This window comes from Centroberyx affinis, unplaced genomic scaffold, assembly GCF_046629955.1.
Source record: "Centroberyx affinis isolate AG114_WGS23_722 - 3 ecotype Tasmania unplaced genomic scaffold, CSIRO-AGI_Caff_v1 ptg001806l_1, whole genome shotgun sequence".
Classification (NCBI taxonomy): Eukaryota; Metazoa; Chordata; class Actinopteri; order Beryciformes; family Berycidae; genus Centroberyx; species Centroberyx affinis.
The window spans coordinates 8,223-62,685 of record NW_027280196.1 but is presented as its reverse complement, the minus strand read 5'-3'; the positions used below and the strand labels follow the sequence as shown (position 1 = coordinate 62,685).

The window sequence follows — 54,463 nt, the reverse complement described above, 5'->3', positions numbered from 1 at the left end:
AATTCAAATCCTCAACCTTTCTTTTAGGTGGGGATATATACCTTTTTGTCAGTTACATGTTGCCATCTTTTAGGATCCAGTCCCACTGACCGGGAGGTAAAATGCTGCACTTTTATTTACCCACTTAAGGTTTGCTGAGCACCTCATACTCTTTTTTTTTTTTAAACTGCCTTGCATCATATTCATACAATCATACACATTTACACCTGGAAGCTGCCCAGTACAACCACAGTCCCTGTTTTTCTGAGTATACCCATTGTCCCAAACAGGCTTTTAGAAGTCAACCCTCCTGATTCTATATATTCTGCACTATATGGAGGTTTAATGTACAGCGACGCACCCTGAAGCTCTGTCATTGGGCCAAATGTCCCAGACGGAGTAATTGGCTGCCATTTGTGGAGTCTTGCTATGGCTTGGCTGGGCTCAGACTCTTTATCTCAGAGCAGACACTCGACACAAAGAGATGAAGTTGGTCAGTTGAGTTTGGTGCCTTGCAGGTCAAAGTTGGGGCCGTTCATTGGATTGAATTGGAAATTGGAAATAGAATGTGAACGGAATTGGAATGACAGCAAACAGAATTGAATTCCATTAAATTCCATGAAATTCCACTTCTAGGAGAGTTTGTCTTGACTCGCTAAACATTATGAATACAGTTAAGACAGTTAAACAAATCAAATACATGCAATCATAATGTATGGATTACTATTATATGTTATGCATCAAATTACATGTTATACATCAAATACCACCTGAAAAGGGACCTTCAACATTTTATGATATTCAGTATTGATAATATATAACATATATAACACTAGGTGTAATCTCAGATATGTTGTAAGAAAAATCACAAAAAACATGAAATTTCACAGAATTTCATTGAATTAAATTAAACTTCCTGAAATTCCAATTCAATTCCAATTCTGTAGGATTTTTCCAATTCCAATTCCATCAGAATTGATGAGTTCATTCATGAATTGACCCCAGACCTCATTGCACTTAGGCTCTTTGGCAAGAATGGGCACTTTTGACATAGGGCAGTAAACCAGTAACATTCAGTCTCAAGGCCATCCTCCCACAGCTATTTATCAAGGATCTACCTGCTGACCTAGAATCAGTTTTGTCTTTCCAGTAATTATGAAGCTATAGCACAGATCTTTTCACCCCATATGAGCCAGATCTTACCCTGAGGGTAGGTTTCTATTTTCTCTTCCCAAATGTGGGTTAAATCGGTTCTTTCCCATCTGGGCTCCTAGACTTTGGGTTGTCCTGCCTGAGGACCTGAAGCTAAATCTGTATCATTTTTAAGTCACTTCTTAAAACTCATTTAATGCTTTTGTGAAATGACCATTTGACTTTTACATTTCTGACCTTGTTGTTGATTTTATGTATTTCTTTTGTCCTTTGTAAAGCATGTAACTGTGTTTTGAGAAGAAATATATAAATAAAGATTGATATTATCATCATGATTATGAACATTGTGGTGAAGGGGGTTAATTAAAGAGGAATTTGTGATCAGCACTCCCACTCTGTGAAGCTTAATACATACAGTGACAGCCAATTTGCATCATACAGGCAGGATTTTCCAAACCAGATATACTAAATGTCATGACATTCAGCCAACCAGATTTTTGAGATATAAATTGCTGCCATTCATATATAAAAATATCCTTTACACACATGATGGTTAGATTCCAGAACATGTGCAGCAAATCAAATATCATCATGACTTTTGATCATCGAACATTGCAAGATCTTCCAAACAGTTTCCCTTGGGTATAGAGCTCAGTCGGCTCTATCACGGTCATTTATAGAAACATATGCAACTCTTTCACAGCAAAATGACAACGCTAACGTCTCTGTCGGTGCTGCCGTATGTTTGTCGCATGTTTTAATTGCTTTTAGTTGTGTCCTTTTTGTTGCTGATGTCATTTGTCATGCTGTTTGCTGTCTCCAAGTCTGTGTCCATCTAGCTTATGTTTTTATTGTGTTTTCTGTCACCTTCTTGTCTTATCTCCCTTTCCTCTCATTCCCTATCAAGAGGCCTTTTGCCTCTTGCCAGGCCGACCATTGTAAAGAAGAATGTGTGGTTGTCCTTTACAATGGCGGCCTGGCAAGACAAATGTGTGGTTCTTCTTGGTTAAATAAAGGTTAAATTAATAAAATCAAAATAGAGCAGCAGTGAAGCAGGAGTGCAGTATGTGGGATCTCTTAAAGTGGGATTTCTAAATTGTTTACATCTGTACTGAACCTGAACTTACTTAACCTTGCTGCCTCAAACAGACCTCAGATGACCAGGAGAGTGTGAGGTCCTGTCTGCCTCCGGAGCGACTGATGGGAGGAATAGAGCCGGTTAATGTTGCCGCTGCTGCTGTGAGTGATGAAGTGCTGAATCCTGCAACAACTCACATGTGAGAAAAATCAATAGAAGAATGAAGAATTTCCCACTCGCTGTTCTGAGGAAAGTGGGGCTGCCTTCACTGAATAGCTATAGGCTTTATATCCCAGGTCTATTCATTGACAAACAGTTTAAGAGGAGAATTAATTAAGATTAAGGTGACTTCATTGGCTAATTTACACTTGGTAATGAAATTTGTCTTTCTACCTATCCCTCCAATGGTAGAAGCAGACATACATTTTCCCTTATATCTGCATTTCCTCATACAGACCAGTGCAGGTTTGTAAGTGAGGTTTGTAAGTGAAGCAGCAAGAGGCTCCCTGCCTTGCTCATGGGCACTTCTGCACTATGGTTGGGCAAAGTATACATCCTCCAGTATAGCTCAAATACGAAATACACCAGGGAGAGATATTGTTCACAAGCCATTTTTTATTTTGAATCAAAAGATTTGTGTTCCGATCAGCTCTAGTAAACTTGGGGAAAGCATATATATCTTCTCCTGGCCTGAAGATATCTTTATATATTACAATGGCTCTCATATGACAAACCAGTGAATTTGTGAGCCTACTGGCCACTGCATCAGAAGGACTATTTTTACTTTTTTTACCGTTATTTACCCAGTTTTACTGAGCATGCATGTTTTCTTCCAGCAGGCAGTTTTCTTCCACTTGGCTCGCCCAAGGTTTATAACATTTTTTTCCCCTAACACGTTTTTTCTTGGGAGTTTTTCCATGTATGCTTGTAGGGTCTACGGCTGGTGGAGCTGGGTATTTTCAGGCCAGCAGTTCTCAACGTGGGGTCCGGGGACCACCAGGGGTCCTTGAGGGGGTTCCAGGGGGTCCCCAGCAATTTGATGAATTGTTAAACTCCAGCATATTTCCTTTACAAGAAGTTAACTAGAGAATGTAGAAGAATGACTGTTTTGATCATAGTTTCTCTTTTATCTCTCTACCTACAATACAGACAGTCATGGAATTCTGGACAAAATCATATCTGACAATAAAAATATGCTCAGATTTGGGTTTGTGAGACAAAATCTCATCAAATGGGGGTCTGTGGCTCTAATGTGGATTAAATTAGGGGTCCTTGTTGTGAAAAAGGTTGAGAATCATTGTTTTAGGCTATGTAGAATAGGCAGGCTGTTATGTTATGTTGCTAAAATCTGCTTTTGTGTGTCTTGTGCTTTTCCTGATGTTGACTGTTGGTTGTAGGCTCATTCCCTACAGAGTCCTTTGAGATATGTATGTGATAAAGAGCTATAGAAATAAACAAACTTAAACTTAAGCAGCTGCTTCACATTCATCCAGTTACAGACCTTCACACCTGGGAGCTGCCTATAAGTCACTGAGCAGCTCTACTGGAGCAGCTGGAGGCCGAGTGCCTTGCTCAACAGCACCTGGGCGGTTGTCGGAGGAGGGGAGAGCATCACTCGTTCACTTTCCCTGCCCAGATTTCCCCCAGCTGCTCCGAGGATTCAAACCGGCAGCCTTCCAGTTAGAAGCCCGTGTCTCTAACCTTCGGGGCTGCTGCCGCCCACATACGGCATGAAATACTATTTATGGGTCGATTTGGGCTGACAGACAAATGCTTCTCTTTGTTCTTGTTGGGATTTCTTGGTGGGTATTTTGACAGAGGCACTTGAGATTTTCCACTCAGGTAAAGCCTGGGTAAACAGACCGGCTCTGAAGTGGCGACCAAGGAGAGAGAGCGGCCACATGGTCCACTTAACAAATCCTTGTATCCATCAAAGTTGAAGTGCAGCGAGTGTTTTTACATCAGTAGTGAAGAAGTGGCTGAAAAGACGGGTAATACAGCCGCCATTATTAAGACATTTCTCCTCCCAACATCAATAATACTTTCTTCCCCTGGACAAACTCCTCCACACTCACTCAGCTCCCTCCTCTCTCATCTCCTCCCACCTAAAACTCTCTGTTCTCACTGTCAAAAACTCCCTCCTCTAATACTGAATTCATCCTTTACTCTGTCTTGGCTTATCTCCTCCTCCAAAACTAATATACCTGCATCACTATACACATATTTAATATTCACAGCACACAGAGAGATATTGAATGACCAGAAAAAGGTTTTACTCTCTTGGCTTTTGGACTGTCTTAAACATCATGTGTAGCAAATATTTTGACTTCCACTCAGTCAGGTTATCACCGTCCTCAAAATTGAATTTGTTCATAAATTTAAATTGCCCATTGTGGCCGTATAAATATCATGAATCTGTCAATAACCTTTGATGGGAGAAGAAACTCATTTTTAGAGGAGGCAATAATGAGGTTTGAGAATGTATTTGTTTTGGAGGGGGTAAGAAACCGGGTTTGGATGGGGGAGTCGAGGGTTTTGTCAGTTCAAAGAAACCAAGTTTAGAAAAAAACAAACAAAGGGAGTTTGGGAGGAAATTGGCTCTAGTGGAAGAATCCAATGTTGTAAGAAGTGGAAAGATAGAGCAAAACATTTGACAGTATTGTTGCCAAGAGGGAGTTTTGGAAACCAAACGAGGTGATTTTGCCAGAGGAATGAAGCAGGTTTGATGGGTAAATGTCCTAAAAATCCTCACTGTAGCCAATGAGAAGCAGGACATGCAGCGACTCCTCCACCTGTCACGGCTGAGTTACATCCAGACCTGCATCAAACAGCATTTACAAATAATTCTAAATGTTTGTTTTAACCTGCTTGGTCTGGGTGGGGTGCTTACCAATGAATGCCAGAAAGCTGAGACTTTTTGAGTAAATGTAGTATTGCACAACTTATCTGATGCTATCTGAATTGTCCTGATGCAGTAAAGCCCACACAGCCAGTGCTCCAAGTCCATTTAAATCACTAAAAACACAACAACTAACAAAACTATTTTACCTGGGTCTGATTATGTCAGTGGTAACTGGCCTGATTGACAGGTCTACTCTATTTCCCCACTTAAGAGAGGCAAGTATCATTTGTATACATGTGACCTTAACTACACTGCAAGTCCATGTCTGTAGATACAAATCCTTGCACTGCATCCATGCAAATCAAAGTGCAGTGAGTGTGTATGGTTGGCCGACTTGGTTTGCACATGTTATCAGGGCTCAGTGACATTTCACCCACACAGCAGTGAGCTATGATGGATGTTTGATAATCTGGTAACACCCGGATACACTGAAGTCGTTTTTTATTTGTCTTTTCTTCTATTTCATCTTCTCTTCCCCGAATTCCCATTCCTGTAAACACAAGTCTTCATGTTTGCTTTCAGAAACAGTGGATATGGGACTGCAGCCGCCAGCTGAAGCCTGCAGCGCCATCTGTTGGGCATCACTGGTAACTGCAGTTAGAAATTTGACTCGTCACTCCTGTTTGGCGAGGCAGAGTCATCTTACAGGCAGACATCTCTCTTTACGTCAGACTCACTGAGACTTGAAGACCTTTTCCATGCTTTGGTGGCTAATATGGTGCCCGTTGCCTATTATTTTCCAATGCAACACAAGCCTATATGGGGCAGTGAGGCTGCCTGACACCTCTTGACGTCCCCTAATCGCATGAGGGGACAAAACCTATTCCAGAGTCATAAAGGCATCTTAGAGGCTCTAAACGAGGGGCTGAAATCTTTAGCAATATTTTTTGACAAACTAATCTGTCTAATTAAGTTATTATCCCCGCCAATCAAGAGGAGAACAGAGAGATTTCTATAGAGCGAGATGAACCCGGAGCTTAGGACCTCATCAAAGGCAGATTCCTCAGCTATTCCTCATCTATTCTGGGAGCAGAGCTGTCAATCATCTCCTCATCAGGCGCAAAGATTCGTATCAGAGGCCTGAGGCTGGCACCGACAGCTGTTACATAACCACAGCTAATCCACCTTGTAAGATGGAGCGCTGTGATTGAACACACACGTGCACACACACACACACACACACACACACTGGTAGACAATAAGGGACACCAGCTGCCACACAGGCCACTTTCTATGGGGCCAAGAGAAACAGACAGAGTCGGCCCAAGATGGATCCAGTTCAAGCACCAGAGTGCAAATGGCCTACTTAGAGTTTAAACTGGGTAATTAGATACCTAATCAGGGCTCACATTCTCAGCCCTGCTGGACGTAATGAAATGCCCGGCTCCTGTCCTTCTACGTGACACGCCAGAGTCACAGGGGCACCGCAGCTGTGACGGCCCAGACTCCAAAACATACATACATGTCACACCAAAACATGTCAAGAGATGTGTTTTAAAAAGAATCCAGCAAGAACTCTGAATCCAAAAGAGGCCAACTGATGCAAGAAAAGTACTGACAACTTCACTTTTGCATCAGTTGGCCTCTTTTGGATTTCTTCCTTTTTATTTTCATCATCACTTTATGTTCTTGCTGGATTATTTTTGCCTATATTTTGAATCCAAGCACCTGAGACAAGCATACTTTATCATTGGACTCATTTTAGAGTACAGATATCTCTCACTTGCTCTAAGATGATATGTTTAAAAATGTACAAAAAGTGGCCAAAAATGTACTTGTACTTGTAGATAATGTTCATTTAAAATATATTCTGAGTGGCCAAAATATATATTTGATACACCTGCAGTTGTCAATGCTGCATAGGAAAAGAATGTATTTACACTACACTGTTCAAAATATATCTAAAGGTTTTTCAAATACATGTTTTTGGCCAATTTTTGTATATTCTGGTCATAAAACATTGTAATTTGGTTAAAACAACAAACCGGCCAGTGATCAAAATAAAGAAGATGATTGGAGCTGATTGATTGGAAATGCTGATTGGAGCATTTCATGTGTTCTTAAAGGGTTCTTTGTAGAACCATTTGACCATGTTACTAAAGAGAACCTCTAAAAGGATTCTGCAAAGGTACAGGACCAAAGAACCGTTTTCTGGTACTATGTAGAACCAGGTGTGTGTTTAAAGCTGTGATATAATGACAAAGTCGCTGATGCTCAGTTTAGTTGAAGACAATTAACGCACTTGAGAAATCATTAGTAAATTCAAGTTTCTATAATATGTTCATCACCCTCTAAAATGTATATTATCTTCTGTCTTATTTCACAGCCTGTGAAAAGCAGCTGTGGTGGGGGGGGTAGTTCTGTGAATACTGGTGATACTGGTGTTACTGGGCTTTATGTGAATCCAAATATTTAGGCTGTGTGGAGGAGATCAGGTATCCGCCGGGGCCCGAAGCTCAATAATGAGTTTTTATCTGGAGGGAACAGGATCATGGACACAGACTGAGCCAGAGGGTTCGGGTCGGGACAGAGGGGTGAACAGACCAGAGTGAAATCAGAAAAACCCAATGGCTTTAAATGTTTCCTAATAAAATGTTCAATAAACCACTATTTCTCACTTTCTCTCTCACTGTGCTCTCTCAAAACCTTGACACATCCGAGGGAGGGAGACTCCTCTGCTCTCCTTTAAAGGAATGAACAAAGTTTTGGGGAAATTGGTCAACTTACCTGTTAAGTGATGAGAACATGGACACCAAAATCATCCATGTGTCCCTGGTAGCTCTCCAATGCTCCAACACTTTAACATACACTATGTTGAGTGATAGTTTTTATCCAAAGTAAGAATAGACGTTCTAGTAAAAAAAAAGTTATTTAAATTAAATTGGCCATAAATTTAAAAAAAAAACTATCATTAACTCAAATGTAGCCAGGTTTATTTTTGGAACTATTTCAGGTGAGCAACCAGGTATTCATCCACTGTGCAGTGATTAGCTGCACATGACCCACCACCATCACCTCCTATGGAAACAGGGAAAGTGGTTCCTGGTAAATAAAAACAGCATGTTGTTTTTATATCATATTTTATGTGAAATTTATCAATCTCCTTCTCAAAACTGCCAGACTTAGTCACATGTCATTTAAGATTACTTACTGTTTAGCTTTAGGGCTGCTACAAGTTCTCATTTTCTCACTTTTGAGATAATGCTAGTCGCCTACTATCACTCAACAGAGCGTATATGCTAAAGTGTTAGCATGCAGCACCCGAGGCAAAGATCTACCAGGCAAACATGGATGATTTTGGTGTTACACAGGATTCCCTCTTCTCCCAAGATAGGCTTATAGGCCTATCTTTGACTCCAATGCATGTTTTAGTAGTAGCAGCAATCAACCCTATAGCTACCTAAACTCAGATTCAACCTCATGCGTTTCTTCAGTTCAACACTTTTGCTGCCGTATTTGCATCATCAAAATCCTGCCTTCCTTCACCGTCCATCACTACATTGAAAATTCATGTTTGACTTCATTAAAAGTCACAGTAAATCCAAATGGGTTAGGTATTCCAATAAAATAATCTTTATTCCAACCATGAGGCTGATATCTTAAGTAATGTCAGTTTGGGCCTTTATTGAAATTCCAAGCAGATCTGTTAAATTCAGAGTGTGTGTGTGTGTGTGTGTGTGTGTGTGTGTGTGTGTGTGTGTGTGTGTGTGTGTGTGTGTGTGTGACGGTAGGCTACATGAGTGTTATCCCATCTAAACAGGACCGGAGATTAATTCAGCGCCAAACCACAGAGCCAACAGAGCAGCCGACTCCCAGCCTGCCCCGCACTCTCCTGCTGCATTCAAGCGCTCCTCGTAAAAAATGCTACTTCCGAGATGTTGTCCGCATGCAAGTGCTTATGGTCAGAAATTATAACATAACGGTAACAAAAGTAGCTTTAGTAGCACAGAACTTTGGAGACAGTTTGTATTTCATTCTTAAAGGAATAGTTCACCCCAAAACTCACCCTCCTGTCAGTGGAAACACCGGTGAAGTTTGTATGTCTACATAACACACAGCAGTTGGCTGGCACAGCTCCATGTCAGTATTCTCCAAAACAACTGAAGTGGCTGGGGATTGGTTCCAAAAAGGGAAAAAAATTACCATTAAAAAACTCCAAACAGCTTGTGCAGCATAGTCCAAGTGTGCTGATGCCAAACTATCACACCGTGAGTCCAAAAGACCTATATTTATATTTGTATTTAGCACAATTCTTCCCTAAAACCGTTTCTTACTGTAAGTCTTCACTAAAAAGTTTTGATTTGTCACTTCCAACAAGAATAATTCTACTAGGCGGGATGAGATGCTCTTCTCTGTTGCAGCGCTACTTTGTGATTTAGGCTGATAAGACAATCTGTGTTTTATGTAAAAATCTTACCTATAGTGTAGCTTTAATCAAAGGGTGAATGCAACAATACTAATTGTTTACAGAGAATACATAAGCAATAACATAAAGCAGCCGACATCACTTTTATCATCAATAGGCTACTGACACAACTTCCATGCTATTCTCCATTTTTCCCACACCACATAAACATCACATCTTGGCAACTCGGGTGTCATAGAAAATGTCCACATTTTCTCAGATATACTTTGTTGGGTCCTTCAAGTGCGCTGAAATCTAAATTCCCAGATTCCCGACAGCACCTGAAGGCAGCGTCTGTCGTCCGGACGCGCGCCGCCTCGGCGCGGCCAACACTTGTCCTGAACAGCTGGCAGAAAGCGGCGTGTTTTTCTTTCTGGGCTTAATAATACGGTGTTGGTTTACCAGCTCTGGGGATGTGGGCTCTCCCTTTGTAACGCTTAACCAGGAGCTTAGTGGTCTTTGTCCGATTTATATTTTAATTATCTGCTAAACTGCGGTGGAGGGCCGTGTGGGAAAGCGCTGCGGCCTGACCTCAGGACCTGTCAATCATTCAGTAAGGAGGAGGATTTTACATTCATGTGCAGCAGCATGAACAGCGTTGTCTATGGACACCTGATTATCTTATTGACACATAAATAAAGAAATATCTTATGTTTTAGTAGCCTATTTCAAATATACATTATTCAGTCAAGGCCCATATTTCCCTTCTGATAGCAGAAGGACTAAACTCAAAAGTTAGGTGATTCTGTGCACAAGATCCTCTTAATGAGGCATTTGTTCTACTAAAATATTGACTTTGTTTGGTTTCTAATGTAAATACCTACAAACCAGCATCAAATGGTGATCTAATATAGTCCTACAGCCTATTAGCTATCAGTGCCATCAGTATAAGTTTGTATTTGACGCCATCTGTTGGCGATGTAATCCATCCCAGTCGTCTGCACTCAAAACGCACTTCATTCAGGGGAAGAGTAGATCTTCATTTTATCACATGTCAGAATGTCGTCAAATTCTTTAAAAAGCATCAGCATCCCATTTCTGAAGTGCGGACCACACTACTTGATTTTCCAGCTTCCAGTTTGAATCCATGCAAAAGCTCTGAGCTCTATAGTAAATTTTGGTTTTGTTAACTATCATCACAATTTCTGAAAATGTAATTTGATCTTCTTCTTCTTCGTCTGAGGTCTGAAGGGCTTGTAAAATACTAAGCTGGCATTTCCTCTTTAAAAATCCCCTCCTTCCCCTTTGCTGGTCTTGGAGGAACTTGAGGTGATGACTATCTTTTTTTTCCCAGGACGGGTATTTATCATGTTTTTCCAGGATAAAGTGTTTTGGAATAAAACACTTCATTAAAAGCACTTCATTCATATAAAGTAAGATGTCCAACATTTGAAAAGAGTGACAGCTACTGTAAGACAATGATTGATTAAACAAAATTAGAATTAGAAATGATTGCACTTTTTAATGGATTGTAGATACAGCAGGCTAATTTAAGAGCTTGGTTGAGTAAATGAAAACACTTTTACAGACTAGATCCTCCATATTTTAGAGATATTGAAGTATTAACTTCAGGTAATGACTTTTATTTCTAAAACTAATAGCATTTTAGATATGAACTCTTCATTTGTCTTATTCAAACTACTTTTTTCATTCCCTCTCCCTCTTTTCCTTTCACTTAATACTTTTACTTAACACTTTTCTGTCCCCCAGGAAGACTATAGCAGTCATCTCAGTGGCAGCTAATACAGATCATAATAAAAAAAAAAACAAGTAAAAAAAAGAAAAGGAAAGCTCAGTCAGACACAAAATGCTTCATTTCTTCAATTTGCATTTCTCAACAGCTCCCAACTCAAAGGAAACCCTCTCCTGCTGTCTGTTTGTGATGAATACTAAGTAACGGCCAGATGATTTGTCCTTGTGTTTGTCCTCCTCTGATACTTCCTCTCTCGGCCACACACACACACACACACACACACACACACACTCATGAGGAGGCTAATCTGGTCTGAATGAAGACATCCAGTCACAGGGAGAAACACTCAGACATGTGTGCTATTGTCCCTGAGTCAATACAGGCTCATCACCTCTTATACCAGCAGTGAGAACGTTTCCAAAATGCTATAGGGGAGAGCGGGGCAAGTTGTCACATGGGTAAGTTGTCTCGGGGGCTTTATTTCGGAAACTAAATATTTTAGAGGCAAAAGTCCAATTGCACAAATGTTTACTTTCCTAATAAGAAGTTACCTATGTTGAAGACAAACACTCTAACATAAAAACGTGGGGTAAGTTGTCACTAGTTGTGACAAGTGGGATTTCATCAGTAATCACTTTTGCTTCCAGTAAATTATTCAAAATGTAACAATGCCATTTTTTTAATCTGGTTGAAAATATATATTGTATCTCAATAGTAAGGAAATCCGGAGAAATACACCAATGAGTAAAAAAGTGTGACAACATGCCCCAGTCTCCCCTATTAGCGTTCAAAGGCTGAGTCAAAGGCCTTACTTGGCCAATTAATCTGATTCTGATTTGTTTCTTTCATTTCTTTAACCTTTATTTCATCCATGTGGCCCTCAACAGTCTCTTTTTCCAAGGGAGACTCTGGCCAAGACGGCGGTGTAACGCTGCATTATAAATAGAACGAGAAAGAAAGAGAGATAAAGGAAGCGAGGAGAGACAGACGAGCCTCCCTGTAGTCTTTAAGGGATTGAACTAATACAGTGGAACAAAAGAGAGAGGGAGATCCAAGTGGGCCGAGTGGTTTGAGTTTAACGGACCCCGTCGACGGGGCCCTGCGCCTGTTTGATGTCCCCGGGGAACGGAGAAATCATGTAAGCCCCCTGTAATTTACTGTTTGGGGTTGCCGGGGTAGGGCTAATTCCCATGAGCCTCTGCTCCCAGTGTTTTTATAAAGTCAGGATTTGTAAAGCTGCTCTCGTTGACCCCCTGCAGATGGGACAGAAAAGCACCGTGCTCCCCCTCAAGACCCTGCATGTGTGTGTATAAGTGTGTGTGTGTGTGTGTGTGTGTGTGAAGATACTTAAATGCCTGGAGAAGAGGGCATTTTTTTGGAAACACTTCACATATATGGTATTAAAATGTTATTGCCTGCAAAGTTTTCTTTCTTAAAGTAATAATCAATGACATTTTAAAATAAATGAATGTCTGTTGTGCTATACTCTCTATCTCCGGTTGATAGCCTATAACACAGTAGTGATTCAACCTACTCAGTTCATAAAGCTTTTCCATTTTCTGTTCTAAACAGCCGGTGTCTGGTAGGTCTTTCCTGGGAAAAATCCTCTGCCGCACAGGAAGTGATGCGTTTTATGTTTCCAGCAGCAGCAACAGCGGTTTGTTTGTAATAAACAGAAGAAGAACTGGGTAGTTAGCATGAGCAGCGATAGTCACCATGGCTGAACGTCATAGTCCCGCCCACACTGTGTGATTGACAGTTGATCTTTGGGAAGTGCAGTGCAGAAACACCAAACACCAAAGATGGAGACAAAATCTACATCTCTTTTTCCAATCCATCCAATCTCTTTTTGGAGAAAAAAACGAATCTCACAGATTACCACTTAAAGCACTTTAATTACTTTTACTTTATTTTTAGCAATTTGGTGTCTGACAGAGGGAGAAGTTCATTCATTACGAGGCTTTCAAATTCAATATTAACTCACAGGTTGTAACCGATGGTCACTGCGACAATATTTGCACTGGTTTTGTGGTCTTCCACTCTCCCCCCAAACCTGCACCTGCACCCATGATCCCAACTATTCAACCGATATGAGCTTCTGAAGGCCATCATCGATACCAATATTTTTGAACATCTTCTTGCCAGAAAACTACAAGGATTTAATGTCTCCTCCGGAAGTTTATTCTTGGCAGGATGGAAAAGTCCCTGAAACCACATTTAGATCATTATGGGACTCTAAAACTCTCCACTGAAACCCAATACAAGTGAACTCATGTGTAGTTTGAGATAAGATAGAGAGAAGATATGATAAGGTATGAAGCATCCTATCATTTTGAACATCATAAAATCCCCTCCAGTCTGTCTGAGTCCGCCCTGCCTTCCTCCTGAAGCCGCGGTCCAGACGTGCCGGGCGAGTCGCCGCGCTTCTTAACTGTCACGGTCAACTGCTGGCTGCTGTGGAGAGGGAAGGTCAGGATTACCAGAGGCTGTTTGCTCTCTGAGGGGGCCTCTAACCCCCCCCCCACCCCCCACACCCCCTCTTCACCCCATCATTGGCCTTCAACCTGCCCTCACAGACAGAGGCCACGATGACCGACCTCCAAATGGACACACTGACCGCTGCTATTGATGGAGTCATGAACTGTGAAAGTCTTTCTATATCTATTGTGTGAAGTATTACGGTCTTGTTCATTCCTCACACTAGAAGAGAGAAGTGTAACGGTAACATTAGCATTAGCAAACAGGAGCATTTGGTCGGATTCAATTCCTCATCTGTTATACTTTGTCAAACTAAATCCATGCGGTTTCTTGTGTGTTTGTAACAAGTGAATTTCATTATTCCATAGCTTCATCTGATACTGAATATTAATGAATCTTTGGGTATGAATATAGCAAAGCAATTTTATTGTTGCCTGTATCTCCAAAATGTCAACTTTCCATTAACTAAGAAAAACAGCATTGTTTTTAGCTTGATAAAAATGCATTTTTGACGTTATCCAATTAAGTTTTGGATTCCACTTCTGTCCCAGCTGTGATTTAGTTCATATCTCAAAGGTTCAGTCAGTATAGCATTTACTCTTCAAACACTGTTGTGGCTTCATCTATATTGTGATTAACTGGATTGAAGATTCTTCTCCCGCTCACACTGATTGATTGTCTAAGCAAGATGGATCGCAGCTAAACTTTTTAGTTTTAAAGGCACTTTAAGGCTGGAAAATGGCACATTCACCTTTGTAATGCTGCTAAACAAACACCAGGATAAAGAAAAAGCTATATTATGAGTTATGAAGGGCTAGGAAAGCTCTGAAATGCTTATTCTCCACCCACAAATACAACTATTCATGTGTATTCAATATGTGTCTGAATATGAAAATAAACTTTATATGGTCACATGATTTTTGGTTTGGTCACAGTTTGAGCCAAATGGTTGAATTTTTTCCTCCCAAGTCATTCAAGTCTATGATTAGCAAAAGAAAACCATAATTTCATAGTTTAATCATTAATCATTAAGCTTGATCATCATCATCATATGATTTCACAAGTATGTTCCAAATAATTTATGGTTCAGTTAGTGTTGAACATTGCTCATGTAGCCTGTTTTTTTTTTGTGTGTGTGTTATGAGTGTAATCTTGTGCCCATGGAGACTAATTTTGTGAATGAGATTGTTTTCCAGTGAGATTGTGCTGTTGATATTATTATCATGGAATTATGAGAAGCTTATACCGTAGAGAAATGCTGTCTATGCTTATGTGAAATTATATTAAAAATGATTTATTGACCAAGTAATAGTATCCTATAAGCTTCTATCATAATTGCCCAGTAGCCATTCAGGGGCTTAATACCACTGAAATGACAACAGGGGCCAGAAATGATGTCCAGTGACTGACCAGACACAACAGCACTAATCTATCTCAGCTGTGTGAAAGTTGATGTTGGAGTCTAATCTGAATCGGGTGTTTCAGTGGCCAGTGTCAAAGCCAAAGGCGTTTGTCCGTGTGCATTCATTGACAGGATCTCAGCGCTTATTTGTCAACACGACTCGTATCTCTTTGTTAATCTCTGTATCCTCGGCGCTGCCCCTCGCCTATAGACTGATTGATAATTGATCCCTGTTCAAACAGGTCCTCTCGGGCCACAGTTGCCTTTGAATGCCAAGCGAGTCATTCTGTCTTGTCCTTCGCCCGAGCCTAATCCGATAAACGAATGGGAATGAGTGTCGTCCTCTGCTGATGTCCCCCTTTCACTCTCCCATTTATCTCATATTGTTTACTGATGAGGCCGCAGAGGCCTCGCAAAATGAACAGGGTCACTAGACAAAAGCCTGCTGGGTTTGAAATAAAAATAAGGAAATCATGAAGCGTTATTCAAGAGAACCACAATAACCGAAGCAGAAAGACTTACAATATAAACTAAAATAAGAATAAACAACAAGATGTAATCATATGTGCGTGTTACATGTATTAATGCGGTGCAGAAGAGCTGTGTTCGTGTTTTCCAGTCCAGCAGGCCTTCATCCAGCTTTGTTTGCCTGCATTAAACTTCTCCTCCACCTCCACGGTGAAGAGGATAGGTCAGTCAGTGATCAGCCCCGGCCCAGAGCAACAGAATTTTATTTGTAAGGCACGACACGGGGAATGACATTTAACTTGTTATTATTTCCCAGAGAAGATTAATGATAAATTGTCCATTATTTTTCCTTAAAAGTGAAAGATAAGGCCGCAGTCATTTGCCCTAAAGCCAGAGTGCCACCACTATGCAAAATGACAGCCAATTATCGGGGCCTAGTTTGGGATAATGACTTTACAATGAATCTTTTGATTGAAATGTAACTGGGTTGGCCCTGGGCAAAGAGCAAAAAAAAAAAAAAAAAAAATGAATAGAAAAGTTACAGAAACAATGAGCACTATATAACAGTGTTCATCTCTCTCTCCTCTCTCTCTGTGTGTCTCTCTCCCTCTCTCTCTCTCCCTCTCTCCCTCTCTCTCTCCACTCCTCTTTACAAATAGCTATAGGAGAAAGCGAGAGATATGCATATATTGATGAAAAAATTATTAAGTCGCAGAGCGCTCGCAGCAAACATAAATTAGCATATTCAGGGTAAATATGCAGACTATTTACGATAATAAGACCGGATTATTCAATTCAATGAATGTTAAATAGATGAGGAAATGGTATGTGTCTTATCTAGTCGATGCTTCTATTCATTTTAATCGCTTCCCAATTGAACTCTTCATTTTATTCTCTCCGAGTTATTGTTCCCATTCCAGCCGCGGCGGCACCTATGGGTCCGGGGAGATTTCCGCCGGTCACGTGGTTTAAGTGGCATTCACCTTATTCTCGGCGGAAATGGAGAAAGTCAACGTCACCCCGGGGCCAGCATCATGATAAGCCCCTTTTCATTATGCACAGCGGCCGATGGAGAACAAGATTACCCCAGACTTGTATGCATAAAGGCGAGAACATACAAGTCATCTCGATTAAATAAAAACGGCATTTTCCTCGGCACAGGTCCATAAACAAAACGCATTTGGTTTCTTATTGTATCGCATTAAAACTTCAACTTTAATCAGTTTGGCCGTGTGTGTGTGTGTGTGTGTGTGTGTGTGTGTGTGTGTGTGTGTGTGTATGTGCGTGCGTGTGATTGTGTGCATGTGTTTCTAGGTGTGTGTCTGTTTGTTAATGTCTTTCTGACATGCATGCACACACAGAAACACATAGAAACACACACACACACACACACACACACACAAACATGCACAAGACTATCACAGTAACAGCTGCAGGCTTTTCTTCCCTTCTGCCAATCTCCTAAAAAAAAAAAAAAAGAAAACAACCTGAAAGACAAATTTGCACTAATTATTAATCAGCTTGATAAAAAAAAAAAGCCTAATGGTCAATACCTGGCAATCCTTCCCCTAACATTATGACACATTATGACAGCGGTGCTTGAGGTCTCGGAGAGGGTTGAGGAGGCTCCTCATGACAAAATGAAGTGTGATTTGATTTCATTATTAATTCAAGATGGCTGTCAAAAGGAGAGATCCATGGATGAGACAGATAGGAGTCGGGGTGGCGAGGATGTCAGAGACTCCAGGTTACATCACAGATCATGTGTCCAACATCATGAGAAGTGAGGTCAGACCAGGATATATCTGCTTGTCAATGGGCTGATATTGGCTTTTTTTTATTAAATATCATTCATTTTCTTGGCACATTTTATTTATTCATTTAATTCAGTTCTTCATTTAAAGGCTGAAAGTATCCCAGAGTTCCCCCTGCCACTGAGTGGGTGTGATGAGTCATGCTGCCTTTAAGGAACGGCTAAACCATCTAAAAGAATTTCATTAGTCTGGTTTCAGTGGAGAGTTAGAGTTAGTGTCACATGATGGTCTAAATCAGTGGTTCTCAACGTGGGGTCCGGGGACCACCAGGGGTCCTTGAGGGGGTTCCAGGGGGTCCCCAGCAAACTGATGAATTGTTTAACTTCACCATTATTTCATTTACAAGAAGTTAACACAATTAGAGAATGTAGAAGAAATCACTGTTTAGATCATAGTTTCACTGTTATCTCTCTACCTGCAATACAGATAGTCAAGGAATTCTGGACATAATCATATCCAACAATAAAAATATTCTCAGGTTTGGGTCCAAGAATCAAAATCTCATCAAATGGGGGTCCGTGGCCCTAATGTGGACTAAATTAGGGGTCCTTGATATGAAAGGTTGAGAATCACTGGTCTAAATGCTGTTTCAGAGGCTTTTCCACTCAAAAAACAACATATACACATATACAATTCTGGGGGAAACACTGAATACTTATAATTATTTGGCATGAAAATGGAAAAATGGAAAAAAATATTGAACATGAACACAAAATATGAGGTATAGGTGACTTCTAAAAATATTAATATCGGCCTTCTAACTCAGTGACAGAGTAGGTCTATATCAAGAAAACCTGAGTATTTAATGACAATTTACCCGCTGTTGCCTCACATTATTTCCTCACCTCTGATTCATAATATAATAATATGTTAAATCAAATATGAAATGATGGCAGTAAATGTGAAAAACAAATGTAGAAGTGCAGCACAAGACTCCAAAACACTTTTTAACCTTTATTTATCCAGCAAATGTTGACTGAGCATGTCTGCTGTTTTTCACTAATTCATACAGTTACACATGTGTGGCTCCACTGGGGCTAAGTGCCTTGCCCAAGGGAACGTCGACAGTGGCTGTTTAGGAAGAGGGGACCGTTTCTCTTTCATCTTCCTCATCCAGACTTTCCTAGACTGTCTGGGGGTTTGAACCAGCGACTTCCTGGTCATTTGCCCATATAAAAAGATATTGGTTTTGTTTTTTTAGTGAAATTTTTTTTATTCATTTCTAGAGCACAGACAGTCCAAACAGACAGACAAAAAATACGGTACAAAGTATTGATAAATGTATACATATACCCAAGTATTTGTTAATGATGTTATCCACACCAGTAAGAAAAAAAGAAAAGATATTTTTTCTTTTTTAGTTTTTGTGATGAAGGAAGTGAAAGTTGCCTTTTCATATTAAATACATTTTTTTTTAGAGCAGAGTGTTGGAGTCTCTACCTTCTGTCTCTATGCTCTCGTATTGGATTTCACCCAAACCTGCACCTGAGACAGGATGCAGCAATAATTACTTTACTGTTCAATGATTTCTTAATTGCCAGGCTTACATGGAGACTCCTGGCACCGGGAAATGAGAAATGAGGCTCCCTCCCTGGCCAAACATTTATCTATATGTGTGTTTTATTTTTGGTGAGATTGATTGACTTCATTTGATAATTCAAAGAAAAGCAAAATTTGCAGTATACTACTCCTCATCAAAGATCATATAGCACATATCACTCCTTAAAAACCACCAAGGACTCCACAGTAAAGCCTTGAAGCTTATTTACATTGTCCTTAATGAACCCTTGTTTTATGAGGTTTTCATTCAAGCTGCTGGTTCCCAATTCTACCAGTGGAACAAATTCCCCTTCTGGTGGCTATAATTCTGCAAAGGACTATTTTATACAAGACAGACAGCTGAACACACACACCTGGAACACCTGAAATATGGTCTTCCCAAAAGGTTTATATGAAGTATTCAGTCCAGCCATCCACTGCTTAGGCGACTGATGGGCCAAACTCCCCATCTAGTGGCTGAAAGGCTGAAAGGCATTTGGGACTATTTCATACAATCCATCTTCTACTGCCATCTACTGCTCATATCAGGGTGCTGGAGGTTTCCCCAGACAATGAAAAATGCAATTTCTTCAAAATATAAAACATGTTAAACATACAAAGATGAAGGCAGTCTACCATACAATACATCAAACTGAGGAAAATGGGATCACTTTCATCTTTGTGTGCTCACTTATTCCTGCTCTCAACAGCATCTGTAAAGAAAAAGAAGAAAAATGAGTTGTTGGTGATATAAAGTTTAAAAAAAAAACACCTTTCTCTTTAATTTCTAGCCTGTTGTATGTTGTAAAGTAATCTTATTAAAATAGTTATAAAAGTGTGGTGACAGAGAAAAGGATCAAGTCAGTGGCAAATAAGGCATTATGTCAAGATATTGATGTTTGTGATCCACTTATCACTGATTGTGCTGGAAACTTCCAACACTTCCCTCCTCTGTCACAAGGTGGCAGTCTTCTATAAGTATTGCCGCTTATATATTTGCCATGAATGTTGGCATGAAACCCAGTTTGCTCAGAGTGTCTTGGCTGCTGTCTCTATCAGGCTTCCCAACCTCGGGATGCCTTGATAGTAAAATTAAGTTACTTGAAAACCTATTAAAGCTTCGTAATGTGGTGTATGATGAAACGAAATGCAGAATAAAATGAGTTTGTTTTTTGTGGCCTACAGAGTACGTATTAAACGTGTAGATACATATTTTGTATCCATTACATTATGCAGATTACTATGCATATTTCATATTGCAGGCAGATACACTCTTGACATTTTGCACACAGCAGACAATGATAGCACTTACTATACTTCCAACAGGTTTTAGACTGTGCAGGAGCCACTGTAAAACCGTAACTGTCTGCCTATGAGTTTGATTGAAAAGTGACAGCAGTGCAGCTTCTGTCCTCCTGTGAAACACTGTTTTAGCCTATAGGTCTACCTTTAACATTAGGACAATGTGAAGGCACAATTTTCATGAATTTCAAGAATTAACCATAGTATTGATTGCTGTCTTCTTCACTAAAACTCCTTTGAACTGTAGAATCTGCTAAGGGTTTCATATTATCCAGCACTGGAATATTCAAAACCACGACCAGAAATAAATTTATTGCTGTAGTTCAATGTTATATAGCAGTATCAACAGCTGAACAATTACACACCATGTTTGGAATAGGATCTACACTCCTTACTTTTGGTTACTTGCAATACTGACGCTCTTGGGATGTAAGATAACTTCAACTGTTACACTTACTGTAAATCACTCTGGCTAAAAGCATCCGCTAAAATGCAAAATGTGAAATGTAATAAACTGTTCTGCCCCTCTCCAAGCCATGAGCAAGCAGGTCAGACTGTAGGAAGACACAGTAGGCAGCAGAATATCTTTTCTTTCTTTTTTTCTTTTTTCTTTTCAGGATGAACTTACTTTAGATTGCAAACCGTAGGCTGTGCTTATGGCAACATCCATCTGCAAAACAAGAAAGACAAACATGAAACCTTTCAAAAGGTTACGGCAGTAATATCTTTAATCCCACACTGTATGCCTTCTAATGCCGTGTCACCACGCAGTAAGTGTCACAGTCCCAGTGTTGCCTGGCTTTTTATTTACTTATGATTATAAAAACCCCTACATCTCCATCCGCTCCCCCTCCCACACTTGCCACAAAAAAGCCTGACATTAATTATTTGCTATTTTGCAGGAGGGAGTCTGCCCTTTTGCTAAAGGGAGTCTGTTATCCCTTTGCATGATGTCTGAATGAAATGAGAAAAACAATAATAGAGATGATCTTTCTGTAGCTCAGCATTTGCAAATCTAATGCAGATAAATGCAAAGCAGCAACACTAAGGACAGTGCACTTCATAACTGTTCACTTTACTGTTAAAAACTGCTACCAAAGTAAAGAGGTTACATTCGTCTGGTCTGACAGGTTGCAAGGATGGACAGTGTCACAGACTGTTTGCAAGTCAAGTGGCTTCCATCCACAGGTTGTCGTGGTAACTGTCAGTCTTGCCTCCTAGAAACAACTTGATGTCACAAACCATCACTCTCCATCTTGAGAGCGTGCTCCGTCTGTTTGATGGGGGAACTTGAAAGGAGTCGCTTTTCATGCAAATAGGTTCGCCGCATCAACAATGCATCGCTAATCACTTCTGCACCTCTAAACAATAACATTAATAAAGAGGCTCTAATGACAACACGGTTCATGTCTTTGGTTACCTGGGGAGAGCTTTTTACCTTTTATCTTCTTGATTGATGGTAATGTCAAACCTGCATTCGGTTTCTTTGATATTGTAAGAGCTTTTCTGCATCAAGGGATTCGGGACAGGAATTTGTCATGGCAAGGTCTGCTTTTTAAGGAAGACATCCCTGTGGTCGAAAACGTACTTCATCTTCTTTGCCTGTTTATTTAGCCTGGAATGTCTCCAAAGGGAACATTACCAGACTTCATTTAGACTCTTCCAGGGCACTGGGTTTTTGTTCATGTTCCCTCTCTCTATCTTTCTTTCTTTCTTTTTTTCTTTCTCTCTTTCTGTCAGAGCCTTGGGGAATGTCAAGGAGCTAACTAGAGCCTCTCACACAAAGAGAGGAAACGGATTCAGCCTTACTGGAGACGAGGATGCAGGGCGGAAAAAAAAAAAAAAAACATGTGGGCATTTGCTCTTTTGCCTCAGAAGCCAGTTGGTCTTGGTTGTTTCCCAGGGAAAAGCTGCACAATTACAGGCCAAGTACCAGACACTATAGATAGACACATGCATGATTCACAAAGAAGACTCTTTCATCCTTGCAGGACCCCACTGAGAAATTAAGGGTTTTGTTCTAAAATGAGACATTTGAAAAAGTGATTCTATTCTTCCCAAATGACTCATAGCACAAAATTACAAAAAATTAAATGATAATAACTATCTTCCGATAATAGCAATCTTGAGTCCACAACTGACAAAACAATAACACTCCAGACACACTAGATGCTGATTTTATTTCCCCCAGCGGATATATAACAATTTGGAATAGATAGATATAGATTTATTTCATTTATCCAAAGATAGATCGCAGGAAATTAAGTGACTTGCCAAGAGTCGAAGCTCATAAAAACATGTTGCTACTCCTTTCATGTGTGGCCCTACGAAACACTAGACCTGCATCTCTGGGTTTGGGTCTGGACCCCTAGTTAAAGAAACCCTGCTTTAGACACATGCAGATATGAGTAATTTACAAGTGTCATATTGACTGGAAATCCTTGTCGAGCAGCAGAAGCACTGGAAGCAGAAACACGCTCTCATTCGCGATCCACAACACATCAATTATCCATGATTACTGCGAGTAGCGAAGATAGCACTCCTGCCTGTAATATACTAACTCTCTAAATACCTTTGGGGCCTATTTTTTTCCCTCCGTGATCACGAGCGTGTGTACTATTCATTCATTAGTTCTGAAGCCTGAGAGTCATATAAAGCCTCTCTATACCCGTCCATATCTCACACTACTTCATGGTGCCTCACATCTTCCTAACCCCATACTGTGTTGGTGGCTCCGGTCTCCTAGCAACCAGCCCTCTTAGAGGAGGTGACAGCATTTGAGTGGGCACCCTCACCTCTCCACATACCCCCCCTCCTCCCCACCACCACCACCACCTCCACCCCCCCCACCCCCCACCCCTCACCCCCCACCCTCCACCCTGCAGATGCTCTTCAAACCAACACATCTCACTTTGTGTTGCAATTTGCTCCATGCACTCTCTCGGAGGTTTCAAACGAGGTGCGAGGGGAGCGTCATTAGGCGCTTTGGGATGAATATTCTGCCTAACTAGAGTCACCACCAACATATCTATAGTTATAGGACACATGGTAAAGCATACAGTGGGTCAAAGACGTGTTTTTTGCACTCAAATCCATTATTTTCCATAAAGAAAATGTCAAAAAATGAAATGAAAAGAAAGGATTATTGTGCAATATCTGCTTCAGGAGAAACCACTTTCATTTTATTGAAACGAAAATTCATTTTTGTAGTTTTATTGCTCCAAAGTTAAAAAATGTGAGGTGGTGTAACAGTCTGAACACACATGAAGAGAACAAAACTGCAATTAAAAAGGTTCTCATTACAGTACATGCATTTTAGACACTACAGTCATTCATGTTTTTGGTTTTCAGTGCTGATAAATACAGTAAAAGTGCATTATTTATACAAAACAAAAAAAATCATATGGTGCTTTACTTGACAGTTACACCACTGACCCCAGTTACAGTTACAGTCTGGTTATGCATGCTCAGTCTGTTGGGAACAGGTGGATCATTCGAAGTGTTTTGATGCTCCAAACCAGATATGCTCCTCCAAGGTTTTTCAATGTACGTCACATCGTGCTGCCTTCACATTTGGGCTGGCTGTAGCCCGGAGCCACACTGGTAAAATGACGTGAGTGGTTGACGACGCTAAATGGCAGCACTTGAAATAGCCTACCTGCCAGCCCGCTCACCCACTTGCTGATGCGATCACGACCCCGTCAGCAGCGTTTCAGCACCGCGGCGCCCCGGACAGCTCCTCCGCCTTTCCTCCAGGACATCCATCTGTGGGGAGAAGTGGAAAAAAACAAAAACAAAAAAAAAAGCTTTAGGGTTTGTTGTTGATTTCAAAAGTTTAATTTCAAGACGCTCCAACTTGAAAGTCACGTAGGAAAAAAAAGAAAAAAAAGAAAATGAATATTGATCGACCCAAAAATGTCTCGTTTTTTGATTTTGTCGGGGGAGTTCAGCTTCTCCAGGGGGAAGAGACCAAAACAGCGCTGCCTGTCATCCTGATAGGGATTTGTGTGTCCGGGGCAGTTGGGAATTTGCTCGTTTTCCTGATTTTCATTCGTGATTTTAGGAACGGACGGGGCTCCGAGGTGAAAGCGCTCCTCGCCTCTCTGGCCTCGACAGACTTGGTGATCTTGCTGCTGTGCGCTCCCGTGCGCGCCGTCACCTACTACAAGCAGACCTGGACGCTGGGCAGTTTTGTTTGCAGCACCACGGACTGGTTCCAGCACTCTTGTGTAGTTGCAAAAACTTTAATCCTTGCAGTCAGCACCAAGGCGAAGCATAACTTAGTCTCCAGCACCGCCAAAGGACCGCTGTTCAGCCCGACGTGGATCCACGGCGCGCTGGCGTTCATCTGGGTAGTGTCCATGATGTTCCCGATCCCCCAGATGTTGTTCGCCTCTTTGCAGCCGTTTGGCCGCGACGCCGCTATTTGCGTCTCTGAAATGCCAGTGTGCGCGTCTGACTTCATGAATTTGTTCTACAAGATCTACCCGACTGCAACCTTTGTGCTGCCCATAATCTTCACACTCGCCTACTACACCAAAACACTGCACACCGCGGTGAACCACGCGCCCGGCCCCCAGCAGCAGAGCAAGGTTACCCTGGTTTTACTGTGTCTGAGTGGCGCCAATGCCCTCATGCTGCTGCCGGAGTGGGGCACGTTCACCTGGATCAGGCTCGGGTACAACAAGCCTCCTGTGGGTTTGGTCATCTTTGCGCAGGTGCTTCTTTACGCATGCAGCTCCCTCTCTCCGGTCATTTTAATGACCATGTACGACGACGTGCGCCACGGACTCATCACCCTCTGGTTCTTCGCGACCTGCAGAGGCTCGAAGCACGTTCCCAGCAACAAGTATCCGAAAACGGAGGGGAATGGGGCGGAGGTCGGCGCCAATGCCATCGCCATCGCCAACGCCAACTCTCAAGACAAGGAGAAGACCTTCCCAGATGTGGAGCACTTTTGGACAGGGCGCAGGAATACGCACGTCGAGGAAGAACAGGATCCAGTTCCATGGGAAAGAGAGGAGAAAATGTTGTGAATCTGATGTGTCGTTTGACGTGAATGTGTCTTTTTAGCAGAGGAATTCAACGAGTTCTCAGTTGCTTCTCTTATTGTTGACCCTTGTTGAAAGGCTGTAGCGGCCTATTTGCTGTCGTGAGCTTCATTAGATATAAAATAAACTTGTACAGTATTCTGTTTTGTTGTTACTGCAGACATATGTCAATTTCTATCGATTGTGAATATTTGTTCTAGCCTACAGTATTTGGCAGCTGCACTGTAAGTAGAGTAATGATTTTGTAACAATTTGTTCATGATGTAAAAGTATATGTAAATATTCAGGCCACTTGAGCATCGGAGGGTTTGTTGTGATTGTGTATGTGATGCATAACATGGATATTAAAACATTCTCAAATATGGACTGCTCTCCTTTTTCCCCAAAGGCTATAAAAACACTTAGCCTACCTTAATCACGGATGAAATACTGTTCGACAAGCGAAGCTCTCAATTTAATTCAAAAGGTTATGAGATGGCATGCGCTGCAAAAACAGAAATCATTTTTCCATATTAAATTCACAACTAATCCAGCTGGGTATTTTAGGTCAAGTCAATAATCATATTTCAGGGAAAGTAGCATGCCACCAGTTAAGCAGATTGTACAGTATCTGGTCAACATATATATAGTATATATATATGTATTTTTCTATTTTCCATTATGAATGAATGAACACACTGGACTTAACTACAGTGTCTCAGTTTCAGTAACTGACACGTCATAACACCATGAAAGACAAGATGCTGTGATTCATTGCTGCAGGCACAGTGACCAACTGCATAATAGGCCAATATGTGTCTTTTGTGTATTTTCACAGTTTACATCATCGTCAAAATCAGTGTTAAAGAACCTTCAGGAAATTCTGCTTCACACACAGTTGTGCCAACTCACAAGTTTTTAGCCACCAAATAGTATTTCAAGTTGTTTCAAGTTATTTTCTCGACTGTTACAGCATTTATTTCCAAATCAAGTGGGTTACAACATGCTGACGTCAGCTGGATGAGAAATGACCCAGTATAAAAGTTTCTTAGTCATCACAAAAAAAACATTGAGTAGACAATGTGGCTTAGTAGTGTCAAGTTATTTCTTTAGTTGAGTGAATGTGTTTGTTCACACTAATGAAGCAGTTATAATGTCAATATCAGGGCTTGTAAGTTATAAGATTTGTTGATAGCTCTATTAAATAAATAGTTTGGTTAGTATTTTTACAGTGTGCATTGTATAGTGGATGGTCAGGTGAGGTGACCATCATATAAAGTGGGTTAATGATGTAACCTTTCAGTGGTTTTTAGTTGTCAGTGTGTTTACCACCGAAGCAGCGGCCTCCTGCGGCTCCAACGCCCGGCAGATTTGACATTTTAGTCTGCCGGAGTGAAAAGAAAGGTTAGAGGTTGAAGGGGAAAAAAGAAAGCCTCTAAAGCTTTTCAGCATGATTGTGCTCCTGCACATAATTTATTTATTGACAATGGACCATTGCTTCAAATGCCTACCCTTGGTACACTTGGCTATTCATTATATTATTCACAATGTGTTTTGAGTTGTCCTCCACACTGGGATGCTAAATTGAATAATGGCCAATTAAACAGTCCATTTAATAGACAAATCTATAAAATTACTTATTTATTACTCCGAATTATTGTCCCGCTGCAAACCAATGTACAATAGACAAATTGACCTTTAGAGCACCAGAATTGTTCTGGTGCCAAGTGCTTAAAACATTTAAGGAAATAACTCAATGTAAAAAAAACCAAATTCATTAAAACTGATTCATTAAAAAGTTTAAGTTTACTGAGACTTTTAATAGCATGCTGCAATCCTTTTATAGCAGTAACATTAAAAGTTTTTGAATTGTATTATATCACCTCAGTATCAGTGAATGGTCTTACCAGTAATATGCAATAAGATAAAGTCTGCATGTAACACATGATGCAGAAATCCATCTGATGAATGGTTTAATGGAAAGCAGCTTAGGGTACCATGAGTTTACATTTGGTCCCAAGTTAAGTCCAGTCCAGTCCAGTCCAGTCCAGTCCAGTCCAGTCCAGTCCAGTCCAGTCAAGTCCAGTCCAGTCAAATCAACTCAAATCACATCAAGTCAAGTCAAGTCAAGTCAAGTCAAATCAAGCTTTATTTGTTTAGCACATCTCAAACACAGGCAAAATCAATGTGCTTTATATAAAAACAAACATATATAACATATATGTTTATATATACAGTATATATACAGTATATATATATATATATTTATATGTATATATGTATGTATATATATATTTATATATACATCACACAAAGAAAATACACAATACACTTTTCACATAAAGAACATCCACCCAGAACGTGCACATGCCCTCTCTCTCTCTCTCTATCTCTCTCTCTCTCTCTCTCTCACACACACACACACACACACACACACACACACACACACACACATATACACAGGGATAAAACCTAGTCAAAGGCTTTAGAGAAAAGTTTTAGCCTGCTTTTAGAAGAGGTTCGTGTTGAGGCAGATCTCTTCTCCTCTTGCAGGCTGTTCCAACAACTCAGAGGGTAAAAGCAGCTTCACCAGCTTTTCATCTAATCCTTGGAAAATCTCAGAGAAGACCTGAGAGACTCTATAGCTTATATTTTGCATTGTAGAGTCGGTCCATTTAGAGCTTTGTAGAGCAGCAGAAACTTTACCTTATCGCCTTTTTAGCTCATTCTATCTTACCATATACCTATTTGACAATTCAAGACAAAAAATGGCACAAAAAAAAATCTGTTTTATTGTATTCTTATATCAAAATCCCATAACTTTTACTTCCTGGAAAGCGGAAAATCTTTAGTGGTGACTTTAGTGGTGACAGGAGGCGACCTAAAAACTCCAGCTAATAAAACCATCACAGATTTTTTGAACAGTCCCGCCCCTCCCATCAAATAAAACTGCCTTTCTCTTCCTAACTGATCTTCCATTGGTTTACACTTTTGAATGACTCCTCCCCTCCCTGTGTTATGTCCCGCTCCCACATCCTGTTTCAAAAGGAAATACATCACATTAAGGAAGCAAGATGCTCTCAAAATGCAGTTTCATTGTCACATTAATAGGTTGTAATGGATCTAGGAGACAGGTGGAAGACTTGAGGAACCTAATTAAATTATTTGGAGTTAACAATAGAGAAGTATACAACACTGCCAGCTTAAGTACACTTATATGGAGGAAAGGGACGCTCAAGTTGCCTGTCAGGGCAAGATTTAACATTATAGCATTATGCTGACTTATATCATTTTGTCATGAAAGAAAATTCTTAAGAAAAGTTCATTTGAAACTCAGAGAGGTGGATTTAACAGATTAGCAACTTCGGTGAAAATAATCTGTGTATAGTTTTGGTTTTTATTAATAATCTTGGAGAAATTTTATTGCCTATCAAGTTTCAATTCCTTGCTGTAGTTGTGCCGTTTTTCCTTATAGCTGTCATGGTAATTTTGGTAATTTTATCTTTTGCTATTCAACCTTTCAGTCACTTTTTTTACCCATGCAAGGAGCTTTTTGTTTCTCACTCAGAGTTTTTTTTTTTTTTTTTTTACAGTGCAGCAATAATGTCAATAGTCTTTTTTTAAATGGAGTGGTGAAGCTGTGGGCAGTGTTAACTCCTGGAAGCTGTGAATAAAAGTGTCAGCTGTCTTGGAAAAGTCCTTTGAGACATGTCTGTGATAAAAGGCTGTATAAATAAATGATCTTGAACTTGAACTTGAGCTTCTTAACAGTTGTGACAGTGCAGCCCGGCCGCTCTGCTATCAGAGTCACAGTAAAAAATACACAAAAAACATCATAAAATACAACCTGAAGGAGAGACAGAAGACACTCACTGGTCCAAAGTGTGGAAATGTGACGGTTAAGGCTGTGGTTTACTTGCTGTGAAAACCAATTTCAGCAGGTTCATACAAACAAAACAACATGTTTACAACATGGCTTCGAACTCAGTGTGAACAGGCTTGCTGGTACTAGTCAATTCTTCATTCAACTAGTTTTCTTAATTCCTAGAAAACTAGTATTCTTCTGTTTGCAATTGGTCTACAATATCACATGATTGGTTGTGTTGCCTTGTGGAAAAGCATCTCCATTTCCTTTTCCTGCTTATTGCCTTTGTTTACATGCTAACTCTGCAGAATGAATGGTTTTGAGCCTCGGCTTGATGAGCTTTTAGAGGATTTGTGCTCCTTTATGATGATCAAACAGTTTCTGAAGCCTCATATTTCCTCAGCCGCCTTTTTTGCAGCAGTTGTTTAATTTAATATCGAATTACTTGTAAGTTAATTTCCTTCTCAGTGACTCAGTTGTATTTGATATACTTTAGGTGTCATCTCACCAGAACCTATGGGTTGTTTTCAACCACTTGCATACTGGACAATCTTGTTTAATGCTGTCTATTGACATTTTATATTTTACTTTCTTGCACAAATAAACTAAACTAAACTAAATTATTGTTGCTGTTTTTGAGTTTTTGTCAGTTTCCCTTGGTTACTGTTGCCTCTTTAAATAAATAAACAAACAATACAAAGCCGCAACAAGTATACTGAACAAAAATATAAACGCAACACTTTTATTTTTGCTCCCATTTTTCATGAGTTGAAATAAAAGATCTAAGACTTTTTCTATGCACACAAAAGGCTTATTTCTCTCAAATTTTGTTCACAAATTTGTTTAAATCCATGTTAGTGAGCTCTTCTCCTTTGCCAAGATAATCCATCCACCTGACAGGTGTGGCATATCAAGATGCTGATTAAACAGCATGATTATTGCACAGGTGCCTTGGGCCGGTCACAATAAAAGGCCACTCTAAAAATGTGCAGTTTTATCACACAACACAATGCCACAGATGTCGCAAGTTTTGAGGGAGCGTGCAGTTGGCATTCTGACTGCAGGAATGTCCACCAGAGCTGTTGCCTGTGAATTGAATGTTAATTTCAATACCATAAGCCAATTTGGCAGTACATCCAACCAGCCTCACAACCGCAGACCACATGTAACCACACCAGCCCAGGACCTCCACATCCGGCTTCTTCACCTACGAGATCGTCTGAGACCGGCCACCCGGACAGCTGATGCAACAGTTGGTTTGCAAAACCAAAGAATTTCTGCACAAACTGTCAGAAACCGTCTCAGGGAAGCTCATCTGCGTGCTCGTTGTCCTCACCGGGGTCTTGACCTGACTGCAGTTCGTCGTCGTAACCGACTTGAGTGGGCAAACGCTCACCTTCGATGGCGTCTGGCACTTTGGAGAAGTGTTCTCTTCACAGATAAGTCCCGGTTTTCACTGTACCGGGCAGATGGCAGACAGTGTGTGTGGCGTTGTGTGGGCGAGCGGTTTACTGATGTCAACGTTTTGAACAGAGTGCCCCATGGTGGCGGTGGGGTTATGGTATGGGCAGGCATAAGCTATGGACAACAAACACAGGTGCATTTTATTGATGGCAATTTGAATGCATAGAGATACCATGACGAGATCCTGAGGCCCATTGTCGTTCCATTCATCCACGGCCGTCACCTCACATTGCAGCATGATAATTCATGGCCCCATGCTGCAAGGATCTGTACACAATTCCCGGAAGCTGAAAACATCCCAGTTCTTCATGGCCTGCATACTCACCAGACATGTCACCCATTGAGCATGTTTGGGACGCTCTGGATCGGCGTGTACGACAGCATGATCCAATTCCTGCCGATATCCAGCAACTTCACACAGCCATTGAAGAGGAGTGGACCAACACTCCACAGGCCACAATCAACAACCTGATCAACTATGTGAAGGAGATGTGTCGCACTGCATGAGGCAAATGGTGATCACACCAGATACTGACTGGTTTTCAAAAAATGCATATCTGTAGCCCTAATCATGTGAGATCCATAGTTCAGTGCCTAATAAATGTCTTTTGTCAAGATAAAACTGCACATCTGTAGAGTGGCCTTTTATTGTGACCAGCCCAAGGCACCTGTGCAATAATCATGCTGTTTAATCAGCATCTTGATATGCCACACCTGTCAGGTGGATGGATTATCTTGGCAAAGGAGAAGTGCTCACTAACACGGATTTAAACAAATTTGTGAACAAAATTTGAGAGAAATAAGCCTTTTGTGTGCATAGAAAAAAAAAGTCTTAGATCTTTTATTTCAACTCATGAAAAATGGGAGCAAAAACAAAAGTGTTGCGTTTATATTTTTGTTCAGTGTACATACATTTGTGAATTCATGTCAGTATTGCCAGTGGAAATCTACCCCCTAACCCCAGCGGTGTTAGCAGCATCCCTAACCGCTGAGCTATCCAGGACAAAGATCAAGTGCACTTATTGTAAAGCTTCCAGCAGACTCTCTCCTCGGGCACTCATCAGCGGATTGGGTCGAGGCCAAGAAAATCTCTTGTAACCCACAGCGATCTGTGACAAGTCAACCATCCCAGCTCTCTCCCAGGAGATTCCTCGCCCCTCTCACTGGAAGATACGGCCCAGGGGTACTGCAAAAAAAAAAAAACTGTAGCGAAACATGTTCCAGTATCTCAGGAAAGCAAATTGTATGCGACATCTTTATGAGATACTTGGTGTTCTCAGCAGAATATGGCAACATCTATGATGGCAGTTTCTAAGGACCATTTAATGTAACCTCTTATGTAATCCATCTACAATGCTTGATACATTCTGCTTCACTTGGCCATATAAACATAATGCTGGCATCAGAGTAATCAAGTTGCCTTGGGGGATAAAGTCCATAAGGTCCCATTTCCGATCTACTCAGTCTGACTGGGGCTTTACAGAAGGTGAATGCCGGAGAATTTCCTTTAGTACACACAGTTAATATATCAGTGAAGCCGCCTCATTCGTACAGCCAGTGTGTTTCTATGTATGTCGGTTAAGGGTTAGCTGTCTCTGCCAAAGCCCAGATTGAACTGATGAACTTTAACCAAGCTCTGAACTCACACTGGGTTTGTTCAGTATGAAAAGCAATCAGCCAGTAGTCAGAGGCAGCCAGTCTTTATTAGCAGGAGGAAGCAGCAAATGGAGAGAGGTGATATGATGGCTGACATCGGCTCATATACTGTAAGAGATTACTTGTTTTGATCCCACAAGCTGCAGCAGATGTTGCTATTGGAGAGTAAATATACATGCAGGACTTATAGGGTTAGGATGTAAGAGCTATAGGTACAAAATGTGATCAACCAGACTGACATAATTCACTGATAAAGGCGACGTTGAGAAGCATTTGCACATGAATGCAGTATTTGATACTACTTTAACCAATGTGCTGTAGTTTTAAAGCTAAAGGGCGATGAAAAGAGTACAGTCCTGCTCTTTTGTTGAGATGTAGATGGTGTTTTTTCTCCCCCACTCGACCGTGATGGGTTTTTCACGTCGCCTGAGGCTCTGCTGTGGCTTTATTTGACGGCTGCATCCTCCTGCCTGGTATGGAGTGTTTGCCTTGCAAGGTATAAAAGGTTTGCAACAGACCTGGGTCAAATAGGAGTTGTTTAAACCTGCTTGGGGAACCAAATGGCTGGGATTTAGTGCACCAAGACAGCTTAGATATAGTGTCAGGTAAATTGTGTATTCTAAACTGATTTTCATATTCTTCCCTGTGATTTTCTAAACTTTTTGACGGTCATTGTATTGCCAAATTTATACCATTTGACCCAGGTCTGGTTTGTAAATGTAAATCTGTGTCAGAAATCCTGTCACAAGCTGGAGTCCAACCTGATATTCTCAACACATTTTTGTTTTACTATTCTCTATCACCAGTTGATATAACATAATAGTGTTTCAATTTATCCCCAGTTTGTGAAAGCTTTTATATTTGCTGTTCTAAACAGCCGCAGTCTGGTAGCTCTTTCCCGGGAAAAATCCTCTGGCGCACAGGAAGTGATGTGTATCACGTTTCCGGTTTGTTTGGAATAAACAGAAGAAGAAGAACTGGGTAGTTAGCATGAGCAGCGCTAGCCACCATGGCTGAACAGACAAAGAAAAGAGCGCCACCTACAGAAACTCAAACTGCATCAACAGAAAATCCAAGCTCCGCCCACACTGTTTGATTGACAGGTGAACTCTGGGAAGTGCAGTGCAGAAACACCACAGCAATGAGGCTGAGCAACAGAGATGGAGATGAAATCAAAAAATGAGAATCTCGCAGATTACCACTTTAAATCATTCAGAGTTTTGAACTGGCAAACTTTAATCACAAACTCTCCTCTTTAACCTCAAAGTTTCTGCAGCATTAACAAACTGCAAAGACAAAGACAGGAGCAGGAATTAGTGAATAACATCAAGTGAAGTGGAGAGAGGATGCACAATACAGTTATGGTCATTATACTTTCAATGAAATTAAATCAGCAAGAGGATTCAGCTCAAAATTTTAAAAAAAACTTTTGAATGTCTGTACAAAACCTCAAAAATGACTGAGAATGAAGGCTTTACCATTACGAACTGTTGTTTCAGTTTACATTTTCACTGCAGTTAAAAATGTAAGATTTTTGGGTTATTAATCCATTGAGAGAAATTGCAATTGTATATTTGAATTGTACAGTATTACGCTAATTCTTTATATTCTTAGAAATCTTTACATTATTTTTAAGAATATTTGCCATGCTTTCCAACAAGACTGATCCTGCCTGATGCCATTATCCTCCCATAATCCTCCAGTAATTCAGTTCACTGGGATGTTGTTCATTTCGTTACAGCTGGTTAGCAGGACTGTGCATCAAATTAGATCAGTGTCGTGCAAAGCCTGAGTCCTCTTAATACACACACATACACGTCACTGAAGCCATGTTCAGTTTATTGTAGCTGCTTAAAAGGGAATGTTGATTTAAGTTAATTCGACAGTAGCCTAGATTTCTCCTAAGAGGCTGACTGACTCACTGAATAAGTAAATAGCCCCATCTTCTGGTTAGAAATAAGCATAGGAGAAGATTTAAACTAAATTTATGTCTCATTTTATTTTTTTATTCATTTCTTCATTAGTTTCTGCTGCTCAGTTGCTATAAAAGTATGTTACACTCAAATTTTCAATTCATCTGTTAGGCTTTTATTACTCAGTAAATCAACAAAAAAACCCTGCAGATATAGCAGATTAATTTAGTTGCCTCACCCATTGTCTTTTCCCCATTGTTGTCATTGATGATTTTAAAACGGTCAACAAAACACTTCAGATATATAACAGTAATAATGGTAATAGCAATAATAATAGTCGATATACTGAAACTGAAACTTTATTGATCCCCATGCATGGGAAAAAAAGAATAAGCAATAAAACCACAGAAATGACAAAAACACTAAAACAATAATTCAATAAAATAGAATATAAACAATTGTGGGGTTGTATAAACATATGTTAGTGACAATTGGTTAAGTAGACTATTGGTGGGAGATATTACTAATGTACAGTTACAGTTACATTACAGTTGTCACTGGCAGTCGCTTACTTACATATGGATTACTAAATTAGAAATATTTGTTATGTATATATACATATTTATAAAGCTAATAAAAATATAAAAGTTTCAGTGTCTATACAGTATGACATAGTGGAACCGTTGTGAAAATATTGTTGATTGTTTGCTAATGTTTCTGCTCGATTGCTTCTTGATTCTTTTCACTTATCCTTAAAAAGTAGAATTGATCTATTCTATATTTAATTCTTGGAAAAAAAAACACACTTTGCTCTCTCTCTCTCTCTCTCTCTCTCTCTCTCTCTCTCTCTCTCTCTCTCAAGTCAATTTCAATTCAATGAGGCCACATGACCATATACAGTACAGTATTACAGTATTGCCAAAGCACGTTCCTGAGGACAATAGCAGAATAGCAGAATAACATGAATGAACACGAATGATTAGATTGGGCATATTAAGATTAAAACAACCCTAACCCTAATCACAAACAATGGGAAGCGGCAGCTATGAAACATCAAAGGTGATGAGGGGAAAAAGTGAATGGTAACAATAACGGTATATTGTCAATAACTGTGTGTGCTATGTATGTGTGTCTGCGTGCATATTTTTGTAGTAAGCTTTGAGAGTGAGTGTGAGCGTGCATGCATGCTTGTGGGTATGTCTCTCTCTCTCTCTCTCTCTCTCTCTCTCTCGTGTGTGTGTGCATGCATGCTTGTGGGTCTCTCTCTCTCTCTCTCTCTCTCTCTCTCTCTCTCTCTCTCTCTCTCTCTCTCTCTCTCTCCCTCTGTCCATGCGAAAGGATTAAAATCAGGGTTTAGAGACAGATGTAAAGCAGAAGTCGAGATCCAATCTAATTCTATTGGAAGCTTAAATTGGCATCACATCGCCGAGGAGGAAAGGTCACGCTCGGGAGTCCGGATTAAGAAGCTCCCGCCTCCCGCAGCGAACGTTCCTATTGGTCCACTTTGTTTAACAGACGGCGCTGTCGTCCAATGGCGATGGAGAATCCGGACCTCTGCGCAGATGTGTGTGTGCGGAGACAAAAAAAAAAAAAAAAAAAAAGACAAGAGAGCAGAAGCAGGAATAGCGTTTGAGGGAGAGTCACGAACTGCTGAAGCCCTAAAACACGAAAGGTGAGCTCTCTGCTTATATTACGGTACTGAAGCCTAAACCCTGTGTGTAATAACAGAGAATTTGTGTTTGTTTTAATGTAATTAGTCAGCAATAACGTAACAGAGGTGGCATTGGCTACTTTGTATCGTATGACTCGATTTAAAATAGTATGCACGCAGCTTTGTAGTGATAATAGACATAAATGTAGGATTATAGTGGGTTATTTTTTCATTTTCTCACTTTAATGTCGTGACAAACACCCTGCACTTCCCTGTCGTCTGTGGTGTGTGCAGCCTTGTGTAATTTCTTGCCAACTTTCTCTGTGAGCTGTTTTATTCTTAAACAGGCTTGAGAACTTCTTAATTTCCTCATACCATCACAGCTACTAATCCTAGTACAAAAAAAAAATGTGTGTAGACATTTCCTGTCTCATCTTGGCAACTTTTGCTGTTGTCTGCAAGCTTTTTCAAGTCGAAAGTAAGAGTCAGAGTTGTAAGATGTCACCCGCCCAGACAGAGCTGCTGCTATGCTATGAAATGAAATGAAATGTGACCCAGGTGTCTAGAGAAGATACGGAGACTGCCAAGAAAAGGGCTTTCTTGACCTGCCAGTTTGGAGGTCACAGTTTTGGCACAGCTCGGCATAATTCGCCCTTGTGTCAAGGTGCTTTTTCCCCCCCTCACACCGCCTCCTCTGTCCTGTTAATCTGCAATCCCCCTCATTGTTTTACTTTCATCTGCAAGGCTGGTTGAAATAATACTTGCCTACTTCTTCTTTGAGTATAATGAAAGGTTTTCTCCAGTACTGTACTTGATTCATGGACCAAAGATTACATGGAGCTCTAAAACACCTGCTTCAGAAATCCAGTTTGTTAAGCAATTGCAGCCTCTGCCATTTGGAAATTGCGATTTTTGATTTGATTTTTCCCCCCCGATTAATTGTTCAGCTCTAATATAATATGCAACCTTTTCCATTCCACCAAACAGCACTCAGTCATATCGACCTGAGAGGGAGTGTGTCAGACTTTAAGCCACGGCTTCTGTGTGGCGAAGCTACAAGGAGGAAGACTTTGCTCCTTGGTTGCTGCCTCTGATATTGCGTCTGAGTTTAGAGCCACCAGATCAGACTGCTGTTGTCCCACATTATACCAAATGTTAACATGCCTTTCAGTTTGACTTAGGCCGGTGGATTCAGTCAGAAAGTTCCCCCTGATTGAATCTGACAACAGATTATTTCAGCAGAGTGTGTACGTGTAAACACACTGAAGGGTTTAAAGTGTATTCAACACACCACAGAGTCCCCTGCTTTTCCATTCGACCCTGAAAGGCCAGTGAAATATGCTACGGGTGTAAGACGTTTTGAAATTTTCCTGCTGCACTGCTCAAGCAGTTGCAGATATTAAACCAGAGTCTGGAGGTCATTAATCAGTTACTAGTCAGGGCCTATTCACCCTCTTCACCCTCTTCCTCCTCCAAACCGGTTGCATTCACAACCTTGAAATGCAGCAAAGTTTTCTCCTCCTCAAAGTGAAAAAAAGGGTTGCAGCATATAGTCATATATAGAGGTTTGTCTGCAGAGCCTTTGTCTTGAAATGGGTAAGTCCCAAACTCCCCTTTACTGGAGTGGACGTGTGAGTGAGTTTCCTTTTGCTATGTGGCATGCTAGCTGCTTTTCAATTTCATTTTCAGTTTCCTGAACAAACCAGAGTCTAAAAATCCCCACAGGGTGATTGCATCATTAAGGTCTTTTTAGCCAAGCAAGATCATGTTTCATCATTGTATTTTCTGGGTACTTTCATGTAAAGGGCTCAATTCCTGTCAAGGTGTCTCACATGGAGTGAATGGCGAGGAATGGTACAGTTCATCCAAGTGAATGTGGCCAAAATCTCTTGACTTACAGACCAGTTGAAACTAGGGATGCACCGATACTGATTATCCAATATTTTCCCACCCATATTGGCAGACTCCAATATAATTTTTTTTGCAAAACTCTTACTACAAATGCAGGTGTAAAACAGGTTAAGCTTGTCAGAAAGGAGACATCCTTAGCTTAAGATAATTAAGTGGTTTTTAAACAAAAGACCATGTTGGTTTTATTCTGTTGCTGTGTTAAGTGACACTCTCCTAGAAAAAAAGGTCCCAATTCCACAATAAAAATAATATCGGGCTGATACCGATATTGCTTTTTAAAGCTGATATCGGCTGGTACTGATATATCGGCGTATCCCTAATTTAAACATTTACTAATACACAGGATCTTATGTGTATTTTCTATCTAACTATCCCTTGTGCAGTTAAACCTGGGTGAGAACAGAAAACCTATGTAGACACCTGGTTTGGATGCCAGAAGTAAGAAGTGTGGAATATATTGTAGAATTTACTGCCTCTTTGTTTTATACCTGTGTGTCCTCTCCATTATTTCACAGATGGCGTTCGCCAGGGATAAACTATACAATGGCTACTTGCGGAAGAAAATGGCTCTCATCGCGACCAACGTCAAAGCAAGAGAAATCGTGCCCCACCTGCCTTGCCTGACCACCTCTGACAGGGTAAGCTTCATTAGGGATAAGGACCTTAAATTTTGTTATTCATTATACTGTTTTGGCAGGAACACATGACTGATCCTGTTGTAGTCCTTTGCTTTAACTGCTTATTATAGAACATTTGGTGGATGCTTTTCACCAAAGCGCTTAACAAAACCATGATTGCTTACACTTTCAGAATGGATGGCCTTAGTTTTGTGTTACATTATAGTAATAATACCTAAGAGGGCGTTCTTCACTGTGATTATGGATATTATGGTGAGGCAATATGTACAAGGTGTGGCTGAGTGCCGCTCGGTTACTTAAAAAACATTCCATGACAGTTACTCATTTCCTCATCAAAAACTGTAATCGGTAATCTAATCCAAGGGATTACCCAAACTCAGTAGTGTATTCTGATTACTTTCAGTCACTACAAGATTATGTTACCATATCTGAGGTATGAAGGGATAAGAAAAATTACAATGTCAGGAAATTTTTGCATGCAAACACAAATTTTCTTCTGTGTCACATCTTAGGAAGATGAAGGACATCTGACACTATTTCAATGGCTTTCTGAGTTTGTCACTTTCTCTAGTTTTTCAAGAGTATCTGTAACCAGAATCATGTTTTTTAGGTAACGCAGCAGAATACATAACGCCATTGCAAGTATTCCGTTTATACTGCCCAATCTGGCTGTCAGCATCAACAAAGTGCCTATAATCACAGTAGAGAACACACTATGTAGGGCTGCTGGCTGTCATCCAGCGAAACGTATTATGGCTTTAATACCATGGTTACAATGCGTGTGCACTGACTGAACAGTTTACTTCAGTGTAGTAAATACATAAGAATAAGAACCAGTTGAAAACTAGAAAGACTGTCATTATCAGCGTGGTTACAGTGTTTTTCACCCATCAGATTGCTTGGCAGAAGCTACTTATTGTATATCATCATGTTTAGACGTCATAAATACCACCTTTATTGATTGATTTATGTATTCATTACATATTCTTTCAAAACACATTATCTTTAGGAAGAAATAGAGGCAAAAAGAGAGACTAGTGGGAATTACGCTGCCATGCAGCATCTTCTGGACTGTCTGCGGAGGAGAGAGAACTGGCCGGAGGAGTTCATCGCAGCGCTGGAGGCGTGTGAGCAGAGAGAGATGGTAGCTGAGATCAGAGCAGAGTACAACTCTCTGAGAGGCCCGAAAAGTAAGTCAGCACATAAATTAACTAGTATATTGTAGTAGGGCTGGGTGATATGGACCAAAAATCATACCTCGGTATTTTTAGGCTGAATGGCGATACACGATATATATCTCGGTATTTTCTACGAAGTGGGCTAAATGTTCAGTTGTAAGTCAAAGCCACATGTGAGATGTCTCAAGCACTTTTATTAAAACGAGACTGTGATCAAAATAAAATGTAAAGACAGGGTTTCCTTCCCTGTTTTAAAATATACTGCAACTGATAACCCTTTCGGTTCCTTATGATCTAGTGAAGTATTGGATATGGTATTAAAGGAATAATTCACCTCCAAATGAAATTCAGTCATCTACTCACCCCCATGTCAGTCAAAATTGACGAAACACACAGTGAGTTAGCCCCTGTAGTTCCATCTCAGCCTTCTCCCAAACTATTGAAGTTAACAGGGTCTTGTTTTTACAACTCCAAAAACAGCAAACAATGTCTGTCAAATTTCTCCAAAGAGCTCATACAGCTTAATCCAAGTAGATAAACAATTGCACTGTGGGTCAGTCAGGAAAATATGGGTAATAAGGAAGTAAACATCGGATTTATGGACCCACAGTGCAATCGTTTGTCTACGAAACATTTATTATGCATTTTAATGGTTTTTTGGAGCTGTAAAAAGATGGCTGCATTAACTTCTATTTTTTGGTCCCTGTGTGTTTGATGGTCCTATGAACAGACTGACATCAGGGTGAGTAGATAATACGGCTGCAACTAACGATTATTATCATTGTCGATTAATTTGTTGATTATTTTCTCGATTAATCGATTAGTTGTTTGGTCTATAAAATGTCAGAAAATGGTGAAAAATGTCGATCAGTGTTTCCCAAAGCCCAAGATGACGTCCTCAAATGTCTTGTTTTGTCCACAACCCAAAAATATTCAGTTTACTGTCATAGAGGAGTAAAGAAACCAGAAAATATTCACATTTAAGAAGCTGGAATCAGAGAATTTTGACTTATTTTTCTTAAAAAATTACTCAAACAGATGAATCGATTATCAAAATAGTTGGCGATTAATTTAATAGTTGACAACTAATCGATTAATCGATTAATCGTTGCAGCTGTAGTAGATAATGACTGAATTTTAATTTCAGGGTGAACTATTCCTTTAACAGATTTGGATACCCTCTAGATGTGTGCAGTGGAAACCAAATGAAATGATAACACGGTTTGCTTTTCCTTAGATCCCAGTCCACCCTCCCCTCCTACCACTGTCGTCACGGCGCACGTCCACCCGGCTCCGCCTGCCAGTCGGCCCGTGTCCGCTCCACAGGGCAGTCAAGCCGCTGTCCCCCCCCCACCTGAGGCAGCAGCTCCTCCAGAGCCAGCCGCCCGGGCCTCACCCCCTCCAGAAGCCCCCCTGCAGCCAGAGGCGCCCCCAAACCCAGACACTCCACCACCTCCACCTCCCAAGGCTGCACCCTCTTCAGAGCCTGCCCCCCAGCTTCCACAGTCCCCCCAGGCTAGAGCGACACCCCCTCCATCAACGCCTCCTCCTTCTCCTGAACCCCCACGCCATCAGGCCGCCACTCCGCCGCCGCCGCCGCCACAGAGAGGGGTTCAAGCTCACCAGGAGCCGGAGGAAAACTCTGAAATGGACCCCCAGGATGGCTCCGGTGACAAGAGTCTGATTCCTGATAAAGCGAGCGCAGGAGACGGCGAGGTTTCACTCGACTCTGAGGCGACCGCTGACCCAGGACCTGCCGTCGAGCAAGCAACAGCCCAGGAGGACAGGACACCGCAGAGTCTCCTCACGACCCCAGAGAAGCCGCCGGTCCAGGAAACGGTCCTACCAGTAGACCAAGTAGCTGCTGCTGGCCTGCAGCCTGAAGAAACCTCTGAACCCACCGCCACACAGGTAAACCTCCAATTAGGTCAAGATAATACATTTTAATGAACAAATCACTGTTGGCAGGTGAAAACCACGCATCTGAAAAGGAATTAAGAAAAGGCTGGTGTTTTTTCTCATTGAGGACAATGTATTTTATAACTTAAAGGGAAAACCCACCTTCAGATACTCTTACACTGTTAGATATAAACTGTGTTGTAATTTACTTTTTTGGTGTACCCACTTTCCCTCAGCCTGCCTCGTCTACTTCTACTTCAGTCAGTGATTTCCTACATTTCCCAGAATGGACTGTGCTCCTTCCTCAAAATGCGACCCGTCTTGTAGCTGCATTGCATTCTGGTCTATTGAGGCTTCTGTTGGTAGAGAAATTGGTCTCTCTCCTCTTCTATGATGGATTTCTCCCTGTATGATTGTTAAACATCAGTGCAAAATGGCAGCTCTAGAAAGAAGCCCTCGCTCTTTGATTCTTAGGGACTGACACCAAAATCTGCCATTTACCGTTGATATTTTAGATCGAGATGCTTTAGAGAAACAACAAAACGGGCCCAGAAATGCAAGCTACATCAGGAATAGCTGTATTTTTTAACAGTGTTAAAGCATTTTAAGGTAAAATTTCAATTCAAGTTAACAAAAATCCCAAGGTTGCATCCTCAGGTGTTCACCTGACAGCTGACAAATTCTGAATGGATAATATAAAGTCTTCTATCTTCCTGTGTGTGAGACAGGTGTTTTTTTTAAAATGCATCTAAACTGTCCAAGTCAAAAACCTGACATCTGATATTGATTTCACCTGCAGGTCATGAACAACAGTCAGCAGGCACAAACCACAGAAGCAGCCTCCCCGCCGCGTGGTATCGATGTGCCGGACGCCTCTCTGTGTGACACTGTGTGTCTGAGCAAGCCCGGCCAACTCCTCAGCATCCAGCAGCAGCATCACGACAGTCCTACTATTCCTGCAGAACAGCAACCCTACTCAGGCGACAGTGAGCGTCTGGAAATAAGTGACGCCGTACCAGACCCTGAGTCTTCTGCCCAGGTTCCTGCCCCCGCCTCTCCGCCGCCACGCCAGGACAACGGCGGCGTCCCGGAGCCTCTTCCCCACAATAACGAACCGGAGGAGAACAACTACGAGTCCGTCAGCCTGGGCTCCCTGGGAGAGGTGCGGGTGAACGTGGTCCGAGTGGCCGAGGAGGCGTCTATCCAGAACCACGACGGCCAAAACCTGAGACCGCAGGCTCAGATCCTGAACGGCCAAGCGGCCAAAGAGCCCGCTTCTGCACCGCCCGCCAGCGCTGACGCTGTATCGAATTCAAACGCCCCCTCAGAGTATGCGCCGGAGCAGCAGGATCCAGAGAAGAACACCTACCTGTCGCCTAATGCAAAGTACTTTCTGACAGCTGCAGGAGTCAGCGCCTGTGCGTTGATTGTGGCGTGGAGGTTGAAGAATTAAGAGGATTTAACTCCACGAAAGCAAGGGAAGATTATGTTTTAAGGCTTTTGAAAGAGGATCATAAGGGCATGGTGCCTTATTGTAGTCGCTGGACTGTGACGGTGTGAGGTAACTTGTTTAATATTTACCCATAGTAATAGCTGGCTTTCCAGAACTTTGATCGTCTAATTAATTATCAGTCTGCTGTTAAGTTGGAATATGTTCTGTGTCGTAAACGTTGAATCGAGTTAGAGCCCTACTGAGCAAAGACCAAATACTACAATCTACACATTTTATTTTATTAGTTCACTTGAGGAACTTATCGAAGCTGGGTTAAGATCTCAGGTCATTTAAGTACTTGCTGCATATTATGTGGTTTGTAAATGTACACTGATACTGTGTATTGATGATAGCACTATGTATATATATATCCACTTGTCTGATAAGCACTTTCTTGATAAGGCTGCTGGCTGTCATCCAGCGAAGACGGCTAATTAACTAGTGTATCAAGGACAAGAATTTCACTGGATGTGTTGTGTGAAAAAAAGATTTCCCACATCACACACTGCAATTTTGCTTTTCCTGTGGTTAGTTGGAAATAGGCCTTTAAATAATAGCTAATGCACTATCTGTATTTATTTGTGTATATATACATATATATATATCCATGATCATGCATTTTAACAAAAAGTGATGTATCAGAAATGTTTTAAAGCGTAGTTATATACGAATGTATGATGTTTTAATCCACATTTCAACAAGAACCAATCAGCTAACATTGTGTCATTTCATTTCATATTTTGCAGAATTATTTTGTTTATGAATAAGTCTCCCCAACTTGCGCTTTCTAGTTATCAGCTTGATAACTAGATGATGTCATTTTGCTCTTATACAGTTTCTCCTCTTGTTCAAGTAAAACAAATTCTAATGTGTCATGTCTTCTGTGAGGTGAGAGATTGTGCATTTCACTGTAAATAGTATTGTCAATACAAGAAATGTAAGAAAATAATAGGTTAATTGAGAATGTTTTGCACTTGAGATAAGTCGAGGAGGATAACTGGGCAACAAATGATTTGTGGACACAATGCCTTGTCATTGTGGGAAGCACTGAAGTTTTAACCCCATCTAAAGTTTTCATCTAAATCTTAATGCACTGTCTCTATGCAATCAAAACAATAAAATTTAAATGATAAAAGTAAGTTCCTCTACTGATTGTGCCAAGTAATTCCCCTGCAGAGAAACCATGTTAATTATGTAAAGTTGTTTGTGTCACTTCTGCTTTTTCATACAAAAATCTCTACTACACCAGCCCAACCAGCCTAACCAGCCTCTCAGAAATGTTGACTGCCTGGCCTACTCGCACTTTGATTGGTTCAGGCTTCCATCAATCATCCACTGGCTCCGCCCACTTCAGCTTGGACTGTGTGCATTATAGAAACCGCTATGTACCCACAGACGTTTAAAACGACACAGCTACTTAGCTAATTAGCCAGCTCGTCGCGCCTCGCGCCACGGACAGCATTGCCCACATAAATCATCAACGTTTTAACGGTTTAGTTTATCATAACGTGCAGCATATATGTAGCTAATTGTTCATTTCAATGGCGTTCAATGGCCACCAGCGCGACGAGGAATCCTCCGACGACGACGACGATGAAACGCCCACGAAGCAGCCGCGGTCCATGAAGGAGATGCCCGGTTGTTTCAGAAACGACCCCAGCAATGAGACAGCCACGCCCGGGGGAAGCGCCACACCGGACCGGCGGACCTCCAACTCGACAGCGAGGCATCGGATGGACTCGCTGAAGAAGAGCAGGCCGCGTATGTGTTAACGTTACTAGCTTGGGCTTGGTGTATTTGCTGGAGTTGGACCGTTGCATGTTTACAAAAAATCGAAGGCGTTCCCACAAAAGACACTGGGTAATGTAACGTTAGATTTGCAAATATAAATGCAGTAATGGGACACGTAAATGCCACAAGATGAAATCGATATGGCGTAAGAAATATGCTAGAAGGACGATAAAACCAACAAACAAAAAAATCATTTGATATTGGTATTACAATGTAGTACCAATGGCAGTAAATAGCCAGGACCTATTTTGCAACAAGATGGCGTTTATAGTACACACTGTACTGTTGCTTCTGAGGATGTAGCTGCTTGCTATTTTCTGGGCCAACACTAAGACATTAGTCCTCACTGTCACTAAGCATCTAATTACTTAAGATATATATTTATTTTTCACTGTAAATAATATTTTTGGTCAACATGTTCAATAGTGAAATATGTCTTTGTATGTATTATTTCATATTATGCAGCATTTCCCTGGTTTGGGATGGATATTGGAGGCACTCTGGTGAAGCTGGTGTACTTTGAGCCTAAAGACATCACAGCAGAGGAGGAGCAGGAGGAGGTGGAGAACCTGAAGAGCATCCGGCGGTACCTGACCTCCAACACCGCCTACGGCAAAACGGGCATCAGGGACGTGCACCTGGAGCTGCAGGACCTGACGCTGTGCGGCAGGACGGGCAACCTGCACTTCATCCGCTTCCCCACGCACGACCTGCCGGCCTTCCTGCAGATGGGCCGCAACAAGCACTTCTCCAGCCTCCACACCACCCTCTGCGCCACCGGAGGCGGGGCGTACAAGTTTGAGTCCGATTTCCGCACGGTGGGTCCGCAGCAGCTCTTGTGCGTGTGCTTTTACAGGCGGGACAGGGACGATGAACAGGAAGGAAAGGAGTGAGAATTGTGAAATCACAGTATGAGCCTGACAGGCGTGCACCATGCAACCACGACATCCTGGGTTTGAATCCGGCCTGGGATCCCATTTCTCTCTGCTATGACCTACCTAATACAGCCAAAAATGCCCATAATAATTCATTAAAATTTTCCCTGATTCCAAGAACCTCATGTAATGTGTCAGAAATCAAAGCAACTTGATTTTCTGACTTGTTTAAACACCGTTAAACATCCCTTTTTTACGCCTGACCTTATTAGACAGCAGTGGTTGATTTGTTCATGTTTATTGGGATGGTAGGGAGGTAAATCATGGTTGTTGTATTCAATTTCTCCTAAAATTAGGGCGATGTGTGTTATAATTGGCTAATAAGGTGACTATAAATAAGGAAAAAGCAACTTTACTGTGGATTTTTGAATGTGATAGGATGCAGAGATTGTGATTATTGAGTGTTTTTCTTGTGAGAGGCAACTCCCATTCAATTCTAATGAAGGTTCCTGTTTCCCCCCCCCCCCTCCTTTCCCTCCTCCCCCTGTTTCCTGCCTCTGTGTGTGTTCTGACCACATCCCCTGAATCATGTTGTCCATGTTCTCTTTTCTGAAAAAAAAAAAAGATGGCCGACCTGCAGCTTCACAAGCTGGATGAGCTGGACTGTTTGATCCGGGGGGTGCTGTACATCGACTCGGTGGTGTCCAGCGGCCCCTCAGAGTGCTACTACTTTGAAAACCCCACAGACCCGGAGCGCTGTGTCCAGAGGCCCTACACACTGGAGAACCCCTACCCTCTGCTGCTGGTCAACATAGGGTCCGGGGTCAGCATCCTGGCCGTCTACTCTGAGAACAACTACAAACGAGTCACTGGGACCAGGTAATAATCAGAGTAGGAGATCTGCTGCCCACTGGGCATGATGGCTGCTGGACTCCTGCATTTACCAGCCACTTTTCAACAGTTTACTGGTTTTTAGAATAGAGAAGAATCCAGGAACACCGGTTGGATACCTGCCAAAGTGTCCAAACTGTTGAGTAGACAGACTTACCAGCCTCAGTGGAAATTAATCGTCTTTTAGCAGGTGACTATTGTTATTTCCCTGCCCACACACAAAAAATGTTAGTCTATATATACAGGTATGTAAGAGACAAATTTGTATATAGGTCCCAAATCACTGAATTTATCATTTAAGGTGATGCAGGGGGTTTTGCAGGAGGGTGCAGGGCGGTCAGTGTGTGTGTGGTCGATGTTTGGTGACGCCTGCCCTCCATGTCTCCCTAGTGCCATGGTGTTAAAAGTAACAGGATTTTTGAAGCTGTCAGTGACCAGACCACTTCCTTTACCATCCGTTTGCTCATGAGCTTAAGCCAAAGGTTGTTTTTTTTTTGTTACTTTGATTTGGGTTTAGGTTGAATTTTGAATAAAGTTGGTTCAACTGAAGGTTTAGCTATTGGTCAGCTCTGTGTTTTTTCCTCCTACTCTCTCCACTGGTTTGTTTTCACTGGTGGTTTCTCTGTCTGGTGGCTTTGAAAGGGACTCTTTGATTTTGTCTGTCTGGCTCATGAACGGTTAGTTCTCCCTCGACATAATAGCCCTCTGTTCTTTGTGCTGTGAGAGAAACACAAGATGAGCGTATTTTAATCGAGAATCTGAAGAATCTGCCTAACCTTGTTGGAATTATTCATTTGTAATTTATCCACTGGTAGCAGAGACATGCCGCTTTTTGCCCTTAATTTACAGACCACTAATGTGATGTTACAGTTGCTGTGCAGTGGAGCAGGCAGCTAATATTCCAGATGGACGTCATGTTTTTTAAAATTTGTAGGTTGTCTTATAATATCGTCTTGTCTGTCTTTTCATCTGTGTGTTCGCAGCCTCGGCGGCGGGACCTTCCTGGGCCTGTGTTGCCTCCTGACTGGCTGCTCTACTTTTGAGGAAGCCCTAGAAATGGCTTCTCAGGGGGAGAGCACCCGCGTGGACAAACTGGTGCGGGATATCTATGGCGGAGACTACGAGAGGTTTGGGCTGCCGGGCTGGGCTGTGGCCTCAAGGTAGGGCTTATACCAGCGTTTTTAAAGCTATTTGTGGTGGATCCACACATAACCAGAGTAACAGTTTTAATGAACCAGGAGGCAACTGTAGTTCATTTTATTTCAGTCTAGTTTCAGTCTAATTATTAAACCAAACAAATTTGTATTAGTTTATTTTTTATGTTTTCTTGAAACTGTTGATTTGGATAAAATCAACCTAATGTTTTTTTCTTAACACCTAAGAAGGTCAGTGTTCATATTTTTGAGATGCGTATAATACTGATAAAGAACAAAGGCAGGGCTTCCTTGCATGAAAAGTAAAGCAGTTTAATGAAGTATCTGTGACCCCAGATCAGAAGAGATCAGTAGTGGCACACAAATATCACATAAATTCCAGGATAATGCTAAATTTACTCAGTTTTCTCTCCCAGGATGAAAACAAGAAATGTTGATATACATTTGACACAGAGCAAGAAACCTTTTCATCTTCAACAGCCACGTTCCCTATTTAACTGACCAAATTAGATTTTTAGATATAACCTTGGAACGATGGCTGCTTACCTGCCAAAACTGTGAGGAAGAACAGAAAAAAATCACCGCAATCAAACTTTACCAGCATTTGGCCTGTGGCTCGTGTTAATTTTCTGCCCAGTAAGCAATTAGACTTGAATTAGAGCTTTCTTGATTGATTCCAAACAAACATTGGGGCTCTTCCAGAAGGCAGAATATTACATAGTACTCAATTTACAATTTCCCATTTGGCAGACGCTTTTATCCAAAGCGACGTACACATTACTCCAAATAAAACAGAAACCATTGTAAGCCGCTGTTCTGCTGTTAACAGTGAATCATATATTTTGCTTTGGTAGTTTTGGCAACATGATGTCCAAAGAGAAACGGGAGTCGGTGTCCAAAGAGGATCTGGCCAGAGCGACGCTGGTCACCATCACCAACAACATCGGCTCCATCACCAGGATGTGTGCTCTCAATGAGGTCAGTCCCCACCCACCCCCACCCTATCTGCTGAAGATTATGTTTATGCCATCTTTGCTTTACTAGATGCTACACAGATACAGGAAGGACAGTAAATAAAGGAGGACGGAGGGAGGGGCAGGACGACAGTATTTAGGGAATGTTCAGGAATTTAGATAATTCAGTTACCATATTTCAGACTGTGGATTTCACCAGCAATGCCCCTAGGAAGGTACGAAGGGGTTCTGTCACATTTGTTCAAGGATGCTCCGACTGACAAGGTTGCTGGGATGAAACCCTTTTGGTTACAGGACAATCTTTCAAACCACCAAGCCACTTTGTCTCCCCAGTTAATAGAAGGTGGGTCAGTTGACGTATAGCACTGTCACAATAACCAACACTTTGATACTACTTCAACACTGTTGCAAAACATTTAGTTCAATATTGAATTGCATAAACATTCGATACTTTCACAAAATGTCTTCTGCAAGCTGAAATTCCATTTCAGTGTCACTTTCAGACAGTGTACACGTGGATTACTTATTGGAAATAGTTAAATACTTATTGGAGTCAAACATGGCAACAGCAGCAAACAGTCCATCACATCTTGAACTGAATCCCAGTTCACCTAAACTGGTTGACAAACTCGTACCAGGAGCAAAATATGGAACTATTAAGCTTAGAGAGCTAACAAAGACGGACACCCAACCAACATCCAAACCAAAAAAACATCCAATCATCCAATCCAGAAAAAGTCAAATGTGGTAACACATCGGTTGATGATTTTCTTGTTTGCCGCATCGTATCATATTGAACTTAGTATTGGTATCGCAGTCAAAATGTTGGTATCGGGACAACACCAGTGACATGAAGGGTTTGAACAGGCTGTCTTTATCTTCCTACTGTGGAGTATTGGCTTCCCTCCAGAGTCCCTGCTGTCTGTTTCCTCTTTGCGTTCAGCCTCTTTACGGTGCTGCCTTGTGGCGTCTTGATCAAGCAGCATTGTACAGGGCTATGAAGGCGTAGAGGAGGTATGCTGCATTACCACACTAATATATCTTTCTTTTACAACTCAAAGCGGGAGGTGCTCAACTCAAAAAACCAAAGAAAGACAAAGTGAGGAGCAAAAAAGGCTTGAAAACTAGAAAAATAGCCTGCATTCAGGAATAATGAATGAGATGCGTCTTTATTCAGCAGTCATGTGAACATGTTTCAGATTTAAGCCTTAATCAGCCTTAATCAGTATGTTCCACATGATTTCATAGTTCAGTTTTCTGATTTATAGCGGCCTTTTTTCATGTTAAACTGTCCTCATGTGATGATCAATAATGTGAAGTTTTTATGCTTGCACATATGTGTTATTCCATGTGCTATTACAGGGAATCACTGCATTGTTCCGTGGCCAAGACAATGCAATTTAATGTTAGGCAATAGAGATGAGATTGTGTTATAACAATAGTACTGAAGAGGGTGCTCTTCACTGCTGTACAAAGGGGATGTGATCAGGTGCACAGTTTAGCTTCATCAGTATTGCGTTTAAACAATGGACGCATTTGTGTTCTGTCTGAGACGTTTTCCTCAATGTTGTGCACTTGAAAGGAAAAAAAGAGAAAGCAAGAAAGCTAATTTACCATCTCTGTGGAAACCACAAGAGTTAACATAGCAGCCAAAACAGGCCTAGCCATTCTGTATGGGAGTAACAGTATCAGCATAGCTGGGAATCATCTTTGGAATCATCTTTATAAATGTAAGTGGGGTGGAAGTAGCTGGTTAAACCCACACAATATTGCTATTTCTTGTCATTTATGTTTACACCATCTTAAGATGATTAAGAGCATGTACCCTAATTATTTGCACCCCCCTCTTTGTTTTTGTTTTTTTGCTAAGAACATCGAGAGAGTGGTGTTTGTGGGCAACTTCCTGAGGGTGAACACCCTCTCTATGAAGCTGCTGGCCTACGCCATGGACTACTGGTCCAAAGGCCAGCTGAAAGCTCTCTTCCTCCGGCACGAGGTAAGAACTCTGGCCCTCCTTCACCACGGCCTGTAGACCAGAAATGTTGTTTCCTGCCCTGATGGGCACCATCATTGATAAAATACTTTTAATCACCAATATTTTACTAACTGAAATCATTTTCCTGTTTTGTGTTGTCTTTTTTAGGGTTACTTCGGGGCAGTCGGAGCCCTGCTGGAGCTTCTGAATCCATCCTAAGTGCATCCAAAGAAGCACTTTCTATCTGCTGCAAAGACCATTAGCACTTTAGACTGTTCAAAATCCAAACCAGGGTGGGATGTAACACCAGCCACCAGCCAAATACTGGTAACTTTTGGCTGTGGCTGGTAAAGTTTGTCTACTCCTATTCTCAGTTTGTCAGGTCCTATTCTCAGAAATCCAGTTGGCTTGTAAAACGGTGAAAGTGGCTGGTAAATTTTGATATGCATCTGCCATTGTGGTCAGCGGATGAAGGTTGTTTTCCTGCCCTGACCAAAATTGTGTTCGAAATCACTGCATTTGGTCCAAGCCACCATGTGTCACATCTGTTAGACAAAGTTTTCGCATTAGGGACTGGGGGAAATGAGCCAGGCAGAATGCAGTCTTGGCAAGGTTTTGTCTGAAACATCTCTAAAGGAAATTCACCATGATTGCCTGAAATGCTTCGGCTAAAAAGCACTTGTAATCGCACAGTCTTGTCTTGTCAGCTGTACTGACCCCTCAGCGGGTATCGGGACCTCCAAATGCTTTTTGTGGTTTATTTTATCCTGCTTGGGTGCCAGATGAGTAGGGTTTTGTTGAATTGGGCGATACTGAGTGACAGAACTTAAAAGACAATCACAGGAAAGATTTAATACCAGTAAGGCCAGTAGTTTGAGGTGCTGAGATAAGGCAAAAACTGACAATCAATGGGAGTAAACATAGTTAGAACTACTGTTTCCTTCAAGATTTTGAAAATCTAGTAACACTGGTTTGTACAGAAAGTGTGGTAAAGTGTTGGAAAATCAACGGTGCTTGGCTTTCTTGCATTTTTTTGTATATAAATGTGATTTTCAGGCAAATTGTCAGTCCCGATTGTCAGTCCCATCCATCTGGTACTCTTGGTATGCTAAAACAAACACTGAAAATTATTTGCAACCACTTAGGTCTGCTAATATCTGTGAATATATACTCATTCTCATCAAATTTAGAATGGGCATGAATGATAAATTATTTTCAAACACAGAGTGAGCGAGTTTTCAAAACTGGGTGTTGATTTTCTTTATTAATCATCACCATAATCGATAAAAACGTACCAAAAGTCACTGTTACATCATGCTTATGCTTTAATGGTTACTTTATATATACAGAATGATTGTATATTTCTGATTTGTTTTTTTCTGCTTCTATCAAAGATAGACTAACACTTACATTACCTTTTTCCCAGTTGAGCTCTCACGACCTGCATGGTTTATGAACCAAACTGTTTTTTTTTTCCTGGTTTGCAGGAACACTCTGGTCCTGTTATTGGAAATTATCAAAATCAATATGAATTTCCCCAAAACTAAAATTCAATGCCAAGAGCTGTGTCACATGTGACAGAAATCAAAGCTAAGTAACTTTTCATGCAAAAACATTTGATGAATCTGTCCAGTGGAGGATAAAAATGCATAATTTATATCCCCTGACCCCAAACCAGTTCAGTCTATGGATTGTATTGGCACTCTTTATCAGACTGTACTTTAAGTTTAGTATTCTTAAACAGTTTTGATGGTGGAAAAGTGATGTTGTGCTTCCTTATTGGTCAGTCAAACCACCGTCCTCAGGCTTTTCAGAAAGAGAAATTTAGCAGGTAGAATGAACTGTGAAACATTCAACCCCATGTTTCCAGTATGTGTGTGTGTGTGTGTGTGTATTATCAGGCTGAGTCACCAGGATGACTCACAGTTATTTTAAGTTCTCCAGACATTTCAGTTAATGAATTTCTGGCCCAACATAATGTTATCTGTTTGTTCAGTAAACTGTAGAGAAGCACAGGTGTGAGTTGTAGCATTGTTATAATCGATAATCCACGGAAGGGATTATTATAGGGACCATACCAATCAATCAATCAGTCAGTTTAGGTGGACACAGTTTGTTGAGTTATTAAGGCAAATGGTTCTACAGTTTTAAGTTGATTTAAATGAAGTGCCTGTAATGTTTTTGTACTAAAGACCTTCATGTGATCATCTTCTAAATGAGACAAACGGATTTGTAATTCTCAAGGTTTCCCTCTGTTGGCTGCATGTACATGGCAAAGAAAACTTTGTACCTTTTTGTAACAGAGTGTTTTCAAATTTCTTATTGAAATTTCCTTATTAAATGCAAATGTTTCTTATCTTTGCGACTGCGTGTGGCCAGTTCATTTGTTTTGCAAGAGATTTTGAGTTGAAAGATTCACTGAAATATGAAATACTAGTGTAATCCTAGAATATATTCTAGAAGATGCTATTCAAATATCAGAGTAGAACTAAAACTCCCTATAGGAATATTATACCATAAAGCAGGATGAGGTCAATATGAACCACCAAAGGCACACTATTAGTCATCATAGGAGTATTATAATGATACCATAGGGGATAAAAAAATAGCATTTGGGACTATAAAATCACACTTGAGTACCACAAACAACGCTGTAAGACTACTATAAGAATATTCTACTGATTTTACACTTAGGAAATTCTCACATCAAATTTTTTACATCGTTCCTCGGGGTATTTTTTAGGTTTAAATCTTTTTGGACAGACCCGTTGATCGCTTTGACAGGCGCGTACGTGTGAAATAAGTTAAATTCTTCTGTTTTTTTTACGTTATGCAAGGAGAAAAACCTGTTACAGAACCATGCATGAAAGAGGCAGTGTCTTTCCAGGGAAAAATCCAGCCCCCTTACAGTCCAGAAGTCACCACCTCCTCCTCCTTCCTCTCCTCCTCCTCCTCACTGAAGGCTGTACAGCTGGCAATTTACGAACAAAAAGGCTGAAAGGCGTAATTGGCTGTTGGGTTAGGTGGACCTCTGCCCCGCAAATTGGATCCTTTTTTTTATTGGGGGAGATGAATTAGCGCAAGTTTGGGATATTTCTTTTTCTTTTGTCTTGGAGGTTTCAGTTTATGAACCTCTGGATAACCAAAAAAAAAAAAAATCTTCCCCCCCCTCAGTGGAACCGTTATAACCTCCTTATACTGGAAACATAAGGTAAGAAATTGTTTTTAGTGAATTATTATTAGCCCAAGTGAAGTGAAATGTCAGGAGGGAGTCGTGATTCAGTTGGGAAAATGAACTTCTTTTTTAGAAATGATTTCGGTGTGATTCAACATTTAAACTCTCTTATTTGGAAGAAAAGAGTAAGAAACGTATCCTATGGTTTGGTTATTAAAAGATCTGTGTACAGTAGGCTATATAATGTATTGCCATAATGCTTTAATAATTCTTAAGGCAGCTTTGTGCTATAATGTTGCTTCATATTAAATCAAACTCCATCTGCAGCAATACTTCTATAATTTCCAGTTTCTATTTAAACAGAGACTCTTTCTCTGGGCAATTTCAGGATGCAGAATATTAAATGTGAGGAATGTTACAACAGGAAACAAAATATCTCCCCTTTGCCAAATAGTGACCTGGAAAAAAGAGTATGAATGGCTTTCAGTGGTCGACCTGGTGCCATATAGGCTAATATCTGGCGATCTGGGTCTGGCTGTAAAATCCCAAATGCATCTCTATCAGTGGAATCAGCCATGCAGATGAGAACTGTTGAATTTCACTGTTGTGTCTGGAAAAGAAAGAAAGATTTCATCACTGTGTTTTGGTTTTAGATGTGTATCTGGACCTTTTAGCAATGGTTTCTTCACTTCTCGCTCTAGAAAGCCATGAAGTCCCAA

The 54,463-nt window shown here is 41.0% G+C and overlaps 4 protein-coding genes across 5 annotated transcripts in view; all 4 read left to right on the top strand.

The window, feature by feature from the left end:
* The first annotated feature begins 24,105 nt into the window (after positions 1-24,105).
* On the top strand, positions 24,106-25,248 carry LOC139652503 (G-protein coupled receptor 151). The gene has a single exon (XM_071529601.1). It carries the CDS (start codon positions 24,106-24,108, stop codon positions 25,246-25,248), a length of 1,143 nt encoding a protein of 380 aa, XP_071385702.1.
* Positions 25,249-35,748: 10,500 nt separating this feature from the next.
* On the top strand, positions 35,749-44,039 carry mavs (mitochondrial antiviral signaling protein). 2 transcript variants are annotated; one of them, XM_071529603.1, is made up of 5 exons: positions 35,749-35,812; positions 38,218-38,340; positions 39,350-39,530; positions 40,756-41,429; positions 42,217-44,039. In XM_071529603.1, the coding sequence occupies exons 2-5, from the start codon at positions 38,218-38,220 to the stop codon at positions 42,868-42,870; spliced, it is 1,632 nt and encodes a 543-aa protein (XP_071385704.1). In that variant the 5' UTR covers positions 35,749-35,812; the 3' UTR covers positions 42,871-44,039. The 2 variants fall into 2 exon arrangements, with proteins under 2 accessions (XP_071385704.1, XP_071385703.1); XM_071529602.1 differs by lacking the exon at positions 35,749-35,812 and adding an exon at positions 37,629-37,645.
* Positions 44,040-44,283: 244 nt separating this feature from the next.
* On the top strand, positions 44,284-52,931 carry pank2 (pantothenate kinase 2). The gene is made up of 7 exons (XM_071529605.1): positions 44,284-44,670; positions 45,166-45,518; positions 46,201-46,454; positions 47,450-47,626; positions 48,475-48,598; positions 50,465-50,590; positions 50,738-52,931. The coding sequence occupies exons 1-7, from the start codon at positions 44,451-44,453 to the stop codon at positions 50,786-50,788; spliced, it is 1,305 nt and encodes a 434-aa protein (XP_071385706.1). The 5' UTR covers positions 44,284-44,450; the 3' UTR covers positions 50,789-52,931.
* An 802-nt stretch (positions 52,932-53,733) lies between these two features.
* loxl3b (lysyl oxidase-like 3b) overlaps positions 53,734-54,463 on the top strand; it is an 8,302-nt gene continuing 7,572 nt past the window's right edge. The window contains 1 exon segment of the mRNA XM_071529600.1: positions 53,734-53,780. The gene's annotated coding sequence lies outside the window, so the exon portion shown is untranslated.

Coding starts and splice junctions, on each gene's coding strand:
- pank2 (XM_071529605.1), top strand. CDS start 44,451: ATGGCGTTCAATGGCCACCAGCGCGACGAGGAATCCTCCGACGACGAC. Junction 46,455..47,449: donor AAACGAGTCACTGGGACCAG/GTAATAATCAGA, acceptor GTGTGTTCGCAG/CCTCGGCGGCGGGACCTTCC. Junction 47,627..48,474: donor GGCTGGGCTGTGGCCTCAAG/GTAGGGCTTATA, acceptor TTGCTTTGGTAG/TTTTGGCAACATGATGTCCA.
- mavs (XM_071529602.1), top strand. Junction 39,531..40,755: donor CTCTCTGAGAGGCCCGAAAA/GTAAGTCAGCAC, acceptor GCTTTTCCTTAG/ATCCCAGTCCACCCTCCCCT. Junction 41,430..42,216: donor CTGAACCCACCGCCACACAG/GTAAACCTCCAA, acceptor TTTCACCTGCAG/GTCATGAACAACAGTCAGCA.
- LOC139652503 (XM_071529601.1), top strand. CDS start 24,106: ATGAATATTGATCGACCCAAAAATGTCTCGTTTTTTGATTTTGTCGGG.